The sequence below is a fragment of the Drosophila innubila genome (assembly GCF_004354385.1).
Source record: "Drosophila innubila isolate TH190305 chromosome 2L unlocalized genomic scaffold, UK_Dinn_1.0 4_B_2L, whole genome shotgun sequence".
Classification (NCBI taxonomy): Eukaryota; Metazoa; Arthropoda; class Insecta; order Diptera; family Drosophilidae; genus Drosophila; species Drosophila innubila.
In genome coordinates, this window is record NW_022995372.1 from 1318562 (window position 1) to 1388843 (window position 70282).

General features: G+C 34.1%; 6 protein-coding genes and 3 long non-coding RNA genes across 20 annotated transcripts; 5 read left to right on the forward strand and 4 right to left on the reverse strand.

Annotated features, from left to right (window-relative positions):
- The first annotated feature begins 18305 nt into the window (after positions 1-18305).
- On the forward strand, positions 18306-19354 carry LOC117781580. 3 transcript variants are annotated; one of them, XM_034618352.1, is made up of 4 exons: positions 18306-18461; positions 18522-18654; positions 18916-19123; positions 19188-19354. In XM_034618352.1, the coding sequence occupies exons 1-3, from the start codon at positions 18324-18326 to the stop codon at positions 19092-19094; spliced, it is 450 nt and encodes a 149-aa protein (XP_034474243.1). In that variant the 5' UTR covers positions 18306-18323; the 3' UTR covers positions 19095-19123; positions 19188-19354. The 3 variants fall into 3 exon arrangements, with proteins under 3 accessions (XP_034474243.1, XP_034474242.1, XP_034474244.1); XM_034618351.1 differs by having other exon boundaries at positions 19212-19354; XM_034618353.1 differs by having other exon boundaries at positions 18525-18654; positions 19212-19354.
- A 691-nt stretch (positions 19355-20045) lies between these two features.
- LOC117780040 lies at positions 20046-40393 on the reverse strand. 4 transcript variants are annotated; one of them, XR_004617055.1, is made up of 5 exons: positions 40253-40393; positions 40097-40191; positions 39904-40033; positions 39744-39842; positions 20046-20059 (listed from the first exon to the last, which is right to left on the reverse strand). It is a non-coding gene; the product is annotated as an uncharacterized LOC117780040 (long non-coding RNA). The 4 variants fall into 4 exon arrangements; XR_004617057.1 differs by lacking the exon at positions 20046-20059 and having other exon boundaries at positions 39689-39842; positions 40101-40191; XR_004617056.1 differs by lacking the exon at positions 20046-20059 and having other exon boundaries at positions 39690-39842; positions 39900-40033.
- On the reverse strand, positions 30411-32703 carry LOC117780034 (protein escargot). Its single transcript, XM_034616403.1, has one exon. The coding sequence runs from the start codon at positions 32526-32528 to the stop codon at positions 30939-30941; it is 1590 nt and encodes a 529-aa protein (XP_034472294.1). The 5' UTR covers positions 32529-32703; the 3' UTR covers positions 30411-30938.
- Positions 40394-41059: 666 nt separating the features above from the next.
- Positions 41060-42340, reverse strand: LOC117780038. The gene is made up of 4 exons (XM_034616409.1): positions 42196-42340; positions 42038-42132; positions 41416-41545; positions 41060-41356 (listed from the first exon to the last, which is right to left on the reverse strand). The coding sequence occupies exons 1-4, from the start codon at positions 42299-42301 to the stop codon at positions 41289-41291; spliced, it is 399 nt and encodes a 132-aa protein (XP_034472300.1). The 5' UTR covers positions 42302-42340; the 3' UTR covers positions 41060-41288.
- A 486-nt stretch (positions 42341-42826) lies between these two features.
- On the reverse strand, positions 42827-44335 carry LOC117780039. The gene is made up of 7 exons (XR_004617053.1): positions 44214-44335; positions 44033-44145; positions 43841-43970; positions 43402-43781; positions 43230-43342; positions 43033-43162; positions 42827-42970 (listed from the first exon to the last, which is right to left on the reverse strand). It is a non-coding gene; the product is annotated as an uncharacterized LOC117780039 (long non-coding RNA).
- Positions 44336-46283: 1948 nt separating this feature from the next.
- On the forward strand, positions 46284-48602 carry LOC117780037. Of its 2 annotated transcripts, none has more exons than XM_034616407.1 (3): positions 46284-46422; positions 46484-46555; positions 48033-48602. In XM_034616407.1, exons 1-3 carry the CDS (start codon positions 46331-46333, stop codon positions 48472-48474), a joined length of 606 nt encoding a protein of 201 aa, XP_034472298.1. In that variant the 5' UTR covers positions 46284-46330; the 3' UTR covers positions 48475-48602. The 2 variants fall into 2 exon arrangements, with proteins under 2 accessions (XP_034472298.1, XP_034472297.1); XM_034616406.1 differs by lacking the exons at positions 46284-46422; positions 46484-46555 and adding exons at positions 47547-47815; positions 47885-47956.
- A 1578-nt stretch (positions 48603-50180) lies between these two features.
- On the forward strand, positions 50181-53560 carry LOC117780035 (IgA FC receptor-like). Of its 5 annotated transcripts, none has more exons than XR_004617050.1 (3): positions 50181-50346; positions 50409-50480; positions 50553-51144. XR_004617050.1 is itself a non-coding variant. In XM_034616404.1 (3 exons), the coding sequence occupies exons 1-3, from the start codon at positions 50228-50230 to the stop codon at positions 53314-53316; spliced, it is 849 nt and encodes a 282-aa protein (XP_034472295.1). In that variant the 5' UTR covers positions 50181-50227; the 3' UTR covers positions 53317-53560. The 5 variants fall into 5 exon arrangements, 2 of the variants coding, with proteins under 2 accessions (XP_034472295.1, XP_034472296.1); XM_034616404.1 differs by lacking the exons at positions 50409-50480; positions 50553-51144 and adding exons at positions 52510-52581; positions 52659-53560; XM_034616405.1 differs by having other exon boundaries at positions 50204-50346; positions 50406-50480.
- Positions 53561-55199: 1639 nt separating this feature from the next.
- On the forward strand, positions 55200-55761 carry LOC117780041. 2 transcript variants are annotated; one of them, XR_004617058.1, is made up of 3 exons: positions 55200-55352; positions 55412-55486; positions 55564-55761. It is a non-coding gene; the product is annotated as an uncharacterized LOC117780041 (long non-coding RNA). The 2 variants fall into 2 exon arrangements; XR_004617059.1 differs by having other exon boundaries at positions 55415-55486.
- A 1554-nt stretch (positions 55762-57315) lies between these two features.
- Positions 57316-58530, forward strand: LOC117781032. Its single transcript, XM_034617748.1, has 3 exons — positions 57316-57462; positions 57546-57605; positions 57676-58530. Exons 1-3 carry the CDS (start codon positions 57350-57352, stop codon positions 58409-58411), a joined length of 909 nt encoding a protein of 302 aa, XP_034473639.1. The 5' UTR covers positions 57316-57349; the 3' UTR covers positions 58412-58530.
- Positions 58531-70282: the final 11752 nt, after the last annotated feature.

Consider the following 70282-nt stretch of genomic DNA (forward strand, 5'->3'; position numbering starts at 1 on the left):
AATGATTAACAGTCAAGTAGATAATGAAAAGTCATTGACATTGGCACACGCAAAAATCAGAATAAAAAAAGAAGAGGAAGTCAAGAAGTTGATGTGACGTTGCCGGTAATTTAATATTTAAGCACTTACACGTTAATTTAGGCACAAATTGAATTAATAAACCATGTTGGACATTGTGTGCGGTCTCCTGTTTCCCTTAGTTGCCCCATCCCGCTCCTTCCCCGCCCCTCCCCGCCTATACTCCGAGAACAAGCTCCTTTTCATATTTCATTAATTTATGCACGGAACGCGGCTCAATGAACCACGAAAAAGGCAAAACTGACCAAGACACCGGCGAATAAATCCAACTACACAATTGGCCCCAAAAAATTTGAATTTACAAGCACGTAACGCGCTCTGAACTCCATCTCCCCTCGCTCTCCCTCTTTCCCTCCCACTCTCTCTCCCCCTCTCCCCTCTGTCGTGATTGGCTTACATTTGGCGCTGTTTTTTTTTTGGGGTTCCTTTCAGATTTATTTTCAATATTCGTCGCTCTCTCGCTTGTAAATTAGAACATGCCAAATGTGGTACCAAAATTACAACCCGAAATTCAGCTGGATCCGTGACGAAGCTGAACAAAATAATAATTGTTGTTGTTGCTGTTGTTGTTGTTGTTGTTGTAGTTGTTGTTGTTGCCCATGTTGTTCCTGGTGATAACCTGCGGCAAGTGTCCACCGCAAGTGAGAGAGTGAGTGAGTTTGTTGGTTAGTCGAGGTGCGTAAATATGATTTTCATTTACACCTTGGCTGTCCAACCTACCGATGGAAACGCTTTAAGGGCTGCGTTTGAAGTAGCCGAAATTATTTTGGAATTTCACAAGGAATTCAAATATTTCAACAAAAAATTCCAAAGAGGATGACATAAATAATTGAATTAGTAATCTTAATGAATGAAACACAATAAAATGGTTAGTTAAAATATAGACAAGTTACATAATAAAGCCTAATTGAGGGACATTAAAACGATTATCTTGTGTTTTATTTCAATTCGAAGTTCTATACCTCTAAAAAAAACTTTTATAACATAATTTTTTAGTGAAAAATTTAAAAAAAAAAATAATAATTCTGATTTTGTACTAAAGAAGTTGATTAAAAGTGAAAAATTGAGATTTAAAATTTAAAAAATAAGTTTAACCCGGTTGGGAAACTTTTGCAATTTTGACTTTTTACTTTGACCATTTTTCCCTCAGGGCAGTTGCACACTTTACTTTCAACAAGCACTTGTCCGTCCGTCTGTCTGTCTGTCCGTCTGTTAGTCTTTCTGTGGTTCGGGGCCATTTCGATATCCTTTTGGCCATAACAATGCACCGACTCGTGCCATGGCAGCGACTTACATAAGGGTCCAAAATCAAAATGTGCACATGATTTATTGTCATTTTGAGTTCGAGAATTTGCAAAAAGGCAAAGGTAATAAATTGTATGATTATTGTGGATTTTCGGTTTACCCAACTTCAACTCTCTTCACCCCTCTACAACTGTATTTCCCTATGTGTTTTATTATTTTTTGAAAGAAAGCAGGTACAACAAACAATTCAACGGTTGGAATGTGGGGAGGAAGAGTGGGAGAAGGAGAGGAAGGGAGGGGAGAGGATGGCAGGGGGTAAAATCTGGCATCCAGTTAACTTCATTCGCTCGTGGTGAGGTCAAGGGTTAAAATGTGGGAGTCACGATTCTGTGGACCTAACGATTTGCCTCACTACGCGCTCTGTGCACTCGACTCTCGCATGAAATGAAGTTACCAAAAAATCAAAAATACTCACTAAGTACCGTTTGATACACACACACACACACACACACACATATATATACACACATTAGTCGACCTCTGCCTACAACTTTAACTGCAACTTCGAGGCTTTATCAATAAATTATTGAGCCATTATTGTTATTACAATTTCTTTATAATGTTGGCAGCGTGCGCTGCAAGTTTTTCCATTATAGCCCGTTGTTGTTGTTGCTGTTGTTGACCATTAGCGTGTAGTTGCTGGCCGCCAACGGGGCCGAGGTTTCCACCTCAACCTCAGCCTCATCATGTGCACAATGGAGAGCAGGTCGCGGTCACTGCAAAGGCTTTGCAGTTGGCTTAAAGTCGCCGCCGCACTGTGGAGCATTAGCGCTTAAATTCGTGTCAAAATCATTCGATAGTTAAATCTTCAAAAAAATGTATTTCTATTATGTAATTAGGGTAATTTGACTATTTTATATACTAAACAATTTTGTTTAAAAATCAAAATGTAATAAAAATGTATATTTCGGACAGTAAATTTTTTTTTTTTAATTTACACGTTAAATATGCACTTTTAATATTTTTTAACGTTGACCGATAAACCTGAATCACCCTAATAGGAACACATTGTCTCTTCATAATTTTAAAGCTTATGAACTATCAACTGCTTTGTTCAAAATCTATATTGTTTCAAAAGATATGATTTCTGCATATCAAAACGAGAGATTATCCCACTGTACGACATTGCTGTTATAGCCTGGCAGGTTCATGACAAATGCATTAGAGTTTCCAACAATTTTTCTACATTCTCTAGCTGCTTTTTATCTTTTCTTCTCGTTTCTCTTTTCTTTTTGAATTTTTATTGTTATTTTATGAATATTGTTAAAGATTTAATGAGTTTTAATTGAGCAGTGGCAGAAAAAAATGGGGGAAAAAAATTATAAATTTAATGAGTTTAATTGATAGGAATAGATGCAGCTGAATAAAATGGAAAATTGTAAGAGAGGAGAAAGCCAAACACTTTGTTTATGAGCTGCCCTGGAATTGGAATTCCTTTCAAGGGTGGCCCTTTGTCTGGACCTCTGTCTGGAACTGTCAGAAACCGTTGCACCGGCCACTGATAAGAAGCACGCGCCCTGCAAATCAAAGAATTGGCACAGCACGAGTCGTAACTCAAGCCAATGAATCATGCAACAGGTTAAGCTGGGATACACTTAGAGAAAAAAAGGCACAGCAAATGTAAATGCCACTGTATTTGATTTTTTGTTTGATTTATATAGAAAACGTATTAAAATATAATACTAAAATCTAATATAAAAGTAATATATATAATCGAAATACACTCAAAAGAAATAACACCTGGGTTCAAGTCCCACTCAGACAAGTTAAAAGGAGAACTGTCCTAAAAAAAAATATATGAATATGTATCATACATGCATTTTTAAATGCATAAAAATAACATAAATTAAATAAAAACAAATAATATAAAAAAAAAATAAAGTAAAACACAATATATTTAAAATAATTTGTTTCATTATACTTTATTGCAAATACAAAATAAGTTTATATTTAATGAAAAAAATGTTTTTTAAATATAAAATAATTTGATAATTAATATCTTCGTTTACAAAGTGCGTTCTCTTTATATCTACTAAATTCTTATGTTACGCAAAATCATAGACGAAAATACATAAATCAAAGTGCATATGTTAAAATTTCAGAGCATTTTTCTCCGGGTGTATAGTGTTTGGTGGGCGAAGGGGGGAGGGAGGGGAAATCTTAGCACTGCCACAAGTTGACCATTGATCTTTTGGCCAACAGCCAAACACCAGCAGATGCAGAGAACTGAACCGAAACTGACTAACTGACTCTCTGTCCGTCTCTCTGTCTGTCTGTCTGTCTGTCTGTGTGTCTCTCCTTTTCATGTCTCTCTGTCTCACTAAAAGAACAACGTGTGGGCCATAATCAAAAACGTGTTGTTGGCTTTTGACATTTTTTTTTAGCTTGCGCGAATGTTTTGCATGTTAACATTTTATTAGTCATAACAACGACAACAAGAACAACAGCAACAGACAAACAACAACAACAAACGCAGTCTGAAAAAAAACACAGCTGAAAGATCTGCCGCAGGGCTTTATAATGGGTTAAAGCTCAGTTAAGGCTTTCAAATTGCGCACTTGGCCAGGATCATAATAACCAAGTCGTGGGCTACAAAAAAAAACAAAAAAATGCATGACTTTACTAATGAATATAACATATGCTAAGCAAACTCATTTCCTTATTTGCAAAATAGAGATAAAGAACGTTGAATGAGCGAAATAGCAAATATGTCAATTGTTTCTAGCTTATATAAATTGGGTTGGCAAGAATCTATGTCAGATTTTCTATATGAAACTTTAAATTGAATTTTTTTCTATTCTAATACTCTGAACAATATTTTAAATCGACTATATTTATACCCCGATTCCATTAACAATGAGCAAAAATGGGACAAAAAGGATTATGTTAATGGTTCTGTTAAATGTAAGAAACAGGCAGAAGGATTCCATAAAGTATATTTATTCGTGATCAGTAAAAGAATTGAGTTGATTTACCACTGGCCGTCTGTCCGGCAAACTAATTATTGAAGTTTCAGTCGAATTCTAATAACTACTTTGATAATATTTAAAAATAGAGATGGGTAATTTTAATAGATTTGCTTAGAAAACAGCAACCATTCTATAATGCTTTTCTGTCAAGCGTGTTATCCCTGAGCAAGTCAATCAAGATTTCGCAAAAGCTTTCTTAATGGACTTGTCAATGGCCAATAGCAGACATTAATTATAAATATTTAAGCTGATTTTCAGTCAAGTCAAATGAGAAAAAATAAAAGCGGCCCCGGACAAATAAGACAACAACAATAACAACAACGAAACACGTCACTCATTTTAACCTGTTGCACATGCGGCTCTAAAAAAAAACACACCTTGTAAACAAATGATCCAATTGTCTTCTGCATGACTTAATAATTTCAGTTTATTTCAGTTTTTTTTTTCAATCTGTTGTTGTTCGGTTGAAACAAATTTTTCAAATGAATCCCTTGGATATAAAAAATCAAATACGTACAACAAAAATATTATGCGTGACGAAATCTTTTTGATGTGGGAAATGTCGCTTTGAGCCCAACCGACAAGTGTGTGTCCAGCAGCTACAACGACAACAATAACAACAAAAACAATAACAGCAACAATAACAGCAACAAATGGTGGAGAACATGAGACGCTGGGATTAGCCTGAAAGCATTTTCTCAATTTTTTATTTTAATCCTTTTTTTTTTTTTTTGGTGTATATTTTTTTCTCTCCGATTTCTTGTTCATCTGGCAGCGTAAATATTTTAATACCCTATGCGGGTATATAAGCTCTGTGCAAAGTATGTAACAGGCAGCAGGAGGCGTGACAGACCCCATAAAATATATATATTTGTGATAAGCATCAATAGCCATGTTAGTCTGTCGGTATAAACGTAAAGATCTCAGAGATGGTTAGAGCTAGAAGCACCAAATTTGAAATGTAGACTCACTATAGTGTCAGATAGTTTATTTTCAAATTTTGGCACGTTCATTCTTTAAGGTGTAATTCAATTGAATATAGAACACCTTGTAGTCTTTTGAGTCATAAGTTATGACTTTAAGAGATAGAAACTTCTGTTTGTAGGTTCGTGGATAGCATATGTAGATCAAACGTATTTTTAATTTTGGATTGGACCAGTATATTAAATAGCTGCCATAGGATCGCTTAGTCTAAAATCAAGTTTTAGTTTGAAAAACTAATCTTAAGCATCTTGACAAAATTTGTTTTAAATCGGTCAATTATATCATATAGATGCCATAGGAAAATGTACAACAGAGCTCAACAAGGGCATCAAATTTTCGGCGTCCCTAACGTCGCACAGGGTATTCTACTGTCGAGTGTGCTCGACTGATCCGCTTGTTTTAAATGTTGTTTTGAATTTTTGTTAATTAGCGGCGACATGTGTTGTAGATAAAATAGTTTTTGACTTGTTTGTGTTCCCATTTGTTGTTGGTCACTCAAGTGCGCTCAAGTGTGTGTTTGAGGAAGTTTCTAGCTTTGGGGATTTATTTATTGCGGTACAAGATCAAATACCTAAGAGCTTCGTGGACTTTTGAAAAATGGTAGGATGACGGCTTTGGGCCCGAATCACTTTGAATGACGACAACAACCGATTTCGACCCAATTGACAAGTGATGGGAAACTGTCCATGGATTTTTGGTCATTTGGGGATTATAATATATGCATAATTGTGTCACAGTCCAATTCCAATTCCAATTGGACACTCCCTTTTAGCTTTCTCGTTGACTGGTCAAAGTTTAAAGTGCACAGCATAGAAATTGAACCTGTTGTCCATTAAATAGTAATCGAATAATCGAAACAAATTTACTGCAACGTGCAACAAATTAAAACATCATAAAAATCAAAGGAAGATGCAACAAAAAATGCCCAAACGCCGACAAAAATCAAAATAATAAAAGATGCAAACAGAAGTTAAGACTCCAGCCACAAATTAGACACCGCCTCCCCGAAAGTTCCAGACAAAACAACTAACTAACTAACTAAAACAACAACCATAACAAGACACCGCTTAATGATGACCTTTTCACTGCGGCACGACAACTTAAGGTCATAAACAATCAAAAGCCGCTTCAAGTGCTTCCAAGTCCAGCTTTTTTTCTTTCCTTTTTTTTGTTGAGTCCCGAATGGTGGCAAATGCCGCATCGGCATCGGCATCGGTTGCAGCTTCATCTGTTGCAGCGGCTACCAGCCAACGCTAATAGTTAATAATAATTATTATTTCATTTCATTTCTGGCAAGCACAACTCCCACCAGCTGACACCAACTGAAAGCCAGGCCAAAACAATAAGCTGCCAAGTCCAAACTAACACTCCATATTGCTCACAATGGTCACAAAACTCCAAGAAGTGTGTTTAATTTTTAAATTTGTGATATATTAAGTGGAAATAATAATTAATTTTAGGATAGTACAAAAAAGTATTTAAAATGACTGAAATTCACTGAGGATTGCAGCTTATAGTTACATGATTCTTTCATGGAAAGTCTCAATAATTTGATTGAATTTCCAACACTATATTTCATTATTCTGCTTTATCTAAAACTTCAAGCCGTCATAACTTTGTCAAAACTTAACCGATTTCCACGCGGAATATCAATTTTTTCAATATTTGACCTCTTATTTAATTCTGCATTAAAATTAAAAAATCCATTTTTTTTTCTATCACTGTCCATATTTCCATACCAGCCCATTGGCACGTTATCCAAAACTTCAAACCGTCATAACTTTGTCAAATTTTAACCGATTTCCTTGCGGAATATCAATTTTTTCATTATTTGGCTTATTATTTAATACTGCATCAAAATTGGAAAATACAATTTTTTTTCTTTCACTGTCAAATTTTTCCGATCACTGTCCATATTTCCATACCAACCCCCCAAAAGTTCAAACCGTCATAACTTTGTCATATTTTAACAGATTTCCTTGCGGAATATCAATTTTTTCAATATTTGACCTCTTATTTAACTCTGCATTAAAAATAAAAAATCCATTTTTTTTCTATCACTGTCCATATTTCCATACCAACCCCTTGACACGTTGTCCAAAACTTCAAACCGGCATAACTCTGTCAAAACTTAACCGATTTCCTTGCGGAATATTAATTTTTTCATTATTTGGCATTTTATTTGATACTGCATCAAAATTGGAGTATGTAATATTTTTTTCTCACTGACCTTTTTTTTATATTGTATCCTTGATACTGCATCAAAATTGGAGTATGTAATATTTTTTTCTCACTGACCCTTTTTTATATTTTCTCCTTATCAACATTATATCAATTTTCACAAAAGAATATATTTAAAAATGTTGTTACAACTATACAGTGAAAAAATCTTTATTATTTATGCTTCTAATTTTTTGCAGATTTTAAAGGACTGTGACTCCACGGTGCTCTCGAATCGGGTGCCAGACAACGGGACAACGGTAACATGGCGTGTTTGTTTATTGCGCATGCGCGCCAGTCAGCAATCGCAGCATTTGAGATCTGGCGGAGCGGCAGCTTCGAGTTGGAGTTGCAGATGTTAGAGAGGAGCTGAAAGAGAGGAGCTAAAAGAGAGGAGCTGAAAGAGAGGAGCTTCGGCGTCGGCTCATTACTTTAGCCCACTTAGCTTGGTGGAGCATCGGCAAGTCAGGATCAGCATCGGTTTGCCCTTCATCCCTCCCTTTTCCCCGCTCACACACCTCGAATTGGAGTCGCCTCCGCTCTCACGCGATAGTTATCCTAATGGGTCCGACTTTCGTTAGAGTTTTGGCTTTTTTTTTAGTTTTGGCGGGCACATCTATCAGGTTCAGCTTTTTGGAGTGAGTTGGAGTGAGTTGGAGTGAGTTTTAAGTGAGATGTTGGTAATAAAGGCGCAATTTGTTAACTCTCAGGCAGCTGGCTCATTTAGCTACCTCATTGGCGGCTCTGTTCGCTCGTTTGCCAACAGATTCGTGATTGTTGTTAGTGTTGTTGTTGCTGTTCGTTTTGCTACATGAGCAGACAGCCTTGTTGTTGTAGATGTTGCTGTTGTTGTTTTCTTTTTTTCTTTTTTTTGCCATGTCCTGCACACACATCGCATAGGGAGTCAAGTTTACATGCAAACTATCCATTGTTCTAGTCAAAGCTGAGAATAATGGCCAAGAGCGGTAGAGAAGTTGGCAACAGAAGTTGGCAAGTGCACAGTAGCCAAACTCCATAAAACAAATGGCCGTAACATGGCAACAACGCGAAATGTGGGAAAAACAACAGCAACAACAGCAAAAACAACGCTCGTTGACCACTTGGAGAATGTGGACATTAACACCCAACAGATTCCCAACCAAGGATTTCCAACGATTATGACATAAGCTGCACGTTCTGCGTTCTAGCACAGATACAAATGTGCACTGATAAAATTCTTAAGTTTAAAATCACATCTTGACCTGAGAGAGAGAACATTTCAAATGACACCAAGTTCTTATAATAAGAATAAATGTTCCTAAAATGTAAGTCAACAAAAAAAAATATTTTGGAAATTTTTTGAGTTTGTAATTTTTTTATTGTGGTTTTATTTTGATATTTACACATTTTTCCTATCTTCGAAATTTTATAAATATTCGATTACTATGTTTTTCCTTAGAAAGAGTTAGACTCGAAACTATGACATATTAATGCCTTCCTAACAATTTAACATATTTTTTCTCAAAAGAATAAGAACAGCTATTTTTCAGATTAATATTTTAAATCTTGTCTTATTTTGAGATTAAAATATTTAAGTCAAGTGCCCTTGATTTTAGAAGTTGTTCGTATTTTTCAGTGTATTTTTACAAGTAGATATCTGTGTGTGCTTGCGCATTTTGAATCTGAGAAATTGACACTTTACAACGTACAATCCATAAACGTGACCAAAACGCCGCTTTATTTGCATAAGCAGCAACTGAGAATGGCCAAAATGCAGCTTTTTTGGCCCAAAAACGAAGCTGAAATTCCCTGTAGAAAAGTTCTAAATAGCAGGCATTTTTATACCTACTGAAATAATCGGAGAATTTTCATTTACGTGTAGACATTAAATTGTCAATTGTTAACTTTATTGAATTTAAATTAATTAAATTTACGTTATTGACAAAATAAAGAGTTTTTGATTAGATTGAGGAGAATTTTCAGTTATAATCAAAAAAAAAATTAAATTAGATATATAAATAAATCTATTATATAGAAAGTAAATCAATATTTCTACTATGTAAATAGGAACTAAATAAATATATTTATTTTCTGATCTATGAAAGTTATTAATTATATCAAAGCTACATATTTTCTAATGAATTCATCATACCCGTTCAGCTTGTACTAAGTATATATGTGCCTATAAAAAGATGCGTTATGCCAGCTACCAAACAAGAGTTTAAGGACGCTGGCACGATCCAAGACCAAAAAAAAGAGACCAAAAAAAGAAAAGAAAAAAAAAAACAAACAAAAATGAAAAAACAAACATTCTTTACAATGCGCAATGCGAAACAACAATAAAAATATGAAGCTACCAAAGTCGTGTAAAGTCAATGTTAATGTCGATGCCTCTGTCTCTGTCTCAGTCTTAGTCTCAGTCGTTGCATCTATCTCTATCTCTGTCGCTGGCAATGTGGCTATTGTTCCACGCCAAGGAGTCTGGGAGTCGGATTCGGAGTCGGAGTCGAAGTCAGAGCTGGAATCGAAGGAGTCGATGGAGTTACAGGGAGGCAAAGAAGTCATGGAGTAAGGCACTGAAATTATTGGCTCTGCGTGCGGAGAAAGTGCACGTTTTGCTTGTTAAAAAGCACGAATTGTAATGAAAACAACCTGTTAATCTAAATATCTCACTCGATTGTTGTTGTTTGTGTTGTTGTTTGTGTGGCTGTTGTATCTGGCAAACAACTATTATTATATATAGTCTAGTCGTGTATGGTAACTAACAGTGACTGCATATTTGCCCAGTTTAAACTGCCAATAACCAAACAAATGGCAACGTCTTTACAGCGCTGCCAGATCTTATTAAAATATCATAACAGCGCACGAATCAAGCGTGACGCTCTGACCTGTGCACAAGAGGACAGAGAGACAAGAAAGAGAGGGAGAGAGAGAGCGGGACAGTGTATAAATTGGGTCTACTAGTAAAAAGTCTCCATTGGGCACTCAAATGCTATTTGTACCTGTCAACTTGACCCCAGCAAATAGTTTCACTTTGTTATGAATTTATTGCATTTTAATACACTGCAATTAATGTTCATTTACTTTGTCAGATTGCTTGCACATTAGCCGAAGACAATGAAATTTATTGCATGCGATTTTTTACTCCCACTTTTATTCTTTTTACACGCACAGAATTAAATACTTATATCTTACATCTTTAATAATTACTTAATAAATTCACAGCTATCAAATAAATGAACAACAAAAATTTAAAATAATTAGAGGCGAAATATGGCTAAATAAATTATTTTATATAAATATATTGTTTTTAATAAATATGGCAAAGGCATCAGTTAGTACAAATTTCGGGGTCACTTTTAATCCCATAAAAAAGCGGTTATGATGATTCGCCCAAAGAAATGAATAGATAGCCTTAACTTAATTTATGTGAAGCTTTTAATGTTTTGATGTCTTGATGTCTTGTAAGATGCGTTACACAATTCTACATATTTGTTGACAATTTAAATTAAAACAAATGACATATTTGCTATTTCTCTCCCTACCTTATAGTTGCTTATTTTTTACCACACTCTCTAACTCTGTTCTCTGCTTTTTATACCAGTAGATTTAGATGGTTTTGAGTTATTTAGCAACGCCAGCACCTGAATGTATGTATATACATTTTTTTTACATTTCTCTTAATTTAAAAATTGCCTTTTGTTTAAATTTTAATATTGATTTTCAAATAGTAGTTAATCTCTGCCAGGCAGATTTTTTTTCTTCCTGCTTTTCTTCCCCTCCCCCTCTCTTTCTCGCTGTAGTTCTCAGTGATTAAATCGCTACCGAAAAGCAGAATCCTGTTCTTCCCCCTTCCACTCCCCCCCAACCCACAACGCCCCTGGCCAACGCAATTATTATTGCCATGTCATAGTTGGAAAGTGAAGTGCCAGCCTGCCTGCCACACTGACTACCAATTATATACATACATGAATATGTATCGGTGTGTATGTATATCTTTAGTTTTTTTTTTCAGCATTCAGTGGCATTCAAACAATATCGAAATCTCTCTAATGAAGTTGAAGATCGGTCGGCTACTGTCAGCGTTTGTAATTGTGGGGAGAAATCAAAGCAATTGCAGGGCAGACACAGACACAGACACAGTTCAGACTCTACAACACCAACAACAACAGCAACAACAACAACAACACCGCACTTGAGCCCGTGCGCCTCAAGCAATCAACTTTGGAGTCGGACTCCAAGTTGGAGACGGAGCTGAAGAGCACTTAACGGTGCGAGAATCTCTCGATGCGCAGCAGGTTGAAATTTAAATATCACCATCGAGAATTTAGAGCAGCAGGGCAGCAGACTGTACACTCAGAGAAAAAAAGCATACATTCAACAGTAATTGATTTCTTAAAAGAGATTTATATATAAAAACGCATAAAAATTATATATAAAACACTTTAATTAAACTAAAAAAAAACTTACATACTCTTATCAAAATTTTAATATTTCGTGAAAATATTGAAGTTTAATATTTTGCAGCCGATTGATAAATTTTTGTTGGACAATAAATAAGAAAATAATTTTTTTTTTGTTCCGTGGAGACAACAGTCAAGAATAAAATAATTTAATTAAATATACAACCGTTGTTAATTTGCAAATAATTTAAATTTAATATGAAATATATTTCAATTGAATGTACACATATTAAATTTTATTTAGATTCATGTTTATCCAAAAATCTGAGATACATAATAATCAAAGTGTAAATTTTAATATTTCAAAACAATTTTCTCTTTGTGTAACTGTTACTGTGACTGTTTCTGTGACTGTGACTCGAACAGTGACTCTTTCGGCAATTAATCATAGAAATTTCTGGGGCACAAATTGCCAAATAATTGCAGAATAGTTTTCTAGTTTTTACTTTCAAAAATATGTCGAAAATTTGGCTGAAAACGTAAATCGCTCATTGCCAAGTGAGATTTATTGCTTGATTATTTGCTTATGATGGCCCGGCCCCATTCAGGCCAATTGGCCAGCGTTTAGGCCAAAAACTAAGGCAATCATTTTATTGTTGTATGCTCTTTGATTACACAGAGGTCACAACGAATTTTTTTAAATTTCAATATGAATTTTCATTATAAATTATTATGTATGGTTTACTCATTTTAATTTTAAATTTTAATAAATTAAAATATATAATTTATTCATATTTTGTTATAAATTTCAATAAAAAATGCTAATTAATATAAAACAATAATATAAAAACATATTTAATATTTTAAAAGAAAATTTAATTTTAAATATTAAAGTTTAAATTGTTTATTTTCAATTCAATAATTTTATTTAAATGATAAAGTTTTGAATAAACCATTTATGTCAACCGTTTTAGTTAAATAATTTCATGCAACTAAATAAATAGATAAAGTTTGATCTGCTGCATAGTGTATTTAATATTCGTTTTGTTATTAAATGCTGCGCAATGGCAATGGCAACTTTAATTGGACTTATCATGAGGACTGGACTTCAAGTCTGTCTCAAACTCTAACTCTAACTCTAACTCTGAGTTGGACCAGGATCCAGGCACTTCAGCAGCTTTCTTTTATGACCGCTTGCTATAATGACTAAGAAAATGTGTGCTGGGTGAACAGAAGGGAAGGGAAGTGCAGAAAAAAAGGGGAAGAGTTGCATGGATCGCTTCGCTTTGAATTTATCACCCACTCAAATGCATTTTTCCATAGCTATGAGGTCCCAAGATTGGAGTGAAGTGGAGTGAAGTGGAGTGGAGTGGAGTAAAGTGGAGCCATGTACCTGCCACGGTCAAAGCAATAATTCAATAAATCTATTGCACAAATCCATGCGTTATTGGCAATATGATGATGAGGCTGACTGCTTCGGATCGACGACGATCGACGAACATTGTTGACTTGCATTATGCAGAAACTGTCGGCCAAGAACTTGAACTCCAACTTGACTTTGACTAAAGTCCATCAAGTGGATGTGGAGTTGAAGTTGGAGCTGGAGCTGGCGTTGGAGTCGGAGTTTGCGGTTGGCCACAGGCCAACTCCAACTCCAACTCAAACTCAAACTGAAACTATGCCCGGTTTGTTTTTATTATATTTAGCAGAGAGCATAATAATTCTTTGCAGCCTCAAGTTGATAACGTTTTGCGTTTGCATGGCCAATGAAACACGGCAATGTAGAACTCCATGTGGATCTGAAGATGGCAGAGGAAGTGAAGCTGCAGATGAAGACGGAGATGAAGATGGAAATGGAGGTTGTTTGCCTCAAGTGGAGTGCAAGTTCAAGTCGCAGTCGAATGCAAATTTGTTGCAACATATTGGCGTCGCTGAGTTGCTTCAGAAGTGCGCATCAAATAGAAGCAGCCCACTCGACTACCCTATTCATACCCTGTAATCATAAACGTGCATATAAAGCATATGCTACTGCAAGCAAAAACTCCATATTTCAAAACTTTTTAATGTACCATGAAACGAATTAATTATTACAATTATATTTTAATTAAGCTTTAGCACAATTTAAAAATGACTAAAACTATAAGTGCATTTGATCTCATCAATTTTTGCAAAAAAAATTAATTTAGTACATATTTTGAATGTAAAATCAGATTTTTAAGGATGATTCAAGTTGTATCTAACACTAAAACCACAAAGTAAAAGAATATTGAGGATCTTGAGTAGAAGAAAGGTACAAGAATTTTCCTAAAACTTAAGAAAAAGAATCAGAATATACTATATAAGATCAAAATTGCAAACCTCAAAATATATTCAGGGGAAAAATATTGTTTTCTTAATGATTTTTAATTTTTCCGTACCTTTTGAAACCTATAAAATATTTAAACAAAAAACTTTTCAAGTTATGTTATAAGTAAAAAGAAAAGAAAACTATTACAGCTAATAAAAAGGCATTTCTGCGAGGTATCTCTTAGTTCATCACATAGGATGCTTCAATTCTGTCGTAGGCTAGACAGAATTTGCAAATGCTCAGCGAAATGAAATATTATTCATGGCTTTGGCAACTTGTTGCAGCAGCAGAGTTTACTGTAGCAAAATCTGCATATGAAAAATTATTATTGTAATCCATTTGGCTTTAAAATTTATTTTTTGTCTGCTTCTTTTCTTTTTTTTCTGTTCTTTTCGAATTGCTCAGCTCACATCGCGTCTTTTGGGTCCGGAAATTATGCAGCATTTTGTTTTTGCACCGAACTAAAGCAAAACTTGGAGTTAAACGGGAACCGAACCGTTCCGCCCCCAAAAGAAAGGCGTCAGGAGATTTATGCTTTGCTGTAAAGTTTTGAAGATTTGCGCGCTATTTTCTTAGTTTTTTTGTTGTTGTTTTTGTTCTGATTCTGCGTCGTCCGTTGGCGTTTAACTGACTGTCGGACTGTCTCTCTAGTCTGTCTGGACTGTTGTTATTGTTGCTTGTGGGGGCTTAGAAAATTTGTACAACATGCGCTCGGTGTTTCCCATAACTCAGCATTGTCTGCTTGTTGTTGTTGTTCTGCTTCTTCTTCTTGTTATATGGCCTATTCTTATTGCCCTTGTTGCTGTTACTCTCTTGGCTCTTGGCGGCCTTTTGGTGTTGAAATCATTTGTAGTGCAAATTTTGCCCCATTGCCCGCTTGATATATGAGGCAAGTGTGAAAATATATTTGATCAAATAGCAAACTATTTTACCAAATTGGCCCAGGAGAGAGGTGAGATTTATGGGATTAACGCTTAGAAAGGAACTTGACGTCTCTCCTGGCGGGTTTTGTCATGCATTTGTCTTGGCGAAAGTCTTTGAAAGGGATTCGCTTAATATATTCAAACAGACAGCTTAATTATTATTTCTGTATAACAACTGTTCCGAATTCCTTATAAACAATTCATATTGTTTATTTTCGTTTAACATAGATTTTTTTGCGACCTTTAAAATTGCTTAAGTTTTAATGTAGAAACTATTTTAATTGCCAAATTCACTTATAACAGAATTTAAGAATAATTTTAGAAATTTAGGCTTCCTAGGTCTTATGGTTTGGACTGTGCAATGATCAGCCAGTCAGTGAGTATGTCAGGACAGAGTTTTAGAAATAGATGAGCAAAAAAAAAATTTCCACTTTTATTTCAAAGTACTTTAAAGAAATTTTTAAACAAGAATAAATTTCTTTGCTCCAAAATATTTTACATTTGATTTTTTTGTTTTAATTAAATTTATTTAAAATTAACACCTCTTTCGCTCTATGCAAATTTCAATAGATGTGTGGATATTTCTGCTCTCCACATTTTTGCGCACTTCCATCTGCAAAATAAACACTTTGGCCACAACTTAACCCACTGTCATAACTCAATAAATCATCAACGATCAACAGCTAACACCTACCCAACCCAAATAGAGTTATATAACAGCACCGAAATGAAAAAAGAGAGACTTCAGGTGAAATTTTGCGAAAATAGACAAGTCAAAATAAATAAATAAATAAACAATATTGGATGCCCGCATCCTCAAGCTAATCCGGCGCCAAAAACCGCAAATACGACGAAGTGAAATGACAACGACATCAGCATATCTCAACTCTCGTCTCTCATCTCTCTAAAAAAGGGGGAAGAGGAAGATGCCACAGCATTTGAGAGTCTTCCAGCAGTAGAGTTGAGATCTGGCTATGGTTTTTGTGGCTAATGATGCGACACATTTGCTAATTTCTGTTGAAACCCACTTGCTGCTTGACTGAAGTTGTATTTCGAGTTCGAATTCGAATTCGCACTCAGACTGAGACTGAGACTGGAAAACTTGAGTGTTAATGATGCCCAGGTCAATGGGAGAGGGCAGAGACCACAAAACAGGTCTTCATCTCAAGTGTAGAGAGCTAAAGATGGAACTGTTAAATAGATCATTTAATAAAAACTTCACTCAGACAAATAAATCTAAGACTTTAATATTTACATTTTGATTTAACTATTTTTCTCTCTTATTTAGCGTTAAATATGGACTTAGTAGCTTTAAAGTGTAAGCAATTAAAAAAACAAATTAAATCTCAATACACTCAATTTAAATATATTTTTTATTACATTTAAATTTGTATTTTATTTTGTTAAAAGTAAACATAATTTTTTTTAATATGTTTTTTATATGCATTCAAGTGGAAAAATTATTTGAAATATATTGTTATATATATATATTTTATTTATTTTGATTGTTTTTTGTTCTTCATGTTTTTAAATTATTTTTTTATGATTTTCTCATACATTGACATTTTCACGAATATTTGCAATTAACTACATAAACTAATTTGATTTACTAAATTCATAAATATTTGTATACGTAAGTATTTTTAAAAGTGTTTTATATTTCATTTAAAAGCGTTTTCTTTTTTAATATAATATCATATTAATATGTAAAATCAAATACAGTTGTGTATATTTTTGCTTTGCTTTATTTATGGTATACACCCATAGTTTAGTTTTATGTTACAAAAAAAAGAGCAATACCACCCGAAGACTTCTTTTGTGCGTGCATGAAATTAAACCATGATAAAATTAATTAAGGCCCCCAAAAACACATCATTCAACTCGGATCGCTCTTTGTGTTAATTATATCGGGATAACTGGAAAGTGTGCAAAATTTTCGAATGATTCACTGAGAGAACTGAACAGGGGTATAGTGGCAAGTCAATCCGTCAATCTGTCAATCAGTCAGTCAGTCAGTCATTCCAATCACTTTGCGCTTTGGCTCGTTTCACGTCTACATTTCCATCTCCATTTCTATGTCTCAATGCCTGATTTATGATTTGCATAAAAAATCATTGGCAATTCTTTTACGGTTTTTATTTGTTTGTTGTTGTTATTGTTGCTGTTTTTTTCTATTTTTTGTATAACTTTTACCTTTTGTTTGAAAGTCTTGGCTGACATTTGAACTTTTCACCCACAATTCCATTTGCCATGGCGTTGAAAAAATCTTTTAAGGAAATATCATCGAACCGTTGCCAAAATGGACATTTCTCGACATTTCCTTAAATGAACACCAAGTGAAATTTAGCCAGACCATTGGCATAACAACAACTACAAACACAACAATAACAACAACAATAAAGGCTGCGCCTTTGCACGCGCCTCACGTGCAAAATTGCATTATACCCCTTTTTTTGGGAAGGCAAGGCGGGTATATTAATTTCAGTGCGTGAGCAACATGTGAGAAAAATAATATAATTTAAGTAAATATATTTAAGAACTTAATATAATTAGTAAAACAAATTAATTTACTATTAAAATTGCTTTCAAAATAAAAATATATGTTTGGCAAGTTTTGATGCTAAGAAATAACGAATTTGTGAAATTTCTTAGAATTTGTATTCTTAAAAATTTCCAATTGCAGTTTTACTAAGCTACAGTTTTGTGAGTGGGATTCAATTAAAGACCTTTGAAATTTAATAGCCCGTAAATATCTTTGAACTTGAATTTAAGAGCCTTGAAGTTGTTTCTCAATTTTACTTATAAATTATTTAATAAAAATTTCTGTAAACTTTCTAAAATATTAATTTTACATATTTTTAATAATTATGATAGTTGGTAGTAACTTCTAACACATCTTCTATCACTATTAGCTTTCAGTGCTTTAATAATTATAAATGACAGGATATAGGCTATAGTCGAACCCTTTCAAAATGTTTGAATTTCAAAATATCTAATATTTAAACAGATCAAGAAAGCACTGCAAATAGTAATTTGTAAAATAAAAATGATTTTTGATACGTTTCTGGATCGTTTTGAGCTGCGTACAGGATGTTTTGTGGTCTCCATTCTATATATGATCTTTATAATATTCACTTTACATTTGCCATTGGTAACGGACATTAAGCTAATGTCCATATTCGTTCTTTTGACGACCATCGAGAAGATATTCGAGTCGATTATAACTTTAATGTTAATTTATGCTGTATTCCAGGTTTGTCAATTTTATATTTATTTTACAGTATGTGTACTTAATATAACCTTTTTTTAATAGAAGAATCGTAAACTGATCTTGGCTTGGCAAGTGATCTCGCCGCTTATATATCTCTATAATGTCGCTCATATCGCCTATCTCAGTATTGTGATAGTCAATCTTAAATTGTTTCTCTTCATGCTTTGTCCCATGTGTAAGTTTAATTTAAAATTAAAAAAGTTTGAAAAAAAATAATTTAAAAAACTTTGAGGTCTAAAAGTCGAAAAAGTCATAAAATTATTAAGCACATTATGATTATTATGATATAACTCAATTTAAATTATTTTCAAAATTAGTTTTATTTTGCTAAACAATTTTATTGTTAAAAGGATCGAGTAAAAACGATTTAAGATTCGTTTCTTGAGATTAGTTAAATGAATTAAATATTCAATATGTTATCTCTCTTCCAATTTAGATCTGATAACTTATATGCTCATGTTGGTCAACTCGTATTATGATGAACTGGGCTACATTGAGGATTATCTGAATGATATGCAGTATGTGAGTAGGGAGAACTTTCAAATCAATACGCGTAATGGAACACTTAATGCTGAAGACGGCAGTGAGACGATAAAGCTTTCGAAAAGAATTTAAGGCCAACTTTGAACGGTAGCTAGCTGCAGGTAATCTAATATGCCCTCTCCCTTCCTCCCTCTCGCTCTCTCACTCACTCACTCACTCACTCAGTCCGTGTCGATCTCTTTCTTTTAGCCATGTTCAAGGCAAATGCCTGAGGGCTGTGCTGCAGGTAATCGGATATGCCACAAAAGGCGAAAGTCTCGGCGCATACCATTTTTTCCACCATTAGTTTATTATTGTTATAATTTCTTTATTGTCATTATTATATATATATATATACATACAGACCAAGCACTATATATATTTCTTTTTCAAGCTGCTTCATTTGAGCCAACACATTCGTAATTACCATCTACACAGAAGAAGAGAGTTGAAGTTGAGACTGGTGTCTGAAGATTGAAGACTGAAGACTATGACATGGAACGTGTTGATTTCCAGGCAACCGCAAATCCACTTGGAGATCGGCCCAATGAGGGGAACTCGGCAACTCGGCAACTCGAGAGCCACTTGAAATTATGCGGCTGTTAGCTACCAGATAACGCTTTTGATTACGACTATGACAACGGGGCCATAACGATGCTCAGTTGCAGTCACAGTCGCAGTCGCTTTGGAAAGCGGCAGTCAACAGTCAGCAGTTGGCAGCTGGCCTCAACTAGTCTTAACTTGGCCATCTTGGCGGGGGTGCCTCTGGCAGTGATGACAGCTTAGCTTATTGAAAGCTAAGACTAGCGTTTTCAAAGAATTTTAATTAAAGAACTTAAATAAAAAAAATTAAAATTAAAAACCAATTATTTGCTTCTCTTTTTTGATGTAATTTCATGGATTTCTTAATCAATAACTGCACTAGTTACAGTAATAATTAAGCTTCTTACATTAAAACTCTTATGTTATATTTATTTATTTACCTATTTTTTATTTTATAAACTATTTTATTACTTTAATACTTTTCTTTTTATAAGTCTTTGTCTCTCATTTTAATTCTCTACTTCATTTAATTTTTAACCTTGTTTTCTAATTAAAAACACTGACTAGCCTAACATGATTTAAAAAAATTAAAAGTTTTATGTAATTAAGAAAAAAGTAAAGTAAATTTAGTTGGGTCTTTTTTTAGTAATAATTTTTTGATTTCACCATTTATGAATTTCTTTTAATTTTTTGTATCAAATGCAAATTTAGAAAATATATTGAAATGAAATAAAAAAAATCAAATAAAAGCATCAACATTGAATTGATTTTTACGGGTAATTAAGCTGTCTTTTTAATTTTTTTTATTTATTTTTTATTTTTATTTATTTTCACTAGTTATATAATTTGCTTCTCATTTTTTGCATATTTTACTCCTCTGGCAACGCTGACCTATCATTTTTGTAAAGTTTAAAGTTATTACAATTAAAAAAAAAGAAACAGTAGGAGCACAAATAATTGGTTTTTTTGGTGAATTAAGTTAATTTATTTTTTTTAAGGATTTTTTCTTCGACCTTATTTACTTTTTTTAATTTCTGGCATATTTTAGCTGCCAAAACTCTGGCAACACTGGTCTCATGCGTTGCCCAGCTGCATCTGCAAAGACAATTCAAATCATTTATTTAGTTTCTGTTTTCTGTTTTTTTTCGGCTGCCTGACACTGATTCACATTCACGTCAAATGGCCAACGGGTGCACAGTAAATGAAATCGGTTTTTGATGTGCCACCTTCCCCTCCCCCTCTTTCTCTCTATCTTCTCCAGTTCTCCACTTGTGTTTGGCTCGCGCTCACTTGGGGCCCAAAGTTTGTTATGGTCTCTATTATTGTTTATGATGATGGAGTGCTGCTTTTGGTCCAGAATTCTATTCACCTTCATTTCAAATGCGACCGCCTATTTGTCGTCCACTCTTCTGGCATTTCTTTTTGACCAAGTGCGACTACAAAATGCATAAACAATCGACAAACCAATTTCACGTCTAACCAAAAAAACAAATAAATAAATAGAAGAAATAATATCTAAAATAAATGTCGAATGCTTTGCCCCCGGATTTTCATTTTACTTTATTCGGTTAGCTCTTTCTATATTGTTCTGGATTGAAATGAAGCCAAAGTCAGGGTAAATATTGAAGCTATTTGCACAGCGCACAGTGTGGCAAAGTCTGTTGTAAAAGAAATCATAATAATTAATAAAGTAATATTAAAAAATGTATGATTATACTAATTACGATATACGAAGTTGATTAAAAGTGAAAGTTTGAGATTTAAAATTTTAATTTTTGTAAAATTTCAAAGGGGGGACCCTTAGCATTGAAAATCGCAACCAAGAATTTTTAGGGAAATATTTTTTTTTACCAATTTAATTAAATTTGAATGCAGAATCTATAGGCCAAACAATGATCAAAATGACGTTCCGCTTCAAAATCGGTTCAGTTTTGATAAAGTTATGACAGATTGAAATTGGTCAAACCTTTGATTAAGCGACTTTACAAGACAAAATTTTTGTTAAATTTTACATGATTTTTTACCAAAAAATAAAAGGTCTCAGAATCAAGTTTAAAGTGTTGTGTTATAATAATTACGATATTAGGAGTTGATTAAATGTGAAAACTTGACATTTAAAAATTTCAATTTTCAAAATTTCAAAGGGGGAACCCTTTGCTCCAAAACCGAATCCAAGATTTTAAGGGGAAATATTTTTAATAGCAAATTAATTAATTTTGAATGCAGAATGAATTTCGAGGACAAACTATGATCAAAGTGGGATTCCGCTTGAAAATCGGTTAAGTTTTTATCAAGTTATGAATGTTTGAAGTTGGTCAAACCTTTGATCTAGCCACTTTACAAGTCAAAATTTTTTTCAAATTTCACATGATTTTTTACAAAAATATAAAAGGTCTCAGAATCAAATTTAAAGTGTTGTTTTATACTAATTACGATATATAGAGTTGATTAAAAGTGAAAACTTGAGATTTATAATTTTCAATTTTCAAAATATCAAAGGGGGGACCCTTAGCATTGAAATCGCAACCAAGATTTTTAATTAAGCTTAAATGCAGAATGAATTTAGAAACAAAATCATGATCATAAGAGTATTCCGCTTTAAATTCAGTCCAGTTTAGACAATGTTATAAAAGTTTGAAGTGGGTCAAACCTAACAAATCTAAATTTTAAATTATAAATATAATACCTGTATAATTTTCCACTGAGCCTCATTTACTATTAAATTTTCTCAGATAATTTCCCAAGAATTGACTTCGAACAAATGAGTTTCCAACCACTGTGTGCTGCAGTAACAAACAGCAAACATATTTTGATAGCATTTGAATATCTCTGGGCAAATGACCGCAACCCCGCCCCCAGTTTTGCTAAATGAGTATAAAATTGAAGCCAAAAAAATTGGGGAAAGAAGAAGAGACAACAAAAAAGAGAGACAATTAAGCTTAAGGAGCATTTCATTTGATCGACGAAGAAAGTTGAGAAGCAAGCACAAAGAGAAACCCGTGAGCAGAGAAGAATAGAGAAGAATGGCCAATGGGCTGAGCTGGCGTTATTTATGGTCCGCACTTGGATAATGGACCTTGAATGCCACAACAACAAGACAACAAGTGCCCCCGCATGTGGCATGAATCATAAGAAGCTGTGGGGGAAGAGGGAGGAAGAAGGGGAAACTTACATTTGAATTGCAAAAGACAAACTTTGGTTACAATTTTGACATTTACGGATCATAACAATTTGAATTTACCGTTCGCAAATGAGACCATTTTTGGATATGGTCACTCCAATCGGAGGCATTGCCAATGCCCCTGGGCATCAATTTGGACATGTGCCTCCATGTGTGTGTCTCTGTGTGTGCGTGTGTGTGCTTAAAGCGTCTGTTATTTTTCTAGCAAATATTTTAAGTGGCCTCCCCAGCTGAATGAGTGTCAAGAAGTGCTACACAGAAAGAAAAATACTGTACTAGAATCAACTTCGTATAATTTTAAAATAAATATTTGCGTTTCTTGAAATTCACACTAAAATCTAAAACTACATATCAACAGTCGTAAAATCTTAAATGATTAAAGTTTAATCAATTAAATTTTAAATTTACATACTTTATTTTGTTCTCAGTCCTGTATCGGTTTTCACTTTCGGCAAGATTGGTCGGAAGTGAAAATCCTTAGCCTGTTCTTATATCAATCTGGAAAAAATTTGAGAATTTAAGTCCAATAAAGTGATAAAATATAATTTTAAAATGTTTGGCCCAAATGCAAAGTGAAAAATTAAATTTTTTGGGAAACCCGATAAAATAGGAAGCAAAAACCGAAACAGGCCTGAATATTATTTTATTTTAAGTACTTAAAAAAAATTTCAATAGCGGACTTTAATAATTTCAATTTTAGTGTGATATCAAATATGAAATGTGGGATTTTCAGTACGAAATATTTATTTCTTTCGCTCTGTGTACATATAACTAGAAACCCCTCACTCTCACCTCCCTCTCCTCACTTTCTTCTCCTGGTCTGATCTGTGGATTCTCACACAGCTGTCCAAGGTGCGTTGCATTAATCAAAACTCCTGTTATGTTTGACAAAATTAACATAAATATGAGAACGGCAAATGGCATTAGATATAAATAAACACGCTCTACGCATATCCTGTCTTCCCCCCCGCTCTGCTCCATCCCCATTCCCATTCCCATCCTCCTCCTGCAACGGTTTTACTTCCGATTCATCTGGAATTTTTCCCATGACCTCTGAAAAGTTGTCGTACATTGATTGTTGATTTGCTCCTGTCAACATGCGTCCTGCTATCTTCCACCGAACTCACATGTTTGAGGTTAGGTAAGGTAGCTAGATTCCGATTTCAGCTTGTTTTTTTTTCTTCTAAATATTTTATGCATGCACACGTGTGAGTGTGGGAGGAAGAGCGGGAAATCCATGTCGATGAACAGGTTCTTTTCCTGCCTTAGTTTTTTTTCCTTTTTCCTTCTTTTTTTTGGTAATTTGAGCTGTAGGAAATGGAGCAGCTTCTTCTTTCTCATACGAATGTCATGTAGTCTTTTTTTTTTGTTTCATTTTTCTTAATTTTTTAGTGTTATGAGTTCAGTGCACCTCGTTTTTAGATCTGAGAATTGAGATTGAGATTCCTGATGAGTACTGGGGTCAATGCAATGACGTGAGAGCAAAGTCCAGGTGGGAAATGTGAGGTTAGGGATAACAATTGACGAGAACACGTTTGTGTTTGTCTGCATTTAATTTGTAGTTCCCCTAGTAAACGTATAAAACCACTGCAATTATTGTCATAAACAAATCTTATTGTTCATAGATAAGACAAAATGTGCAACGCACGAAATGCAACAACAACAGCAACATAAATGGCAACAACAACAGCAACAAAAACTACAACAAAAATGGCAACAACTGCACGGCAACAACACTTTTTCTTTATTTCCTGCATTTTGTTTTGACAATTTTTGCTAATTTGTGTGAGTGAAGCAGCAAGAACAACTAAAAAGCCGAAGCTCAAATACTTTTTTTCTAGATAGACATGTCGTTATATTTTTAAGTAAACTGTTGGAACTTTTCTTTTACATTTGTTTTTAATACTTTATCCATGCGCCCACTTAAAATATCTAATTAAAAGGCAAAAATTATTTATTTTTTTTTTTTTTTAGATTAAATTTAATTATAAATAGATAGATAATTGCCATGGGGCTAGCACTGGGAGATGCCTCAACAGCAGCCGAACCGCAGGGTAATTACCTATTACTAATACAAGCACACATCAAAGCGCTGACAAATTAGATAAGCTTTTAGTGAGAGTAGAAAAGCGAAAACAACAACAACAACAAAGCAGCGCAAGTGTTTTTCGTGGGGGAAGCGTGCGTCGCTTTGGTTGGCCAAACGAAAAGCGAGAGAGCAAAGGCGCGAGAGAGAGAGAGAGCTGTGAGAGTGTAATAGTTAGTGCGTGAGCTGAACAACAACACGATAGCATCTTCACACACACACAAAGGCAACCTGCTTGACTTTAGCTTTAGCTCTAACTTTAGCTATGGCTAGTTGGCGGCTTTTCACCCAATGCGGCTGAACCATTGTTGCTGTTGTTGTTGTTGTTGCTGCTATTTCGCCAATTAGTTAGCCACTATGGCTGCGTAGCGTGCAATATTGGCATTGGCATCAGTGTTGGCAACTTTTGTCTACTAGAAAAAAGCTATTAGTTAAAGGGAAGAAAATAAAAAAAGCCAAGTTTATCTAAAAAGGTGTCGGAAAGGCTATAGTCGAGATCCCGACCAACAATATATATTAAAGTACTTTATAGAAATTACTACCCATTAAAAACTACTGCATACTTTTGGGTGCTTTTATTGCCTAAATTTTAAATAAATTTGGTTAGCTATTACTTCCGTTCTACTTGTCCGATCTTACTGCGGTTTAGTGAGATAATAGAATATATTAACAGATAACGTGAATTACCATAAGAAATGTATTATCTTAAAAAGTGTGGGTGCAATGGCTTTCGCGATTTTGAGGGCTAAAATTTTTTTTTATATTTATAAAATACTTTATAAATTTCTTAAAATATCTTACAAGCAAAGGCAAATGTCGCTATTTCAAAAATCTTTCGCTCTCAAATATCTAAATATTGTTTTTTCGATTTGATAAACCTTAAAATTGCTAAAACTAAATAAAAATTTTTTTGAAAGTTAAAAAAAAGACTTTCTGCAGCTTTTGATTTTGTTCGGACTTTAACTTAATTAAGAACAACAGATTTGGCTTGAAAAAAGCTGAGCTGGCAACACTGTTTGGCAAACACGTGAAAAGGGGAAGCGGGCCGTGTTGTCAGATGGTTAAAAAGACAGACAAACTTGGGCCGGCAAACAGCAGTTAACGCGTTTTATTGTCTTGCAAGTGGCCAAGAGTGTGTGTGTATGAGTGTGTGTGTATGAGTGTGTGTGTGTGTGTGTGTATGAGTGTGTGTGTGTGTGTGTGTGCGTGAGTCTCAAGAACAACAACAACATGGCGAAGATCATTAGGCACAGATGGAGATGGTGTTATTATTTGCACGTTTTGTGTGAAATGCACTTGGCCTACAGTTCGAGCTGCTCTCTCCCTCTCTCTCTCTTTATCCCGCTCTCTCCCACACTCACTGTTAAATGCTTACATTAACTTTGTAGTTGGCATAAGCAGCAATTCTTATTGGCATAACCAATTTCCAGTTGGAAATCTCTAACAATAAAAGGAGTTTGGCAATACAATAAGTTAATATCACTTTTGCTGATGTTTTGCAACTGCAGCTGCCTGCAACTGACACCCCCACCCCCCCTCTGTATTGGCCATGTCACTGATAAACCTGACAACAACCGATTTTGGTGCCATAATAAAGCAGAAAAAGTCAAACGACAACGCAAAATGGATCGAGATCGAGCTTTATGAATATGCAAAGATTAAACAACAACAATTGGCTACCCTAAACCAGCCCCCCCGCTCCACTTCTACTACACACCACCCCTACCCCCTTTGCCGTTTGTCATTTTGTTTGCGCTTTTTTTTAAATTCAAATTTTTTTAACGAGCCAAAAACTGAAAACTTTCCAAACAAAAGGCTGCCCCTACAAACACCCCCTCCTGCCCCGCCAGCCAGCACCCCCAACAATCGATCCAGAGCAGATCCAGCCCAAATGAGGGAGCCCCAACGAAGCAGGCAACTTGCCAAAGAGCGACAAAAAAACAACAACCACAACAACAACAAACAGAAGACAAAAACAAAAAAGCACAAAAAAAAAGCCCAATGAAATTTAGCGTAAAAATTGAGATCTTTTGTCTGCGATAAACGTGAGCATTTTGTTTGTCACGACGAAGTGTGCTTTTTTGCGCGATCGCTGGCTGGGGAGCTACGAGCATAGATCTGGAGTTGGAAATGGAGCCAGACTTGAAGCTGAAGTTGGATCAGAAGTTTTCCTATAGCTAAAGTCAAGAGAAAAACTATCACTGGATCACTTAAATTCCAAAATACTGATCCTGCAACTGAAAGTTGTAGATTGAGAAGCGTTTAAAACATTTGTCATCATGTCATCGCTCTATCAATAAGTTTGCTATAGAATAGAGTTAGAGTACTTCTCTAGGTAGGATCATCTAATGATCTTCGAATTTTCTAAGCAACTTATAAGCTATCGATCACTTGCTGGATCGCAATATTAAGTATCTCAAATGCTGATCCTTTTACATTATACCATTATCTTCAATTGTACTTTTTCCATTACACAGTGAGGATCAGTTAGTAGCTCCTCAAAACTTTTATAAACCAACGATCACTTGCTGTTACTTAGTTTCAATGGTAATTCACAACCTCCATAATTTTTCAATTGAACTTTTTATGTTAACCAACGAGCATCAGTCATAGCTTTTATAAACCTACGATCACTTGCTGATCCTCAATTACAATTGTCTCAAATGCTGATCCTCTTGCATAATTCCATCATTTTTCAATTGAACTTCTTATAATAAACAGTGAGGATCAGTCAGTAACTCCTCACAACTCTTCGACTGTTTTCACTGCTATCAGTTGAATATGCAACGATCATCATGGACGGCCAAAAGTCATCATTGGCCAACTCCATTGGCCAATTGGCTTAAGTAAAAATTTGCCGATCAAGCGCGAAATTTGGCACACAACAAAACACAAAAACGAACAGTGCTAACAAGAAGGGTATAAAGGGGCAGACAGGCCACCTTTTGATACCCTCTGTCTTTTATTTTTTTGTTGTCATGTTTTTGACTATTTCTTTTTTTTTTTGTGACTGTAGTTGTTGTTGTTGGGTCTTTGTTATCGGCAGTTGCCAGGCCACAAAAGGCCCTAAATGCGCGTCTATTTTGTTACAATTTAAGACGCTTATTAGAAATCGTTTGCAAATTGTTTGTGCAAGAAAGCAGGAGCACGATCAGCTTCGAGTTGGTAACCTGAGTGTTGCACCTGGACCGCGGGAAGAGAGAAGGGAGAAGGGTAAGGGAAGGGAAGGCGAGCCACGAAATGCGTGCATATTAATTTCATATATTTACGTCGAGTTTTTCAAAAAGCGATCTGCACACGTGAGCAGCTCCAAGACTTGACTTTCCAGACTGGTTGCTGCTCCTGCTGATGATCTAATTTGGCAACAATTGTCGTAGTTCCAGTCTTAGTTGTTGTTGTTGCTGTTGTGGCAGTTTGTTTACCTTTTGGATTTTAGTGGGAGCATCGGGAATGGCGCAGATCCACAGACACTCACACATATGTGAAATGGCCTGACTTGGCCTAACCTGGTCTCCGCCTGGGCGATCAATTGATCTCGATAATGAGTTTGTTTCGCAGTGGGGAACGCACCCATATTTTATACACTTTCCACGTGGTGTATTCAGATAAAGGCATAAAGTTTAGTTTATTAATTGATCAGCTAGAGCTAGAATAAGATCACTACCAAAAATTATTTATAAGAGAAAAGATTAGCTGGAAGCAGCTTAACTTTTAAGTGTTAACATGTCTTAAAAAAATTATTCACAAAGAACTTTAAGCTCCCCAAAAAGTAGTTAGAAGAAAGATCAGCTTAAAAATTAAATTATGTAGAAACATATTGAAAATCTTCGCTATGAAGATCATGTTTTAAGATTATATTAACCAGCAACAATCGCTTATAAAATAGATCAGCACTTCTGCAAGAAATTTTATATAATCTTATTTAACAAGTACTTTTCATTTACAATGTAAGGCTCTAAAGATACTTTTAATGGGAGCTAGAACAAGATCACTTTGAAATTTTACTCAAATGCGGTATAGGCAGGATGATTCTTGAGATCAAGTTTAGAATAATTTCCACCTGAAAATCGATCATTCCAAAATAAAAATAACTTAGAGGTTTGAGGTTTTAATACGATCACATCTTATAGGAATTTGATAAATCTATCGATCTTTAGCTTTTTGAGATGGTAGGGTATCAGATGCTTCGACCTGTAACTGTTGCTATTACTTAACCGAAATAGTGTCGCTCGTGTAGCGACGCTTCGTCTTTTGATTTCTCTTTCCGCATCAATGGCTCTGGATCGGGATGGGGATCGCTTGAGATCTGTTGCTTTTCCACATATGAAAAGTAATATATCTGCGTATTTTGTGTTGATCTTTTTCATTAAAATAGGTTTATGTTTAATAAGACGTTGATGGAGCTCTCTAAGCAATACCTGGCGGATCTATTCGATCGTGTGTGTGTGTGTGAGTGTGTGCATGTGTTTCCATTTGATTTAGTGACTGCCATTTTGTGACTACCTGCCTGCCTACCCTACCCTCTTGCCTGTCCCTACACCCCTCCTCATCCAATCACACTCACATTGTACGCTTGAGTACGTGCACTGAAATTTAAATATAATTTATGAGCCGCGTTGCATATAAAAAAAAATAAACGTTCAATGTTTGGATCTCTGGCAAAAAGGCAATAAAATGTCGCGATTGGTTGATTGACTCTGTGCGAGCTTCGGAGCGATCAACCGATCGAACGATTCAACGATCGATCGTTGAGTTTGTTAATATTTATTTGAAATCCGTACGAAACTTACGAAAGAGGAGCATGACCTAAAAAGTTAATTGTGTATCGCTCGACAGTCCATTGGGAAGGCAAATATCCCCGATCCAATTTCACTTCCAATTGAAAGAGAGTGTATACAATTTTAATTACAGTTCCATTAAGAAATACTGTCCGTTTTCTTATGAGAAATATATTAGAATTACCTTTACTAGACTTTTGAAATCGCATGAATATTTTCCAATTTTTATTTGATTTTTTAATAAACTTGAGCTAAAAATTATGCCCGCTTATGTAATTGAGAACTATAAGAATTGCCTGTATCACCTTGTCTCCCTTCAGATAGAAAGATTCTCTCAAATTATTTTTTTTGTAGCTTCCTGTTCTTCCAGTTACATTATGAAACAATTAAAAAACCTTTAAAAAGTCTAATAACAAATAAAAAATCTCTAAAATTAAACATAGCATGAAATTGTTCAAAATAGTTTGAAATCAAATTTTTCTTTTTTCTTGAGATTCCATTTATTCGGGTTTCCTCGTTATACATGATACTCCTGTAAATGTCCTCTTTGTTCATTTTCCAAGTAGATTTCCCTGAAATTCAAAATACTCGCAGTGCAAATAGAAAGATTGGTTTTTTTTTCAGTGTTTTTGTATTTGTTGCGGCTTTGTTCATTCTTTATGCCGTTTAATAAATTACTTAAAAATATAAAACATTTTCATATCAAAATTTATATGTATAGAACATTTTCAATGTATGCAAAAAGTTTCATCTGGTATATCAAAAATATATATAATATATATATATAGCATTACGATCTAAAATACTATGATAAAAGGAGATACAAATATAGTACATCTATAATATAGAAGGTTTCTCTGTCGTTTGTAGCTTTACAGTAGTATATAGTAGTTATACAGGGTGCTCTTTAGAGTCGCTAAAGTTAGACGCCGGGGCGTAATACATTATGTACAGGACACTTGCAAATACTTTACAATATAGTTCGGTTTAGGATCATGACACACACACACACACTATATGTATATATAAAGTTGTGGTTAAAAAAGAAAAATCATAATAATAATAGTGGAAAATTAACAAATTAATTCAATTTTTTTTTTGCGTTTTTTTTACTTTTCTCTGGCAAAGAAAATGCTGACTAGAAAATAAGAAAAAAAATTAAAATAAAAAATGCTTAAATTAAGAAATTAAGAATTCCTTCACTGGGTGTGTGTGTGTGTTGTGTGTGTGTCTTGGGTGTTTTTAAGTTGCTTTTGTTTTGTCAAGTTTTCTCGAGCTATTTAGGAACTAATTTTTGGTGGAACATGGCTTGTGTACAACTTCTGGTTTTCTGGTCTATTTGAATGAGCCTATGGCTCGGGATAGCCGCCGTAGGATAGCTCCGAGTTGGAGCCTGTTGCGCTGGAGCCGGAACTGGAGCTGGAGGTGGAGGTGGTACCACTGCCTCCCGGACAGCCGCCCTCGTTGTGCTTCGTCAGCAGCGACATGCGCGAGAATGTCTTGGAGCAGTTGCCACAGGAATACTTTTTAATGTCCGAATGGGTCTGCAGATGAGCCCGAAGGTTGGAGCGATCGGCAAAGGCGCGATGACAGTGCTGGCAACTGAAGGGCTTCTCTCCGGTGTGGGTGCGTATGTGTCCCTGCAGCAACCAGGGACGGGAGAAGGCCTTGCCGCACATGTTGCACTTGCAGGGCAGGGTGTGTGTGCGTATGTGCATCTTGAGTGCCCCCAATGAGACGTAGGTCTTGTCGCAATCCTTGCAGCTGAAGGATTTCTTCACCTGATTACCCTCCGCGGCGGGACAATGGAACTGCTGATGTTTGGTGAGGCCGGAGAATGTGGAGTAGGATTTCTGGCAATCGTTGCACTGATAACGCGGCGGCGCGGATTTGTCCTTCTTCGAAGCGGCGGAGGAGGAGGAAGTGACGGAGGCGGAGGAAGTGATGGAGGAGGCGGCGGTAGAGCTGACAGCTGGCAAGGAGCAGACAGCAGGCGCTTGTTGTTGTTGTTGTTGTGTCTGGCTGACATTTTGTTTGTGCTTCAGCGACAGATCCTCGGGAACGGAGCAGCAACTGCCAGCGGATTCGGGTGTCAAGCTGCGCATGGAGTAATAGGAGCTCTCGGAGTAAGCGGGTGAAATGGGCGCATGATGCAGATGCTGCTGTTGATGATGGTGCGGATAACCCAGGGCAGTGTATGCCGCAGGATATGTGGGATACGGCAGAAAACTCTGCTGCTGGTGACGCACTCCCAGCTGCGGTCGGTGGATCATCTCGGAGCGCATTGGCGGCGACACGGAACTGGCGCGTCCGTGCAGATAATGATGCGGCGGCGGCGACAGCGAACCCAACGAATCCGATGGCGAGCTCGGCGACAGCAGCTCGGCAGAGGCGGCGACTGCGGCAGCAGCGGCTGCAGCGCTCAAATGCGGCTGATTGATGGTGCGATAGAATTCGGCCGTATAGTGCGTCATAGGGAAGTTCCACTGTAGCGCGCCATAGTTGGGATATGTGGGCGTGGGCACTACCACCGCGGCGGCAGAGGCAGCGGCAGAGGCGGCCACAGCAGCGGCAGCGGCCAAAGCGGCAGCTTGTGTCTGCTTGGGATCAGCTTCCACATTCACACAATCCACATCATCCTCATCGTCCTCCATATCCTCATCGTGCTCCAATTCCAATTCCATCTGTTCGTCATCCACATCGACGCCTTCGTCCTCGCAGCAATCGCTCACATTGATCAGCTCGTCCTCTGCCGCCTTTGTTGTTGTTGTTGTCGCTGTTGTTATCGTTGTTACTGCTGATTCTGCTGCTGCCTCATGCTGCTGCTTTTTCAGGCACAAATCCTGCGGCTCGGCTTCAAACTGATAATTAACCGGTCGCTTCTTCAAAGGACACTTGCTGTAGTTCTTTTCCACTAGCATATGCTCCACTGTATGCATTTTGTTAATTGTTTATTATTATTTGCTTGCTTCTCAATATTCTCTATATATTGTTGTTGTTTTATTGTCACTTTGTCTTCACATAAACATCGCGTTGCGCACTTCAAAACTCAACTTAACGAAACTGAACGATAAACTGCAATTTGTTTGCGCTGCTGCTGCAATGAACGAGAGAGAAGAACTGAAACAAGACGTCGCTGGCAGCGCCTTTTATAGGCAGCAAGGCAAACGCGGCTCAGCGCTGCGCGCAGGCATCGAGAGCACAAGAGAGCGTGCGCAGGCAGCGAGAGAGCGTAAGCGTTGACCCTCTCTCTCTCTCTCTGTGCGTGTGTGTGTGGGTGATAGCATGCGCTGCGGCCAATCGCAACGGCGCGCGCTTAAACCGGTTCTTGCTCGTTTATATATGTTTTATGTACTGCGGAGCGCGTACACTTGCACCAATCGCTAACGACGCCGCCGCAACAACAACAGCGCTGCTGTTAAATGCCGTTATGTTTGCTTTAGTGTGCCAGCTCCAATTTAAGAGAGAGATAGGGAGAGCGTGCGCCTCCAAGATCAGCTAACTACAACATTGGCAGCGCTCTTGCGCTTGACTTGCTGGAATTAAGAGACAGATTAATTTGATTTAAAGCAGCAACATTGCAATGCGCTCTTACTTCTTTCTGCTCTTTGCGTGCTGAGTTAGGACTTTAATAAAATAATAATAATTAAAACACAAGATTTGCTGAATTTTTTGCTAAATGCACAAAACACGTGTTGTGGCGAAAGTTGATGCTGCAAAATTAGAACTTATCGATTACAGTGCTGGGTAATCGATTTGCATGCCATTTACAGCACTACAATTGCACTAAGAAATGAACCAGAGCTGCCAAAATTACCTAAAAATAAAATAGGAGTGCTGCACTATTGGCAACTTATCCATTTTATAGCTATTTTCAAAGATCGATTGTTAAGAACATTTGAAATTTACTATCAGGCGAAAGATTTGATATTTTATATATATCTTGAGCTTTGAATCGTAAAATTAATGTCTTTAACACTTATACTAATAATGAATTTTACAAAATATAGGATGTAGAAAATTTAATAATGGAGTTTATTTGTAGGGTGGCGATCTCTATATAAATATTGAAATTATTATCAACAAATATTGAAACTGCTGTAATAAGTATGATATTTTTTAATCTATTTCTCCTGGCTTTCTCACCAAAAACTGCTAACCTTCCTAAAGTTTAGCCAACACTGGAGAGCTGTCTATTATTTATCTAAATGGTTATCGATTATGTAGATTTTGACATACATATATTTAATCGAAATACGAATTTAACATTTTCATCGATGTGTTTCACAAAAAGGAGCAAAACGATGTTTTTACCTCGCCCATAAAAAGGCTATTTTGTTCATCATCAGGTGCACGGATGGATTTAATGGATCGACCCACTCACAGGTATTTTTTGAAGGGAGGACTCAACACGTGCAAATTGACGTGACTTGACAACTGACGTCACAGGTAGCAGGGTTGATTTTCATAATGAGCTACGAAATTTGTCAAAGGAATGTAGACGGCAAATAACAATAAAAGCTGAAGAGTAAAAGAGTTAAGCTGTTGGTACTCTTAAACAATGTGCTCTTTACCTGATTTGCTTGTTTCATTTCCATTTGGTTTCGCTTGGCGCTTGTTACATCGACTCTTAAAAATCGACTCTCTTAAGTGTTGCCCCAAAAGTGCCGCCTGTTGATTGAATGGACCAAGAGGGTTACAATCCACAAGTCTAAATTTAGATGCCACACGCATGCGCCATGTGTGCAATTAAAAACAACATAGGGAAACTCAAGTGGCAGTCTGTAAAACAACAACAACAAAACCACAAAACACTTTCAGTGTTGTGTTGTCAGATAAAAAAAGGTGTTACTGATGCAACCATAAATCTTGGACCTAGCCTAAAGAAAATGCAGGAAAACCTGTGCTAGTCAGTATAGATTAAAAAAACAGGATAGAGAAACCCACAAAAATTAGCACAAAATTAATCAATAACAATAAAAAATAGATGGAAAAAATAACAAGACAAATAATTGAATTCCATAGTTTTTATTATTTCAATGTAAAGAGACGATTTTATGATATTTGTAACTTAAAAACTAAGATTCAGAAATTTGGTTTATAAAGCAAACAAATTAGCATTCAGAAAACATTTTATAAAGAAACTAGGCACAATAACAAATAAAAATGTATTGTACTATTTTTTAAAAATGTTCAGAAGTTTCACCTAAATATTTGTACATCTTGTCAAAATAGTCAATAAATATTATCTTTAATTAAGATAATTTAAATTTAATTATTTTTTTAATTTTTTACTACTTATTAACATCTTTTCTTCTACATTTATACCTAAAATTTTTTCATACTTTTTTTTTTTTAATATTTCAAAGTGTATTAGAAATTCGTAGGAGTTGAAATGAGTGTCAAAATTTATTAAATAGATTTGTCTTATATTTTGCACTATATACGTTTTTCTAAATTAATTTTCTTATTGCTTGAATTTTGTCTATTTACGATTCTTTTAATGTAATTTAATTTTTTGTACTCTTTGATAATTCCTTTCTTTCGAAATTGAGATTAAATAGGGAAACCTATGCCAATTGCACCGAGTACTTGGAAAATTGTTGCACAGCCCACACAGGCGAACATTTAACTTAATTAGCGGGCTTATCAAATGTTTGTCCCTGTTTTGCCCACTGCTGTGCAGATTTGAGATTCCCAGGAAGCAGGCAGAAGTCAAGTTTGAGATGCAGGTTCAGTTTCAGGTTGAGGTCCAGTTCCAGGCTCAGTTGCAGGGCAATACACGCTATCTTGACGGCCCAAATCCACAAAACCACCAGCATAAATTAATAGATAAACATGTGCAACGTCGCGACGTCCACTCGACTGACTGACCACGTACTGTGCCCCGGTACGAATGTTGCATATCCATGAGGCAAGAGGCATGAGGCAGGTACTCGTATGCTCTTCTGGGTGCGCTCTTATCTTATCGCACCGTTGTGGCAACCAGCTCTCTGTCTCTCTGACTCTAATGGAGCAGACGACGCTCGATGCGATGGTTAACAAAGATTTAATGATCTTGTTAACTAATTTTCCTGCTTTTTTTCTTCGGATGCCAGGTTGGACCACCCACAGGTGTGGCATGCCTCAAACCGCTGTGCAAGTTAATTAGTTTTTCGTTTGCAGCAACATTAAATCAAGCAGCAACATGTTCATTGAAGCTCCTTCTGCAACTGTTGACAACTCTTCTCATTGGGTCTTAATTAAACAAAATAGCAGACAAGATATTTGAAATCTTATTAGATTTTATAAATTAATTTTAAGATGAAACATGTGCTTAATAATTTTGAATTTTTGAAAAATACATGAAAATATAGGTCTTAGAATCATGTTTCAAGTTTTTATTTTCTAATTATGATATAAAAAATTGATTAATAGTGAAAACTTCAGATTTAACATTTTCACTGAAATCGCAACTAGAAATTTTTTGCGAAATATTTTTCTTACCAAATTAATGAAGTTTAAATGCAAAACGTTTGAAAATCGGTTCAGTTTTGACAAACTTATGACAGTTTGAAGTTGGTCGAACCGTTGACTTAGCAACTTTACAAGTAGAAATTTTTGTTGAATTTTACATGATTTTTTACAGAAAAATAAAACATCTCAAAATCAAATTTAAAGTGTTGTTTTATACTAATTATGATATAAGGAGTTGAATAAAAGTAAAAACTTGAGATTTAAAATTTTTAATTTTCAAAATATCAAAGGGGGGACCCTTAGCATCGCACCCATGATCTAGAGGAAAATATTTTTTTTTACAAAACTATCTAAATTTAAATGCAGAATGAATTTGGAGGCCAAACTATGATCAAAGTGGGACTCCGCTTGAAAATCGGTTTGGTTTTGATAAAGTAATGACAGTTTGAAGTTAGTAGAACCTTTGATTGAGCAACTTTACAAGTAAAATTTGATGTTGAATTTTACATGATTTTATACACGAAAATGAGAATCAAACAAATAATATATAAGCATTGATTTCTATTAAAAAAAATGAAAATAAAATTTATTTAAAAATTCAAATAATAAACTTATTAAATGAAAATCTTAAAAGTTTTGCATTTATATTTATTTGTTTTCTTGAAGCTGTTGAAGAATCTTCCATCTTTTAATTAATACAAAATCATTAACAATCTCATATACAAAGATTTATGTCTTATGATGAAAGTCTTTCTAGTCTAGCAGTAGACAAGTCCTCTCACAAACTTAATTAACAAATTTTTTGTTAACAACCTTGCATACGTCGATGAAGATGGTAAAGAAAGTCTTTCTCTCCTGGGTGGTTTTTAGAAAATTGTTTACCACAATTTTGACTGTCATGTTTTGGGAGTCTGGACATAATATCCTGAATGCATCCATAAAAAAGATGTACGAGTAAGAAAAAACTTTCATTTGCAACAAATAACAAAACAACAAGCAACTAAACGCCGCGGGTGCACATGATACTAAAGTCTCAGTCTGAATCTGAGTTCCAGTCCCAGTCTCTGTTCAAGTTGCAGTTGCATTCTTCAGTTGAGATCCCCATAATCCACACGCACTTTCATCGAGTGCATGATCCACAGATCCGTGTCAGGCAACTTCTTATTTCTTGATATTTTTTGGGGCCCTGAGTCAATAAAAATGCTCGATTGTAATTTTCACTGTGCAATTATTGTCTCAGCTTTCAAATGCGGTAGGGCACTGGGATCAGTGTTTACTGTACACTCACAAAAACTAACCGTACAATCCGCCTAAAACAGTCGATTTTTACACCAACATTAGGAAAATCGTCCAAAAATTCATAAAAAAAATTCTAAAAATATAGAGAAAAAAATTTGCAAATAATAGAAAATATTTCCATACACTGATATTTACACTTTGGTTTTACCATTTTGTTTAAATATGATTTTATTTTTTAACATATTTAGTTTTTGCATTAAGTAAAAATTAAAATTTCAAAAAAATTGCTATATTTAATTTTTTTTATTTGGCTTTTAGTTTTTTATTTTAAATTCTTTTTGAAGCTATATAAACTTTTTAATTTTTTGCTGTCAGTTTTTAAAAGCGAAAGACATGTGAGCAGTAAAAGTAAAAGGAAATCGCCTTCAATTGAAGAATAATTAAAGTTTTAGAAAATTTGCCTTAATTCTCCAAATTAGAAAACTGTTTCTTAATTTTACGGCAATTCTAATTTTAAGGCGATTTTCGTAAATATAGAAAATATAGAAATTTTCTGAGTGTAACATGCGAGAGCTGCAAAAGTAATTTTAAATTTTTACAGCCCAAGTTGGGGCATAAAATATAAAGCAGAAACTGAGTTGCTTTCAGGCTGCCACACACTTGTTAATGCCACACGTTGGCCAACAAGTGACTTGGGTTTTTTGGTTTTTTATCTTTGGGTTTTGTGGCTGCGTGTCCTTAAAACGCTTAAATGCAAAAGAAACACGAGTTTTTCATGTAACTCTCGGAGCAGACAAATCTCATTAAAAGGCGTCGCGTCTTTGCTTGTCGCCGTTGTCTTCATGCTGCATGTTGCATGCCACGGCAAGGAGTCTTCCTCCTCCTCCTGCTCCTTTTCCTCTTTCTTCTCATCAACCCTTGAACCCTTTCGCTCTCTCGGCATCCAAAAGGCGTTGTATTTAAAATGTCGTTAATAATTTGTTGTTTGTTGCAACTTGCAACTCCCTTTCTTCTTCTTCGTCTTCTTCTTTTGAGTTGGCTCATAAAAGTGTTTTTATTATTTTTGTTTCATTGCTTCAAAATAGGATTAGTACCTCAAGGGCTTGACCAAGTTATTGCTGTTGTTTGTCCATGTTGCAACACAAATATAATGGCTTAAATGCTCGTAAGATCATTTAACACGCTTTCGAATATGATTTGCTTTATGATCATACAAAATCCCCTCCGTAATGATAATATATAGCACACTTCCCACATCTATATTAAGCTTTTAGCTTTACAAATTTATCTAAATTAAATAAACTAAAATTATTATGTTAATAAATCAACTCGTTTAGTTTTATATTCATAATAAATAAACAAATTAAAATATACATAATATTCAATATTTAAAACGATAATATTTATACAAATGTGTTACAATAATTTTAAATTTATTTTTCAATAAAAAATTATAGAAATATTATTACGTAAAACTTTTAGTTTTTAATGTTCACATGTTTGTTTAAAAAGCTTGCTTGGTATCGTACAATAAATATTAAGGAAATCACAACAGTGTTTGGTTTTATTATATTGGTTTATTTCCATTAAGATTGTTTTCAATCAGACTATTTTTATTTCTGGGGATCGGTTTGTTGCAGCTCAATGAACCAAGAGAAAACACAGATCCAAAAGTAAATGAAAATACCTGTGGATTGAAAGTGCAAACAATTAAAAAATTAAGAGGTATTATAGTTTGATAATATTTACATAAAATGATAATATCGAATAAAATCCAATATCCAAAATTTAGTATCGTTACTAATATAATAAAGATTAAAAAGAATAGCATGCGAATAATACCAGTTATCAGATAACAAATTACTAGTGGACTTTTTTGCTAGGAAAGGAGATAGTATCAGTTAACACTTAAATTGGGCTATGTCAAACTTACCACCCATATTGAAATTATGAGAAACAAACATCCAATAAAATGAACAATTGGCATTATGAGAGGAAAAGGATGTTTCCAGCCATCACTGGATGTTCCTGTGTATTGTTTTCAACCTTATCAGAAATGATTACATTTTATATGGGTATCAATAACATACTATATCCCATAAAGTATGAAAGCACTCCAACTACTGTATCGACAATGGCTATAATTAGCATTCCCCATTTTAGCGAAATTACGCAACAACATTTCTGCAGGGTATACATTTTATCTAATTCACAGAAAAATTTGGAATATATACATATATATTTTTTTGTTTAAATGCGCAGAGCTTGCTTAATATGCTATAATCACACAAATTTTTAAATAATTCTGCTCAAGTTATAATAAAGTTTATAATATATATAAACCTTCTAAGTATTCGTATGTTTCTAAACAATTTCCGATATTTTTTTAGTTTGTTAATATAACAATTTAAATAATTTTATTACATTCCAACAAATATATTGAGTCTCTAAACTATTACAGTCTGTTGATTAATTTAGCAATTTTCAGTTCTGATTTTCGAGTTGTCTGAGTTCCATAAACCAAGAGAAGGCACAGATCCAAAAGTATATGCTAAGGACTTTGAATAGAAAGGAAAATCTTTTGAGAAATTCAAAAGAATTGTTATTAAACTTACTTACTAAAAATAAAGATGGACAGTGTAATAAAAAAATCGAGATCCTTAATGAATTCATATACGGCTTGGAGTACAGTGAATATTATTCGAATAATTCCAGTTACCAGATACCAAATTACTAGTGGACTTTTTTGCTATCGGATGAGATAATTTCAGGCTTTTTTGAATATGGATATGTAGAAGTACTTTAAACTTACCAACCAAATTGAAATTAATAGAAGTATGCATCCAATAAAATGGATAAGTGGCACAATTAGAGGATATATATATTTTCCCACACCACTGAGCCAAACTGTATATTGTGTTTAAAATGATGAAAAACAATAAATAATAGATGCGTTTTAGTAACATACAAAATCCTTCAATGTACATAACTACTCCAATTATTGTATCGATGATGGATACAATAAGCATTCCCCATTTTAGCGGAATAACAGTACAACATGTCTTCAGAGTATACATCTAAATTGTCCTTTTAAAACGATTTTATCGGTAGATTTTGAATATTTATTTATTGTTTTAATGTGTACAATTTGCGCAAAGCTTGCTTAAAATAAATATTTAATATCAAGACTAGCACAGTAGTTATCGAATATCAAAATGTATTAAAAACTCATTTAAGTTGTCCCATTTTTTTTTAAATATTATTTTTTCAGAAAAAAATATTGGTTAGATATACTCAACTCCCGCTTTAACGCGTGTTTAATTTTGATTTAATTATAATTATTAAAAACTCCATCAAAAAAAAAATAAAGAAAGTGCAGTTCCCACACTTAAATTAAGCCTTTGTTAATAAAAACTTAATTATCGTGTTAGTAATTCAACTCGTAAACTGCACTGGTCACTAAAATATGTTTATAATTAACATTTGAAAAATTAAAGTTACCATATTATAAGATTTAGTTTATTACTAGACAATTTTTACTTACACTAATTGTTTTTTGGTTTATTTGCATAAATTAATTTTTATTTTATTTTATTGCTATATTTATTTATTGATTGATTGCGTGACTTAAGATAGTTTTTAAGCATTTTATTAAATTGTGATGTGCTTTTAGTGGTTTTAAGATTATATGGTAGAACAGCAGACACATGTCAAAATAATATAAATAAATTAAAAAAATTCGGTCGATAATTTTTTTAACAGGTTTATTTTCTCAAATAGAAGATTACAAAATAATTAGTTTTACTATTGAACTAATTTATTTTCAGTTTAGACAAAATATGACTCAAATGTTTGTCTTAAATATCTTTATCGAAATTGTATGATAGAGGTTCATTTTCAGTTATAAAATTTTAGTTTTTGGAGATCTAAGACCAAGTAGTAAAATGGAGGTTTGCACGACAAATTTTAATAAACATATTCATTGATTCGGGATACTTGCAGCTCTAACTTTCAAGGTCCCGCAGTTCCATAAACCAAGAAAATACACAGATCCAAAAGTAAATGAAAAGAACTGTGGGCAAAAAAGGATTCATGAAAAAAATTAAAAGAATTGTTGTTGAAGATACTTACAGATTGCGATGATCAATCCTACAGAATTGAGTATTTGTCCAGCAAAAAATCCCCATACCACTACTGCTATATAGGCTAACATGCGAATAATATTAGTTACCAGATACCAAATTGGTAGTGGACTTTTTTGCTGGAAAACAATAAAGTTTCGGTTAGTTTTTATTTAATTTGTTCAGACTAAAGCTCTGCAATGAATGAGGGAAATTTAATGCTCGTAATTGCTTTAATTTTAATCTTTTTCATCGAACTTGAACTTGATTTTCGCCCAATCGTTTCTATGGGAGCTATATGATACAGTGGCCCAATAAAAAAAAAATAAACAAATTTATTCTGCCTGAAATATAGAGGAACCTGCATTCCAAGTTTGGTGTCTTCAGGTCTTATAGTCTCTAGGATCTGGATGTCGGGACAGACAAATTTAATAGACTCCTGCAATTTTTTTAAGTAAAGGATCTAAAAATAAATGTCGACAAATTTAATACATATTATATGCATAATTTTAATTTTTCATCTTTTAAAATGTTTATAGACTCGTCGTTTCTTTACTTCTTCTAATATTAATATGTTATTTTAAGTTTATTCGTGCAGCTCTCTCGTTTAGAGCAACTTTTCTTATACTTACCACCCATATTGAAACTATTAGAAGTATGCATCCAATAAAATGAATAATCCATACACCAAATACAGTACATGTGGGCCATTCCAGTTTGATAGTAACTATGTATTATGTTCACAATTACCAAAAGATATTATCAATTGTGATGGCAATCAATAACTTACAAGCATTATAAACGCATTCAAGCAATCCAAGTATAATTTCGATAATGGCTATAGCAAGTACTCCTTTTTTTAGCGGAAAGCAACAACACTTCTTAACGGTGTACATTTTAATTTAAGCAACAAATTTTTTAATTTTGTTTTGTTTCAATGTTCTCAGTTTATTTGATAGAATAATATTAAGGAATAAAGTGTTTGGATACGCAAAGCTTGCTTGGTAGAAAATAATATGGACTTTGGGAAAAAGTCAGAGAAAATCAACAGAGTTGACGAAGAAATAATTTTTCCGGAAAAAGTCAGATTTGGCGGGAAATGGCTACATTGGCACGACACGAGATTTGTCGTGAAAAAGCTAGTTTGTGAGTTTGGATATCGATAAAATGAAAATTGTTTTCATGCCAAGGGTTAATTTGCATTCGATTTTGACAAAATTCGGTAGCAATGTGTTAGTTTCACTAAAGGTTTATTTGCATGAATCTCTTAATTTGTTCCTTAAGTAGTGACTCTAAATTTGGTTGCTCTAATTCTTACTGTCTTAAATCTTAAAACTCTCTCACCCATTCCCGGGTACTGAGCAAATTTTAAACTAGCCGTACTTCTTTCAGTAGTAGTGAAATAAAAATGCATAAAATAGTTGACTTGGGACCGTCTCTGAAAAATATATATATGGACTATTTATTTAATCTATAAATTGATTCAGCACACTTTTATTTCGATTCTTCAGCTGCTAGTTCAGCGTGCCAAAAAAATACACAGACCATAAAGTAAAGGCCAAAGACTGTAAATAGAATGGGAAACGGTATAAAAAAAGTAGAAAGAATCATGGTTAAGGATACTTACTGAAAATTAGTATAAAGATTAAAGCGGTATAAAGCCACCATTTTACAAATCCAAAGACGATAATGGTTATAAAGGTTAGAAGACGCCAGCACCCAGAAAACCCATAGCAAACCACTAATTCTTTACTTTTCTGTAGATTAGAGAGAGAGAGAGTTCAAGTTAATCTTAATTTGGTTTGAGTACTCTTTTATACTTACCACCCATAATACTGATACTAGTAAGAAGATGCCTCCAACTAAATGGAGTATTGAATTATTGATTAAGAGTAGCATAAAATACGCCAGATGCGTATCCTTTTCTTTTTTCCATTCTGTTATGTTCAAGGTTATAAATATGAATAAATTATAATATGGGAATAAATAAACATACCAAAAGCTAATGCCGCCATTCCAAGCACGAACAATAATGTATCGATGATAACAATAATAGGATTTCCCCATTTGAGAGGAATTATGAAACAGAACTTTTGCATTTTCACCATTTTAGTAGTTGTATATAAATTATTTCAGCAACAAATTTGGAATTTTTATTTGATGTTCACACGTACACAATTTATTTGATAAATAAAATAGAAATGAAAAATTTCTGGATGTGCAAAGCTTGCTTGACATATCAATAAATATGGCACACTTGATCAATTTCATTTGTAACATATTTCTATAATTTGTTAGACTCGGCATAATTTTAATTCTGTTCTTCAACTTCAGCGTGCCAAAAGAAGACACAGACCATAAAATAAATTCCAAAGACTGTGAGCAGAAACGAAATCAGTATAAAAATAGAAAAAATTGTGGTTAAAGATACAAACTGAAATTGATGATAAATGCTATAACGACATAGATCCACCAATTTACAAATCCACAGACGATAATGCTGGCAAAGGTTACAAGTCGCCAGCATCCGGAGAAGGCATAGCAAATTACTAATTCTCTGCTTTTCTGTAGATGACGAAGATTTCAAATTATTCTTGATTGGGATTTTAGACCTATTTGATGCTTACCACCCATAATATTGAGACTAGTAACAATAATCCTCCAACTAAATGGAGTATGGAGTTATTCATTAAGATTAAAATAATATACGGCAGATTCACGTTTTTTACTTGTTTCCATTCTGTTTAATATGGTCAAAATTAGCTATAGAAATAAATTATTTAAGGGAATACAAATTTAAAAACATACCAAAAGCTAATGCAGCCATTCCAATCACGAATAGTAAAGAATCAATGACGACTATAATGGGATTTCCCCATTTCAACGGAATACAGAAACAAAACTTATTCAATTTCACCATTTTCGCGGTTGTTTAAATATTATTTCAGCAACAAATTTGGAATTTTTATTTAGTGTTTAAACCTGCACAATTTATTTAATATAAGGAGAATATTGTAAGGGCAACAGTGTGTCAACAGGAAAAGCTTGCTAAGCAAAATTGTTTTTTTGAAATTAAAGTGTATTTGATAAACATATCAGAGAAATGCACTTTTTGAGTTTAAAAAAATGGAACCTTATATGGTTAAATATACTTTTTTTTGAATGCAGTATTCTGAAAATATATATAATAATAAAATAATATTTATATTTATATTATTATAAAAAAACCATTAAATTTTTTTCAAATTTAATTTTTATTATAAAAAAAAAATAATAAAAATAAAACTTAAATTTAAAAATTAATTTTAAATTCTTCAAATAAATGCTACAATTATTATTCAATTTAATTGTGCTTACAACTTTGTCATGTATTTATTAATAACTAAATTAAATTTTAATTATCTTGAAAATCAAAGTAATGATTTCTTTAAATATTTGTAGACGCTGTGCATATTAAAAATGTCCAATATAAATAAGGCTATAATTGTTTTGTTTGAGTGTTAAAATTACTGCCTGTTACGTACTCTGTACAAACTTAATATACCCGAATAGGGTATAAAAAAAAGATTCTCCCACAGCCCAGTGCACTAGTTTACCATGAACATTGGACTCTAGCTATAACTATTGATGTTGAGATGACAATAATGTTGTCTCTGCTTCGTTATGTGTATTTGGTGTTGTTGTTGTTGCTGTTGTTGCCATTGTCATTGTCATTGTCACCATAACAATTTTGTTGCCTTTTTCTGCTGCTTGGCCAAGAGACTCCCGCTGCGTTGTGTATTGTTTAGCCGGGTCTCGAGCACGCTGAGCAGAATTCCCAGAATTGACACCTTGCCAGCCTCTTGAAGATTTGCTTCAGTTTTTTGCGGCGCGCCAAGTTGTCTGCCAAAATGCAGTCGAAGAAGAAGACGACGACAGAGACGAAGATGCTGCCTGGTAAGTGGAATCTGCAGCACATTCATCATTCCTCTGCCTGCCATTGAAACAATTGTTGCACCTATGCATGTGTGTGTGTGTGTGTGTTTGTCAGGCCAGGTGTTTGCCATGGAATTTCAATTTGCATAAATTTGGTGCAGATTTGCGTACAATAGAGTACAAGAAGAACGATACATCTGTATGTACTATACAAACAGTGTACACCCACCTTGTGCATAATGATCGATGCCCATTGAACTGACAATACAAGTGATCTCGATTCTAATGAAGATGTTGCCAAGTAAAACTACCAAATCATTGATAAACTCCACCCATAGAAAAAATTGTCTATACCTTTTCATATTTACACTTTAAATAAACTGTTTTTGCTCTATTATTTAGCGTTAAATTGGCAATTACAAATTACACAGTAAAATGTCGCCGATCTCAAAAATGTATAGCTCTTCTGTTTGAAAAGAACTTTAAACTATTTGTTGGATGTATTGATGTATCTCTTTACGAGTTAAAAGTCTATTGACGAAATTATTTTTATGACCCGAAATTTCTGATATAAAGTTTAGTGATGAACGTTACTTAATTTATTACATGAATAATTAAAAAAATTAAGTGTGAAGAGTCAATCAATAATTAAAAAAATTATGTATTAAGTATTGCGAATGAAAAAAATATTTTTTTTGTTAGTGATTGGTATATAATTCGTTCCGATCGGAAAGCTGTAGCATATGTCCCACTCTTTCTGTTTATATTACTAGTCGACTTTTGCACCCTTTGTGCTGCTTTCGTCACTAGCGCGGACTACCGTCCGTAGTAATACGCTTAACTATACTGTAAATAAATTGTAATTCATGTAAAGAATTATTGTATGTACATGTCTAATCTGATAATATATTCGTCACACTGCAAACCATTTAAAAGAACAGTTGGCTTTCTGGAGAATTTAGTTCATTACGAGACATTAAGTGAAATTCTTAAATTTAGTTAATAGGAGTATGAACTACACTTGGTCAATCTTGTGGATGTTGCAACTGTCAGTCTTCTTAATGCATCTCTGGGAGGCAGAAGCCAGACACATTGGGTCCAGGTAAATATTTAATTATTATTTTCAAATATCTGCATTTCTATTGCTTTGCTTATGTATACAGAAAAAATGACAATGCGCAACCAACAATTAGCTTCCCAATGCAAGACGAAGACATTAATTACAGACCTCGTCGGTAAATATTAATTTGAATTTAAATTTTTGCTTTGGAATTATGCGACTATATGCAAAAAAATTGCTTCAATTTGTAGAAAACCACCTGGTGTCTCCACGAAAATAGTTTTTACAGGCCATAGTAGAATCGGCGAAAAATATAGCGGTAGGTTTGCCGAAAATATTGCCAAAAATGCTAAAACAAAAATTGAAAATCAAATAAAACAAGCATTACCCAAGATCAAGAAAGCTACAAAAAAAATCAAAGATACAATAAAAACAGCAGCACCCAAGCTTCAAAAAGCAAGCAAAATACTAGGTAGTAAAACAAATGAAAAAGTCAAAACAGTTGTCGTAAAAGCCCCCCCAGATCATTAAGGATTCCACCATAAATGTTGAAGATGAACTTTTGAAAATTGCAGTTGCAGGAGTAACTGGAGCGGTTTCCGATGCTATTTTAAGTAGTACTTATATATTCAATATTATAAATAGTAGATAATGATTAAGTTTTAATTTATATTTGTAGCATTATTATAAATTTTCTTGAGAGTTTAGTTGATTGCGAAACACTGAATGAAACTTTTTAAGTTAGTTAACACGAGAATGTCATATACGTGGCTAATATTGTTGATAATGCAACTGTCAGTCCTCTTAATGCGATTGTGGAAGGAGAGAGGAGTCCTCCATATAGAGTTTCCGCTGCAGTTTCACATATTGCCCATTTTTTGCTTCATAGGCAATGAGACTCTCAATGCAAGACGAAAATTGTAGTCACAGTAATCGAAGATTATTATTTTATTATTGCTCTATTTAAATTTTGTAGAAAACATCACGATTGGCGCTAACACATTTGATGTAGCCCTTTATATAGAAAACCGAAATAAAGTGCATTTCTTATTCAACAAATTTAAAATAGCAAATTCGATTATTTATATAATTCACCGCAGAACATCGCATTAATCAGTGCCTGAACGAATTAAATAAATTGTGAAACTAATTTCAAATATGCTGTTAATTCTACACGTGTTTTTAACAGAAAATTTTCTAATCTGAGAATATATATCAGTCACACTGCAAACCATTTAAAAGAGCAGTTGAGTTTTTAGAGAAATTAGTTGGCTACGAGACATTAAGTGAAATTCTTAGATTTAGTTAACAGGAGTATGAACTATACTTGGCTAATCTTGTTGATATTGCAACTGTCAGTCTTCTTTATGCATCTCTGGGAGGCGGAAGGCAGACACATTAAAAGTGGTTGTAAAAAGCACAAGCAAAAGCACAGGTAAATATTTAATTGACTTAGACTTTACACTACACTACAATCTGCATTTCTGTTGCTTTATGTATATAGAAAATATGCCAATTCGCAACGAGCAATTAACTTCCCAATGCAATACGAAGACATAAATTACAGGCCTCGTCGGTAAATATCAAATTGAATTTAATTATTTGCTTTCGGAATATGCGACTATATACAAAAATATTGCTTTAATTTGTAGAAAACCATCTGGTGTCTCCCCGAGAAATTTTATGTCATTATATTTGAAAAGGAAAAATAATAAAAAGGGACCGATTAAACCACCTAAAATACACAATATAAAACCAGTTAAAATAAACAAAAATGTCAAGGAAATTATCGAAAGATATATGAATAGATTTGTCGGAAAAGCCCGTGCCGATGAACATTTGCATAGAGTGGTTACAGGAGCAACTGGAGCTATTATCGATGCTGTGGCTGGCCCTGTTCCTACTGTTCCTGCTGTTCCTGCTAAAGCACCTGATCCTCCTGAGTCTACAGAAGCTCCTGTAACTACTAAAGCTCCTGTAACTACTAAAGCTCCTGCAGCTGACAAATCTTCTGTAGCTCAAGGGCCTGTAAAACATGAGGAATCTGTTGCTAAAAACCCTGCTAAATTTGTAGATATTGTAATTCTTAACTAAGTTTCTTAAGCTGTTGTAACAATTGTTGCTGATCCTGGGCAATCGATTGATGATTCTCTACATGATGTAGAAAATAATTTACTCTAATTGCATTTTTAAATAAACTATTTAATAATCTTCTGCTTCTATATATATGAAATTATTTGTCCTGATTGACTGACTGATTGGTCATTGCACTGCCCAGACTTTAAGACCTAGGGTGCTCAAATTTTCACACAATATGGGTGAGACAATTTTATCTTGCAATATGACGGCGATTTGAAAAATTCGAATATCAAGGGGATCAAATTCGGAGTCAAAGTTGTCACTTTGAGAAAATAGCTTAGTAAAAACAATTTTGTTAGTTTTTGGGCTTTTCTTTGCTTCAAGGTGACGACGCCAGGTGAGCCGCATATCAAGATGATGTATTTACACTTTTGTTTATTTATTGTTGATGTTGTTGGCCGCACGTTGATGGGGATGTCCGCTGTGTATATTACGTAAAGTGTTGGTCCCAATACACTTCCCTGAGGAACTCCAGCTTCTTCACTGCGAAGACTCTATTGTAAAGGTACGACTCGGGAAGTTTATGAGTGTACACCGGGAGCGTCGTATTTATTTTTTGCATGAGACCATCAAGCCACTCGATCGAAGGCCTGGGAGACGTCAAGGAATATTGCAATGCAGGTTTGGCAATCATTATAATGACCGATTTCTTCCACTAACCTAACCTTTAGTATGAAAAACTATTTTGGTGTTTGAGCTATCTCAGTCAAACTCACTCATTAGGTGTTTTCGTCGAATCTGTAATTTTTTTTGCCAAATCTACCGTTTCCCTTTCTGCCAAATCTGGCTTTTCCTGCCAACTCTAGTTTTATTTCTTCGCCAAATCTGGCGACTTTCCCGCCATATCTTGCAATTTTTCCAAAGTCCAATAGCAGGAAAGCATTTAAAATAGCGGACACCGTGTATCTAATTTTTCGCGTTTTTTACAAAAATTTTATATTTTTTTTTAAATTTTTTTACTTTTTCGTAAATTCAGCAGGAAATGTTCAAAAATATAATGTGTCAAATAGTATGATATCTGATTGCTTAGTACGAACGGTGAAAAAAGTCTTATTTGTATAAGATGGTATCATGTCATTAAGCAGGTACTGATTTATCAAGAGTAATGAAAGGATTTCTGATTAAAAAAACTTTGTGAATAACTGCAATGTTAAATTTAACGACCCACAGCTCTTAAAAGCAAACACAATACGTCAAGATTTTATAAATTGCGTTTACTGCAGTTTAAATACCTTCCCTTGCACATGGTATTGCTGTTTTGACACTTTTCTTAGATAAAAACAAGTTAATGTGATCGGATTTCAGAAACAACACATTTGTGGTGTGCCAGAGTTAAAGATTATTTCATAGAAATAAATTGAGCGTCCGAATTATCGGGTCGTCCGAACTAATAAGTGTCCGAACTATTAAAATTGTACAGTAATTTATTTTTGCGTTCAAGAAGTCTATTAAAGAAATATATTAGAAATGTTCCTCTTTTCACGCTTCAATTCCGCGAGCGAAGCGATAATATCAAATAAAGAGTTGTTATTACCAAATTATACTCTGAATAAACTAAAATTCATGTGAAGCATTATTATATGTACACATCTAATCTGATAATATATTCGTCACACTGCAAACCATTTAAAAGAGCTGGTTGACTTTAAGGAGAATTTAGTTGATTACGAGACATTGAGTGAAATTCTTAAATTTAGTTAATAGAAGTATGAACTACAATTGGGCAATATTGTTGATATTGCAACTGTCAGTCTTCTTTATGCATCTCTGGGAGGCAGAAGGCGGACACATTAGAAGTGGTTGTAAAAAGCACAAACATAGGCACAGGTAAATATTAAATTAACTTATTTGTAATCCAAATCTGCATTAATGTTGCTTCATTAAAGTAGAAAATATTCCAATGCGCGATCAGCAACAAGCTTCCCAATGCAAGACGAAAATTATAAGGACAGGCATCTTCGGTAAATATTTATTGTTGTTTAACTATATTTTTTCGGTTGATTTTATGCAAAATTATTTTTTTAATTTTTTAGAAAACTACCTAGACTCTCTTCGAGATTTCTTCCACAAATAGTTAAAAAAATAATTAAAAATTTTACGAAAAAACCAGCCACAAGACCAGTTATAAAACCAGCCATCGGAAGACCATACAGAAGACCATACAGAAGACCATACATAAGACCAATTATAAAACCAGCAGTTAATACAATCAAAAATATCCCAAGAGTTGTCCAAAATATTGTCCAGAAAGCCCCTCCGATCATTAAGGATGCCGCCATAAATGTTGCCGATGAACTTTTGAACATGGCGGTTGCTGGAGCAACTGGAGCTATTTCCGATGCTGTGGCTGGCCCTGTTCCTGCTGAAACTCCTAATTTTCCTAATGGTACTGAAGCTATTGAAACTACTAAGGCTCCTGCAGGTGATGAATTTTCTGAAGCTAAAAAGCCTGTGGAATATGATGAATCTGTTGCTAAGAACAATGCTAAACATATAAAAATTGTAATTGTTAACTAAGTTTCTGAAGCTGTTAAAGCTGTTCTAACTATTGTTGCTGATCCTGAACAATCCATTGAAGAATTTCTAGATGTTGTAGAAAGTAAAGTATTCTAATTGCAATTTTAATTAAATTATTTAAATATGTTATATATATAAATATATATATATATGTAAATATATATATATATATATATATATATATATATATATATAATATTTTTATATATAGTTCTTATTTATTTCTCGGAGGAAGTCAGTACAGTAACTAAATTAACAAAATATATAATTAATATTCTTACACAAAAAGTTAAATTTAAAAGGTATAAATAAATAATATAATATATATATATATATAAATATATATATATAGTTACTGTACTGACTTCCCCCGAGAAATAACAAGAACTAACTGATAAGAAAATATTCATATTTATTACTTATGTAAAAAAATATAAAAAAAATATTTGCAACCAAAGTTTATTTTAGTTTAAATAATCTGTCAATTAATTTCATGTGAAGCAATTTTTATGAAACTAATCCGCAACCAACTAAACTTGAGAATGAAAGGAGTCCTCCATATAGAGATTCCGCTTCAGTTTCACATATGATTCTCAATGCAAGACGAAGATTGTAGTGACAGGCGTTATCAGAAAATATTAATTTATTATTGTACTATTTGATTTTTTTAGAAAACATCACGATTGAAGCCTACACATCTGATGTGGCCCTTTATATAGAAGACGGACTTATAATGCATTTGTTATTCAAAAAATTATAATATAGCTAATTAGATTATTTATATAATTCACCACAGAACATCGCATTAATCAGTGCCTAAACGAATTAAATGAATTGTAAAACTAATTTCAAATATGCTGTATATTCTACACGTGTTTTTAACTGAAAATCTTCTTAATTAACTGAAGGCCGATTCTAGTAAAAATATTTATTTCAATAAAATATTATTTCACAATTTATTCCCTTGCATAACACTGCATTAAATTGTTGACCGACTGTTCCTTCGACAGCTATTTGATATAGTTAACCGATCTGATCTAATTTTGGTCAGATGTACAATACCAGCCTATATGCATATAGTGTCAGATAGGTTGAGATATCTTAAAAAAACAAAGAAATTTTTGTAGCTCATGGCTGAACGTCAATTATGAAGTGAATAAATTTCTTTATATACCTAATCTGATAATATATTCGTCACACTGCAAACCATTTAAAAGAGCAGGTTGACTTTAAGGAGAATTTAGTTGATTACGAGACATTGAGTGAAATTCTTAAATTTAATTAATAGGAGTATGAACTACACTTGGACAATCTTGTTGTTGTTGCAACTGTCAGTCTTCTTAATGCATCTCTGGGAGGCAGAAGGCAAACACAGTAGAAGTGGTTGTAAAAAGCACAAACATAGGCACAGGTAAATATTTAATTAACTTATTTTTAATCCAAATCTGCATTAATGTTGCTTCATTAAAGTAGAAAATATTCCGATACGCGATCAGCAACAAGCTTCCCAAAGCCAGACGAAAATTATAAGGACAGGCATCTTCGGTAAATATTTATTTTTGTTTAAATTTATTTTTTCAGAGTCTGTGATCTTATGCAATAATATTGTTTTAATTGCTTAGAAAACCACCTGGTGTGACTCCGAGAATTTTTCCATTTCTTGTTTTACCAATTTTGGGCAAAATAGCTTTAGGAAAAGTGGTCAAAGTTGCTGCCGTACATGCTGTCAAGAAAGTTGGCGCAAAAATAATAAAAAATGTTGGCGCAAAAGTAATAAAAAAAGTTATAAAAAAAGTTGGCAAAAAAGTTATAAAAAAAGTTAACAGTAAGGCAAGGAAGGTGAAAGAGGTTGCCAAAAAAACAGTTAAAAAAGAAAAAAAAAAGGTTATTGAACACGCTTCAGATATTGTCGAAGATACTTTCGACACAGCAGTTCAATTAGCAGATGAAAATACTACTGAAGGCATTGATGTCGCTACTGAAGCTCCTATATATCCTGAAGCTCCAACATATCCTGAAGCTTTTACATATCCTGAAGCTCCTAAGTATCCCGAAGCTCCTAAACATCCTGCACATCCAGAAGCTCCTACAAATCCTGAAGCTTCTAAATATCCTGAAGCTCCTAAGTATCCCGAAGCTCCTAAACATCCTGAAGCTGCTGAATCTTCTAAAGCTCCAAAAGCTCATGAATCTGCAAAAGCTTCTGAATCTCTTAAAACTTATTATGATTACGAAGATCCTGAGAAACCCGACCATGTAAATATTTTAATTATTACCTAAGCTGCTGAAACTGTTGTTGCTGATTCTGAGCACGACGTTAATAATTAAATAGATGGAGATAATCCTATATAAGTCGAGCCTCTTCCAATCAAGTGGTTTATTTACCAAATTCGTTCTACTTAAATCAATTATAGCTGTGAATCAATTATAGCTAATCTTTACTTATAGTTTATTTATAAATTGAATTTTTCAACGTGTATATATTTTTTTTACTCAATAATTAACAGAACTAAGTAATAAGAATATAGTTTATATATAGTCCTAATGTCATTTAATATTAAATAAAGAATTGTTATTACGAAATTATACTGTGAATAAACATAAATTTATGTGAAGCATTATTATATGTTCATATCTAATCTGATGATATATTCGTCACACTGTAAAACACTTAAAAGAGCACCCGGAATTCCTTAAGAATTTAGTTGATTACGAGACATTTCGTAAAACTCTACGTTTAGTTAATTCAATAGAAGTATGAGCTACACTTGGCTAATCTGGTTGCTGTTGCATCTGTCAATTCATTAAATGCAGGAGTCAGAAGTAATTGTCACCGACGTAGGTAAATAATTATCTCCTTATTTTTCTCAAAATCTGCATTTATTTTATTTATTTATAAAGAAAACATTCTAATGCTTTAACGATAATGAGATTCTCAATGCAAGACAATAACTTTAACTTCCCCTGGAGGAATTTTTTACATTCTTTAGGGCAGTTAAAAAGATTGAAAAATCTGTTATTTAATCACCTGTTACTGATGCGGTTGTTGGCAACATTCTTGATGTAGTTATAGAAGCAGTTAATAATATATTACCAGAAGTATTCGAGCTATAATGTTTAATCTATCTTTATACAAATTAATTAACCTAAAAATTTTAAGTGATTGGTAAATATTTTATTGTTAGCTTACATTTTATATAATATTTAAGAAACTAATTTCAAGACAAACATTGCCAATTCTTAAAGTAGTACTTTTAAATTGAATAGTAGACTATGAATAAGTTTTAATTTATATTTGTAGCATTTTTATAAGTTTTCTTAAGAGTTTAGTTGATTGCGAAACACTAAGTGAAACTGTATTAAGTTAGTTAACACGAGAATGTCATATACGTGGCTAATATTGTTGATACTGCAACTGTCAGTCCTCTTAATGCAATTGTGGGAGGTAAGAGGAGTCCTCCATATAGAGTTTCCGCTGCAGTTTCACATATTGCACATTTATTGCTTCACAGGTCTCATTACTATCAATGCAAGACGAAGATTTTAGTCACAGTAATCGAAGTATATTATTTTAATATTGCTGTATTTAAATTTTGTAGAAACATCACAATTGAAGCTAACACATCTGATGTAGCCCTTTATATAGAACACCGAAATAAAGTGCATTTCTTATTCAACAAAATTAAAATAGCAAATTAGATTATTTATATAATTCACCGCAGAACATCGCATTAATCAGTACCTGAACGAATTAAATAAATTGTGAAACTAATTTCAAGTATGCTGTATATTTTGTGACTAAAACTGAAGATTTTCTCAGTGAACTGAAGGCCGATTCTAGTAAAAATATTTATTTCTAAAAAATATTATACCACAAGTGATTCCTTTGCAAAACACTGCATTAAATTGTTGACCGACTGTTCCTTTGACAGCTATTTGATATAGTTAACCGATCTGATCTTATTTTGGTCAGATGTATAATACCAGCCTATATGCATATAGTGTCAGGTAGGTTGAGATACCTTAAAAAAAACAAAGAAATTTTTGTAGCTCATGGCTGAACGTCAATTATGAAGTGAATAAATTTCTTTATATACCTAATCTGATAATATATTCGTCACACTGCAAACCATTTAAAAGAGCAGGTTGACTTTAAGGAGAATTTAGTTGATTACGAGACATTGAGTGAAATTCTTAAATTTAGTTAATAGGAGTATGAACTACACTTGGCTAATCTTGTTGATGTTGCAACTGTTAGCCTTCTTAATGCATATCTATGAGGCAGAATGCAAACACAGTAGAAATGGAAGAAGCGAGTAAATATTTGTTTAACCTTTTTAAAAACCAAATCTGCATCTATGTTGCTTCATTAAAGTAGAAAATATTCCAATGCGCGATCAGCGACAAGTTTCCCAATGCAAGACGAAAATTATAAGGACAGGCATCTTCGGTAAATATTTATTGTTGCTTAACTATATTTTTTCGGAGTCTGTGATTTTAGGCAATAATATTATATTAATTTCTTAGAAAACCATCTGGTGTCTCTCCGAGAGCGTTCCCACTGGCCCCTGTGGCGGCGGTAGCTGCTTCAGTAACTTATGTTGCCAAAAGATATTTGAAAAGAATTACCAAAGCAGTTGTCAAAAGAATTGCAAAAAAAATTCGCGAAAAACTTGAAGCCAAAGCAAAGAAGGAGAGGGAAAAGGAATGGGAAAGAAAAAGAGAAATAGAAAGAGAAAGGGAAAGGGCACGGGAAAGGGAAAAATTAAGAGAGAAGGAAAAGGAAGAAGAAAGGGAAAAGGAAGAGGAAAGGGAAAAGGAAAGGGAAAAGGAAAGGGGAAAAGGAAAAGGAAAGGGAAAAGGAAAAAGACGCTAAAGAAGCTTCTCGTTTTCCAAAAGATTTTGATTTTGCAAAAGCTTTTGGAAGACTTGTAGAAAAAATTTCGAAAATAGTTGATGACAGGGCAAAGAAGAAGGAAAGGGAAAAGGAAAAATTGGCTGAAGAAGCTTCTAATGGCCAGAAGCCCCTGAATCTCTTAAATCTCCCTGAAGATCCTGAACCGTAAAAAATCTTGTAAATATTTAAATTGATAGCTAAGCTGCTGAAGCTGTTGTTGCTGATTCTGAGCAAGACATTGATAATTTGATAGATGTTGTAGATAATCCGTCATTAGTCGAACCTCTTCCAGTAAAGTGGTTTATTAACCAGATTCGTTCTACTAAAATCTATTATAGCTGTGAAATAGTTTTATCAAGTATTTTTTAATTTCAATTTCAAGTAGCAATTCAATTTAAATTTAAATATATCTTTATTAGATATTCAAGCATATTTTTTAATTGTTCTCATTCTTCTGGCAACATTTTTTTGATTGTAGTTGAAATTTATGCATACACTATGTATTTGGTTTACTTGTTATATTTTACTCTTACGAAAATAAAAAAGTATTGCGTGATAAGAAAATATTTTATATGGATATTTTCAGGATCGAGAATGCAACATTTGTAGGTTCTTAATTAAAAAAAAAGTCAAAATTTTACATTTTCAAAAATGTTTTCTTACGTGTTTAGTGCATTTCATCAACACTTTTTTTTATAAAAGACCAGATTTGAAAAACTTGTTTGTTTTTGAATTATTTTTAGAAAACAATAAGTCGCGAACGCGACGAAAAAAGGATGCCACCTTTGACTTCATCTTGAAATATGCGAGTTCTGCAAAATTTGGCGAGTAATTTGGAAGAAACCATTCTTAAACCATAATAAAATAATATTGTTTTCAATTTTAAGAATCCTCTTTTTTTTATTTAACAAGCCTTATTAGTAGTTTGTAACGCGACTTTGCGAACGTGACAAGATTCCCAACAAGTTTTTGACAAACTCTATTCAGATAAACAAAAATATAACTTTAAAGCTAAGAAATATATCTAAATTGATATGTTTTCTTTGCTTTTTAATTTGATTTTTGTTGCTGGAAGAGACATTTTTTTTTATTGATATAATACATGCTCTCCATTTTGGAAGTCAAATTTAATGAAAACGGGCAAAAATATAGTAAAACTCAATTTATTCAAACCTTTCTGTGAAATTGTCCATATATAGTTCTTATGTTATATAATATTAAAGAAACTATTTGTAAATAAAAATTGTTTATATTTACAATTATACTGTGAATTAATTGTAATTCATGCGGAACAATTTATATGGGTATATCTAATTTGATAATATATTCGTTACACTATTGAACATTAAAATAAGTAGTTGAGTTGCTTGAAAGCTTAGTTGACTGTGAATCCCTTTAAAGTTAGTTAATTGGAGTATGAACTACCACAATTGGTTAATCTGGTTGCTGCCAGTCTTTTTAATGCAATTCTGGGAGACAGACTGCAAAAGTATTAGAAATGGTTGTGATAGGGACAAACATAGTCATAGGTAATTATTAAATGAAGTTATTTTAATGAAGTTTATAACAATGTGCAGCCATATATGCTTTGTTTTTGTATAAAATATTTCAGTCCGCAACGAGAAATGAACTTCTCAATGCAAGACGATAACAATAGGGACAGGCATTATCGGTAAATACAAATTGTATTTATTTATTTTCTTTCGGAATGTGGGCTTAATAATATTGTTTTAATTTTATAGAAAACCACCTGGTATTACTCCAAGGTTTTGGGGTTGGTTCTCCAAGACCAAATCCAAGATTGTAAGGAAAGTCAAAAAAACATTCAGAAGAGTTATCAAAGCTGCACCTAAAATTGTTCAAAGGGCTAAAAATGTAGTCAAAAAAGCAGTTAAAGCCGCCGGTAGCACAATCAAAAAAATTGTTGAGGCTGCACCGAAAATTGTTAAGGATGCCGGAAATGTGGTCACCAACATAGTTAAGGACGCCAAAAATGCAGTCAAAGAAGTGATTAATATGGCACCGAAGCTTGTCAACGATGCTGGAAATGTAGTCAAAAATATAGTTAACGGCGCCAAAGATGCAGTCGATAAAGTTATCCAAGAAGCACCAAAGTTTGCCAAAGATGTGGTCACAAGCATAGTGGAAAACACCAAAAACGCAGCCAATAGTGTTGTCAATGTAGTATCTAATATTGCTGAAAAAGCCGGAAAAGTTGTCTCAAATATAGTTGGAGACGTTAAGGACGCATTCACTAAAGTCGGTCAGGGAATCACAAGTTTGATCAATAATCCAAGTGTCCAACACGTAATCCAAAATTTAATTGAAAATCTTAGAGATTTACCAATAATTGGAGGTGCTTTTGGAGAGCCTGAGCATATGAAGGAACTTAGGCAACTCGCTAAGGATCATCCTGTTGAATTTAAGGAAGTTATTACTGAGGATTTTCAAGAATATTTACATCTTTTTCGTGAATAGTGGTTCATTGTACCCACTCATATCATAAAAAGGTTTCAGTTGAATGTTACTTGCACATAAATATATTATTCTTAATGGCCAGAACATAAATAAATATAAAAACGATTCTATAAACTTTACTAACATTTAGTTGAATTTTTAAGCCAAGGAAGTACTATAAAAATGCTTAGGCATATTACATGGCTTTATTATACCATATGTACATATATATAAAGGTGCATCGAATTGTAATTATATATATATATTTGATTGAATATATTTGAATTTCTGTGCAGACATTTACTTTAGTTAAAATTAAAATTGCAATAATTTAAATTATTTTTTTTATAAATATATATGTTTTATTAAGAACCTGGAGAAATTCTTGCAGCAAGTCAAGTTGACAGCTGAAATGCCAGATGGTCTAAGGTCTAGTCTGACAGCACCTGAACACCTGATGAAAAAGGCGTGCTCTGGCAGCACTAATAGAAGTACACACCACCTACAGCTACCGGAATGGAAACAAAGGGAGTTTTGAAAGAAAACAATGCGCAGTTTCATTAGGAATTGTGCAAAGAATCGAATGGGAATGGGAATAGGAACAGGAATCGCATGCAGCGAGAAAGGAAGACGCCTGCCAAGGATTTCATTTGTTTGAGGACAATGCGAAGCTAACACAATGCTAAACAGAGTTGTATGGCTTTCTAACGACCTGATCCCACAGTGACAAGTTACTGGAAAGGAGTAGATAAGACGCAGCGTGAGAAACCAACAGGTGTGGTCCAACTATTATGTAATGTCATAGCTTATCTATATACCTATATATGTATCCAAGTATCTGTCACATCTTATCAAGCGTTTGATCGCTTAGCACCTGCACAACATCTTGAACAGCCAACAAAATAGTCTGGGCAAATAAACCCATTGATGTGGTAAATATGCTCATGTCATCGAAAATCACGATCTCAGCCACATATCGATGTGAAGTCCAACAATTCCAACAGCAGCAAATAACAAACAAATTCAGGTGCTAAACGTGACGTGCGTGTCCAAATGACATTTCATTTATCTTTTCTGTGGTTACCACAAACCGAAACCAATACCAATTTCAAAATTTCAATCCATCGAGCCACAGATCATCGAACTAATATTTGTTTATAGTTCACATTTATTTACCCACAACTTGGCGAATGCTTAACAAGTGTTTTGCGGTTCTGTTTACATTTTTAACAAGATAATAATAATTTGTGATAGTGCGATTTGAACTGGGTATATAATGGGTTATCTTCAAGATAATTCTAAAAAATAATTAAGTACTCTAAAATTGTTGTTAATGTGCTTAAATATGTTGTTTGGACATTTTATTCTTTCAGGTTTTTTATAGAGAGGCAAATAAAGTGATATTAATATATAATTTGTAGATTTAAGGTAATTTTACTTCACATTATTAGCATTTTATTCAAATTAAACCAAAATCAGGCGAAATAATTTAGAAAACTGTCAATATTTATGGATTTTGTTCACAAAAAAAAAGAAGTACAAGAACAAAAAATTCACAAAAACCGATTTTAGATTTATTTAAATTTTTGCTATTTTTAAATATTTATGAAAAAAGTGTTTTAATAATAGATACAGTTTTTATGATGAGAGTACATATTAAGAATGAATTGGATTGTATAATTTTTTCTGCTTATACTTTATATCATATTCAGAAGTGCCACAGAAAGAAAAACCAACCGAAAATCTTTTCAATTTCAAAAATCAAAATTTTCAATTTCAAAAGTTCCCAAATCTTTTTTTTTAAGAAACTATGCTTTTAATATTTCTGACTTAAATAAATTAATAATAGTGGTAAGGGAAATATTATATTGTATTGGTAGAGTATCAGCTGAACTTCTTAAAGTAAGAGTACTTCACCTGTACATTTGCAATACTGAAATCTGATTTCTTTACAGTTCGTCGGACTTTCGATTTGCCAATCACCCTTATGATTGAGGCACATGCCAATGGAAAATATTTATTGTGCTGGCAGCAGGTCGACTTACCCCTGGATCAGACAGTAAATCCTCAAGCAAAGGACAACTTGCCAAAAAAAAAAAAGAAACGAAAATAGAAAAAAGAAGAAGATGCAAGCAGAGGACAGGTGATGAACATCTTGTTCCCATTTGATTTTATTGTTCGTCGAATGCCACACAAGTACTATATAAAGTCAGGAATAGAACCTGTGCTCGCAGGACTCTACAGAGGCGATGCCAATCGCTATTTCTACATCTATTATTTGCAAAAAAAAAAAAAAAAAAAATGAGAAAGATGTGCACACAAAAGCGGGTAACAGGACAGCTGACAAATCTGAAGAGATGAAGATACTAATAGAATTCCAGAACGCCTGCCAGCTGCCTGGCTGTGAATCAGACTCAGGCTCAAACTCAGGATCAAGGATGTAAGATGAAATATGAAAGAGAGCTGAGGATTTGGCAAGGTGCTTAACTTGATTGCGTCATGGCTCTGAAGGTGGTCGAACTGTCAACATAAATCTTGCTTACATTTATTTATATATATTTATACAGTTTGTCATAATTTTGTGTAGAGAGAAATCGGGCTTATAATTCTCTAAATTGATTGGGAGCGGAAGTCGCTGAGCAGCGCCTCTATACCTATTATTAATTGTCATAAATCTTGATAAAGAAGATGAGAAGAGCTATTAAAGATCATGGTTAAAATGAGCTCAAGCTGCAATACGAGTTGAACCCGTCATTAGACATCGCACTATGGCTCATTTCAGGAAATTAGCTGGCAAAAATCTGTTACTTTTGAGCCCGGTGAGATATCGCTCTGAAAATTAAATATATATTCTTAACAATTTAAAAAATTTAGACAACAATATAAAAGTAGGCGTGGCACGAAAAAGGGTGTAAATAATGTTTAAGTCTATATTTTCTTTTCTTTTTCTTCAATATTTAAAGTGTAATAAAAAAAGTTAAAAAACGTGAAAAATAATATCTTATTTTTCGATTTTTTTTTTTTAATTTATAATTTTTTATAGGTTGATAAGTCCCCAAAATTATAGGATCCTAGGAAAAATTTGAATTAAATTTTATAAAATAAATATATTTGATGACAAGCCCCATCTTGATTTAAGGATATATTGATCAAAAGTTGCCTTTAAAATGCGTATTTTTTCGTTTGAGTGAATTTTCGAAAGTGTTCCAAACTTTGAAAAGCTCCTAAAAACACAAAACTTTCTTCAAAAAGTTCTAGAACCAATTGTAGATCGAACCACATCCAAATTTGACCCATAGTGCATTCGCTTTGATTTCATTCTCAACTGTTTCTCTTTTACCCTCTCTTCCCAAATTATATAATGATGGCCAGCCTACGGATTCAGGTCAGTTCAGACTTGAGTCCTTGCCACGCCTTGCACCTTTTGTTTACCTGTCTGTGTGTGTGTGGGTGTGGCACTCAGGCAGTTCAAACATAAATGCAATCCTTTAGAGCCTTTTGTACTGTTACCGCCGTCGTCCACTTGACAGTTTAACCAAAATGCCAAGCGTTGAAATTAAGTTAAATAGTTTCTTGTTAAAGGAAACCCTTTCGAGTACCGTTTGTTGCAACTCTTCCACCTGCCAAATGATTAATCATTTTTTGTGTCTGCCTTTAACACCTTTGCACTCTCCCTTTTCTCTTCTCCCTCCCTCTTTCTCTCTGTTAGTCTCGACTTGATTTTTGTTTAAATGCTAAAAGCTCATCAATTATACTTAATGCATCTGTCTTTCTTTTTTTTCTTCTTTAGGGGCTTGTTGCACTGTTGCAAGGCGCCAAAGGTCGCGCTTTTCTCTTTCCATTTTTTTGATGTTAAGTCTCTAATCATGTCCATCAATTTGATGAGTCTCCACATCTGTTTATGTAGGTGAGCAGCCCGCTAAGCAAATGCCTATCTCAAATTGCTGACGAGTCTCGAGATTGGTTTATTTCCAATGTGGGCGGTCCCCGCTGAGCATCTGCCTTATTTTAATGCTCCACACTCTTTTAAGTCTAATATCTCCTCAAAGTAATAGATTTCATTCTCATTGCAGTTGTGTTTATTGTGGTGACTTAAAAGATTAGACTTCAATACACTCATGTTTTGTTTATATGGGTTAAAGCATTTCATGACTTCAAAAATAAAATAAACCAATTTTTTTCTAGGCTCATTTTATTTACTTATTCAAGATCTTAACTAATTTTAATGAATTTAATAAAGTTTTTCACTATTATGAAATTGTTAGAGATTTTTTAAGTATTTAATTTTTTTTTATACAGATCATTAAAATTCATATCGAACATATTTTTATTGATGCTTCGTCACTAGCGTAGACCGTCTTATACAATAATAATAAATTTTTTTAATATTTTATATTACTTTTATTTTTTTATACAAGTAAATATACTTCTTAATATTAATATAAGATTTTCTTTACAAGATACAACAAAAGATGAAATTAAAAATCTATATAGTGTTTGTCACCTTATAACTAATTTTCACTTAAATGAGTTATTTTAATATTTTAGATTGATTTTTGTTTTTCATAACTACAAATTCTTATAGATTTTTCGATCAGTTTAGCAGAACAATACTCACTTTTAGAATTTTTAAACATTTGAAATTAAATCGAGTATTATTGCTTAGAATTTGTAAAATATTTGCATTAATTTGAGTGTTTTCCGTTGAAATGAATTATTCTATTATTCCGACTTTGCCTGCTATACGCTGACACGTATTCAAATTGATTAGTTTTCCATTTCCATTTTCAGATGCCATTTCCACTTGAGCAGCAATCTTTCAGCGGGGGCAGAATCAATGCATTGTCATTTTCATTGACAGACAATGTGGATGCACTTTGGGCGCACGCGCAGATGTTTTCACCAGCTGAAGCCAGGATTTTCAAACACACACCCACCCACACACACACACACACACACACACATATTTGAATAGCTAAACCAACAAAGAGTGTGCACACACTCGCACACGCACACACGCTAAACAAAAACACGACAAAGGTCCTAAAAATAATTGAAAGGAAGAAGCGCGTGTCTATAAATCAAACGTTGCAGGATAATGCATCTCATTCCACACTGAGAGTGTTGAGCACTAATTTGAATTGCGTCTTCTGCGCTGTGGCATCTGCAGACTGCAGCTCCATTGAGACTCCGACTGGCTGCCTCCTTGCCGCATTTTTCGCTTGAATGCAGTTGGAAAAGGAGCTGAGATCCTTTTTGGATTTCTGAAGACGCGGCTCGTAATACGAGGCAGAGGCTTGTGCCGCACCTGGCCGTGATTCGAGCACAAAAGCCGAGCACAGCCGAGCTACTTAGAACTGGAACAGGTTGTCAACACACCAGACGACCTACAACTTAAAAAAAAAATACCGAAAAACAGTAAAACAGCTTCAACAACTAAAAGCTAAAATTATAGTTTTAAAATTTTATTACAACAGAAGAAAAAACCATGAAAAAATGTTATATTCAGCTCGCCAAATATTTAATACCCTTCAATATTCAAATTACGACTGATCGTTTGTATGGCAGCTATATGTTATGTTAGTCTGACTTTAGTCATATTTGTGCTCGATGCAAAAGACAACAGTTAATTCGTATTTTGAGAGATTTGTTTAGATACTAAAAAAGAAAACACAAAAAAGTTTTTCATACTTAAGGCTGATTTCCTAACGATTGTTCCTTTGACAGCTATATGATATAGTGGACTGATTTTAACCAAATCTGGTCAGTTTGTATATAACAAAATAAAATGCCTATGCTGCAATTTTTGTTGAGATATCTTAAGAGAAAACAATTTTTCTAAGCTAATAGTTGATATTCGAAAGGTCGTTTCTATGGCAGCTATGTGATATAGTGCACAGATTTGGACGAAATTTTGTCAGTATGTATTTCACAAAACCAAATGCATATTCTACTATTTGTGTTAAGATATCTAAAGAGAAAATAGGTTTTCCAAACAAAAAGTTTATTTTTGAACGATTGTTTCTATGAGAGCTATGTGATATAGTGAACCGATTTAAACCCAATTTAGTTAAGGTGTATAATACAATACAAAATGTATATTCTGCGATTTTTTTTTTTTTTTGTGCTAAAAGTTGACTTTCGAACGATTGTTTCGAAATATTTATACATGTATATAAATGTATAATTATTTTAGAGTATTACACATTTCATCCCAAACTTAGAATACCTTTAGATAGGGTATTAACATTGTGTGCCTTTTTTTTGGTTCGACGACACAAATCAGATCAAGCGTTGGCAGCGTGCTGAACTGGCATGAACCTGCCGCCAAGTTGTAAGTACTTGTAGCCGTACCGTTGTGTGGCTGATGTTGCAACAGCATTGGCAACTTGCCCCCTGCCATTAAAAACTTCAGCTGGTGGCACGAGCTTAATGTTGTCGTTATACATTTTACAGGTTGACGACACACGAGAGCAACACACTGAAACTTGGACTTTGACTGAAGATGGAAATGGAGTTGCAAGCTGCAAGTTCCCTTGCGCCCCTGTCCATGTGGGGGGCGTGCTTTCAACACATCCGTGCAACCACAGGCCATGCACGCCGCCGGCAACGTGTTGCAGTTTTTTTTCTTCTTTTTTTTAGTTGCCTGGATCGCATCTCCAGAGTCAACCCGGTCTGGTCCACAGACCTAACAGCTATTAAGTTGCCGTCCCCCTTTTTAGCCCATTTTGCATATGATATTTTCTTATTTTTTTTGGTTTTTTTGGTATATTTTCGGTGGGCCCTGAGGGTCAAACGTGGGGCGCAGACATTGTTTGGGGGTTATCGTCCGGTTTATGGTGTCATCGCCACAACGCGCGTCATGTTTATAAAGAAATTCTCTGCTCCTCAAACGACTCATACGAGTACTCGTAATACGAGTCATTTTCGTGGCAAACGTGTCGTCATTGCCGCCATTCAGCCATCCATCCATCTGTCCATGTCAATCTGTCCATCGTTTGCTGAAGGCGATCTCAAAAACCTGACATTGTCGCTCTTTATGTTCTTATAATGTGATGCTACTTGTTGAGCATCAGGTTGATTTTTGGGGCTGCTGCATTTTAAATTATTAAATGATATCATTATATTATCTGTTACATATCTATAGATCTCTTTTTGTCTCACTTTTTAAAACATCTCTTAAAAAAAAATTTTTATTTATTTTTTTAAAATAATTATTATATTACAATCCCAGAGTTATATCAAGTTCTGATAATTGTTTTAGTTTTTTAAGAAACATATTTCTCTTTAAAAGTGCCTAGCTCAACCAATTGCATATTTTGTGACAATATCCTCAAAGACTTCAGATAAGGATGCAAAAACAATGCAGTTCCTGTTACCAATTTGTTGAGAACAATACGGAAATGTGTCTTCCAAGAAGCAAAACGGAAATGCAATGCTGTAAAAATAAATTAGAAGTGGAAGCAAGAAGAAAGACACAATAAAATTGTAGGTGTTTTCGGCAATTGTCTACTTTTAATTTTATTTTTTTTGCCAAGGCGTGTCAATTCTCACTTCCGCTCTGTCAGGTTGTGCACTGAGTGTGTGTGTGTGTGTGTGTGTGTGTGTGCAGGTGTGTGTTTACTTCATTGTCTTGTCAGTTGAATATGCTCAGCTTAATAAGCAATTGAATTGAAATTGAAACGTTAAAGAGGCCTGTCAACCATAAGCCAAATGAATCGTTTCCTTTCATATTTAAATTGAGGCGGGTTTATTGTGGGGCATGCAGCATATCAAGCAAACATTTTCAAATGGCCCACACGCCCACTTAAGTGGCAGCTGGAAATAATATTTTAGAAATAAAAAACCAGTAGCCAATGCAACTGGCACTGCAATCAAAATCATCCTCATCATCATGATCATCATGTTGATCCTTCACATTTCAGCTAAGAAAGTCAGTTGGGAACTGTAATAAACGTTTCACCTCAAAGATTGATCATCGCGACCAGCATAGAGTCAGATTCAGACCAAGACGCAGACTCATCCATTTGGTCCAATCAGCCACACCCACAACAACTTGCCACAAGTTGCGACTTGCAACGTATTAAAATGGCTTAAAAAAAACGTCTATCTCTCTCTCGTTGAAGTGGCAACAACAATAACAACAATTAGTGCTTTAGTGGCAAGTGCTCGACTAAAAGATACCTTATACAAGGTTATAATTATTTATAAGTTAAGTATTTTTTTAAAAAAAAAAATAGTCAAAATTTGAATTGAATTGAAAAATTGAAAAATACAGGTTAAATATAACCTTAAGTAATAATTCTAAAATGTTCATATTGTGGTATTCAATGAATACTATTCATACCAATTTAGGAAGTATCACAAAAAAGAGTTTCAATAATATAAAACCTCTCGGAATTCCTAAAGTATAAGTAAAAATTACTGCCAAATTTGTCTAAAAGTTATTTGTGTTTATTCATATTGTATTAATTTAATCTATACCTTTAAAAATGATATATATTTATTTAAATATTTTAGAAAACATTTACACACATTAAAAGTATCTGAAGTACTTTAACATGTAGTCTTCATTCTTCCAACCCATTTGGGTTTGTAATTGTAAAGGGTATAACAAAGAGTGGCTCTTGGGGCCAAGTGGCTTCCGTTTCGTCAGTGTTGCAAGGTGTGTGGCAGGCAGAGAAGCAACGCAAACGGTAGCTGCCACCGCCACTGAAAGCGCAACAATTGCCAATTTCATTTGCTGCGCCTCAAAACGCGGTTCGAAATCGCACCTAAAAGCTATCAAACAACAGGTACGCAAAAGGCGATGCCAATTGTTGTGTGTGTGTCTGGAGTGTGTGTGTGTGTGTGACCTGTGCTCCAATGTTGCCTGCAACTTTCTACAACTGCCACATGCCACATGCTGTGGAGAGCAACTATGAATGGAGGCAGCATTCTCGGTGCTACATCATCGTCAGTCAATGTTGCCACAGTTGCGTTGCAGCGTTGCAACGTCAACTTGTTGCAATTTCGATTTCCTGTGCGCAACAGTTTGACGCTTGTCGGGTCACCTTGCCACACGGGACATGCCACATGGGCTTTGGCTTGTGGCAGCATTCGTAATTGCTCTGAAAGCACAAATTTCCATATGATAATATTTATTCGCTGGAATATGCCTACAACTCACTGACTAACTGTCTGTCTGTCTGTTCGCCCACTACATTTGTTGTTGTTGTTGTCTATTTGACACTGCGCAGGCGGCGAGGATGCACTGTAAACAGTGTGTGGGTGGTCGCCAACTTCGACTGCAACTTGGACTCCAGCATCGCCTTCGACTTTGACTTCTCAGCCTCAGACTGTCTCTCTGTCTCTCTCTCCTTCTGTCCTTCTGTCCTCCCGTTTGGGCTGCACTCGTGTTCGCATTTTCATATCCATTTCCATTTTCCATCCCTCTCTTCAGCTCCTCAGCTTCTCTTCTTCATCGATTTTATTTTTTATTATCTAGTTGGCATTTTAGTTGAATTGTTAGCTTAGTTTATGTGCTGCGCCAGTTGCAAGTCGCAAGTTGCAAGTTTGCCTGCCTCCTTCTGCCAGAGTCGTTGCCGGATTATGCAAACTGCAATTGCCAATCTGCATTTCTAAATGTTGAACTCAATTTGCCCCATTCACTTTATGATTGATGCACCATTTCTCATTGATGCGACAAGAAAATTTAAAATATTCGAAAACTTATTTCATGTACAACTAATTTATATGTTGAAATTTATATTCCATTTAGAAATCATATAATATATAAAATTTCCAAAAATAACAATATTTAGATGCAGAATGAATTAAGAAGTCAAGCAATGATTTAATTGATATTCTGCAAGAAAATCGGTTAAGTCTTGACAAAGTTATGAGAGCTTGGAATTATTGTTAGTTTTCGGTACGGAAAAATGGACAATAATCGGAAAAAATGGATAGTGAGATAAAAAAAATGGGATTTTAAAATATTAATGCAAATTCAAGTTAGAGATCAAATAATGAAAATATTGATATTCCGAGAAAAAATTGGTTAAGTTTTGACAAAGTTACTGGAGCTTAAAATTTAAAAAAAAAAATTGAAGTAGTAAATATGTATAGTTACCATTTCGGTAATTGCTTGGCCATAATTTAGACATCTCTGGGTTATTTATATTGATAATTTTACTAAAATTTTAAAAATAAACAATTAAAAACCAAGAAGTGCAAGCTGTACCAGTTTTTTTTTATCAAGCGTGGCAGCCTTAAAACAGTGTTGGCTAGTACGACAAATATAATCGATATATTCACATCCAAAGTTATCGATGATCCCCTTTATATAATTTCTACAAGAACAAGATGTTATAATATTTCAATAAATATTCTTCAAACGCCTTAATTGTTTTTTCTTTAATTTACTACGACTAGAATTGAATAAGAAGAAGAAACGATCGTGCACCTTGCATTAGTATATATTATATTATCTTGGGTAAGTAACCCGCAGCTACCCCTATGAAAGCGGGCGCAAGCCACAAATTTACAAAGTAAAAAAATTGTAGAGAAACATAAAAAAGAAACACATAATTAGGTCAACGCCTTGTATGTGCAACTGTGCAACAGCAACTGCAACAACAACAACATCAACTAGCATAAGAACAACAACAGTGTCGGCACGCGTAATGAACCTGTTCGGGAGCACAGGCCAAACTGGCGACACTCCGACAATCCGACGGTCGGCGGCAGTCGAAAGGGACAAAGCCGACGCCTTGACCGGAATTTCTAATATGTTTCTAGCTAGGGGTAACAACATCATGTCAAAACACAAGCAGGTAATGCCAAAGGGCCTTAACATGCAGCCCAAGCACCCTCATTGTGTCTGGACCTAGACTGGACGGCAGTGCTGGTACTTTAGCTATCAAATAGCTAGCTAAAGTTTGAATCAGGGGATAGCACCGTAACCGTAGCACCGTTGAACTCTTAATTCATTCTGTATTCAAATTTAATTCAATTGAAAAATTTAAATATATTAGACCAAGACTCGATTTTGATGGTAAGGGTCCCCCCTTTAAAATTTCGAAAATTCAAAATTTTTAATCTCAAGTTTTCACTTTTAATCAACGCCTTACATCGTAATTAGTATAAAAGAATACTTTCAAATTGATTGTGAGACCTTTCATTTTTTTGTAAAAAAATTATGTTAAAATTAAAAAAAATTTTGACTTGTAAAGTTGCTAGGTCAGGGGCTTGACCAACTTCAAACTTTCATAGCTTGAACAAAACTAAACCGATTTTCAAGCAGAATGTCATTTTGACCATGGTTTGGCCTCTAAATTAATTCTGCATTCAAATTTTAAAATTATTATAAACCGACACCTTAACATTTTAAAATGTTTTAAATTTATTTGTTTATCTTTGTGTTCCGGGATTGAAACCGAAAGAATAAAACTAAAATTTTTTTTTGTAAATTTATAGAAAACTATTATTTAATTTTTTTTTTTTTTTTTTAGCTATTTCTAGCCACTTTCTGTCAATTGGGCCTTTTTGCCCTTAAAATTCAGGCAACACTGCTGGACTCTGCCCCGTCCTTTTGGGCAACATTTGAGAGTCAGCGGTGCGCGGAAATGTGCGGGACAGTGCGACAAAAAGGGGCGACAGACGACAACAACAACAACAACGACTACATCGACGGGCGACTGTCGCGCGCCGTTGTTTAATATCCGCTTGGAACTTTTGTCCTGGTTCTAGCATTCCATCATGCTCACAATTTGAATAATTAGTCGCTCGTGCCAGCAGCACCAGCAAACCAGCAAACACCACTGACTTAATTCACCACCTTCTTTCGGCCGCATTCCTGTGCACTTTGCATAACGTGTCCTACGTCCTGTTGCAGATGTGTTTTTTGTGTAG

Coding starts and splice junctions, on each gene's coding strand:
- LOC117780035 (XM_034616404.1), top strand. CDS start 50,228: ATGAACTACAATTGGGCAATATTGTTGATATTGCAACTGTCAGTCTTC. Junction 50,347..52,509: donor AAGCACAAACATAGGCACAG/GTAAATATTAAA, acceptor TCATTAAAGTAG/AAAATATTCCGATACGCGAT. Junction 52,582..52,658: donor TATAAGGACAGGCATCTTCG/GTAAATATTTAT, acceptor TTAATTGCTTAG/AAAACCACCTGGTGTGACTC.
- LOC117781580 (XM_034618352.1), top strand. CDS start 18,324: ATGATCTTTATAATATTCACTTTACATTTGCCATTGGTAACGGACATT. Junction 18,462..18,521: donor TAATTTATGCTGTATTCCAG/GTTTGTCAATTT, acceptor TTTTTTTAATAG/AAGAATCGTAAACTGATCTT. Junction 18,655..18,915: donor CTTCATGCTTTGTCCCATGT/GTAAGTTTAATT, acceptor CTTCCAATTTAG/ATCTGATAACTTATATGCTC.
- LOC117780037 (XM_034616406.1), top strand. CDS start 47,697: ATGAACTATACTTGGCTAATCTTGTTGATATTGCAACTGTCAGTCTTC. Junction 47,816..47,884: donor AAGCACAAGCAAAAGCACAG/GTAAATATTTAA, acceptor TTATGTATATAG/AAAATATGCCAATTCGCAAC. Junction 47,957..48,032: donor ATAAATTACAGGCCTCGTCG/GTAAATATCAAA, acceptor TTTAATTTGTAG/AAAACCATCTGGTGTCTCCC.
- LOC117780034 (XM_034616403.1), bottom strand. CDS start 32,528: ATGCATACAGTGGAGCATATGCTAGTGGAAAAGAACTACAGCAAGTGT.
- LOC117781032 (XM_034617748.1), top strand. CDS start 57,350: ATGAACTACCACAATTGGTTAATCTGGTTGCTGCCAGTCTTTTTAATG. Junction 57,463..57,545: donor AGGGACAAACATAGTCATAG/GTAATTATTAAA, acceptor AAAATATTTCAG/TCCGCAACGAGAAATGAACT. Junction 57,606..57,675: donor AATAGGGACAGGCATTATCG/GTAAATACAAAT, acceptor TTAATTTTATAG/AAAACCACCTGGTATTACTC.
- LOC117780038 (XM_034616409.1), bottom strand. CDS start 42,301: ATGTACACCGTTAAGAAGTGTTGTTGCTTTCCGCTAAAAAAAGGAGTA. Junction 41,546..42,037: donor TAATAGTTTCAATATGGGTG/GTAAGTATAAGA, acceptor ATTGTTTTCCAG/CAAAAAAGTCCACTACCAAT. Junction 41,357..41,415: donor AGGATTGATCATCGCAATCT/GTAAGTATCTTC, acceptor TTTTGCCCACAG/TTCTTTTCATTTACTTTTGG.